At 42.1% G+C, this 60948-nt stretch overlaps 2 protein-coding genes across 2 annotated transcripts; one reads left to right on the top strand and one right to left on the bottom strand.

Annotated features, from left to right (window-relative positions):
- Nucleotides 1-18556: 18556 nt before the first annotated feature.
- MTPAP (mitochondrial poly(A) polymerase) lies at nt 18557-32508 on the bottom strand. The gene is made up of 9 exons (XM_066199677.1): nt 32359-32508; nt 30462-30634; nt 29663-29896; nt 29117-29341; nt 25915-26126; nt 23604-23830; nt 22294-22386; nt 22123-22196; nt 18557-20412 (listed from the first exon to the last, which is right to left on the bottom strand). The coding sequence occupies exons 1-9, from the start codon at nt 32495-32497 to the stop codon at nt 20077-20079; spliced, it is 1713 nt and encodes a 570-aa protein (XP_066055774.1). The 5' UTR covers nt 32498-32508; the 3' UTR covers nt 18557-20076.
- A 4186-nt stretch (nt 32509-36694) lies between these two features.
- MAP3K8 (mitogen-activated protein kinase kinase kinase 8) lies at nt 36695-56880 on the top strand. The gene is made up of 9 exons (XM_066199665.1): nt 36695-36776; nt 39897-40023; nt 40930-41290; nt 44353-44517; nt 45971-46232; nt 48824-48930; nt 52922-53074; nt 53725-53971; nt 55471-56880. The coding sequence occupies exons 2-9, from the start codon at nt 39989-39991 to the stop codon at nt 55602-55604; spliced, it is 1464 nt and encodes a 487-aa protein (XP_066055762.1). The 5' UTR covers nt 36695-36776; nt 39897-39988; the 3' UTR covers nt 55605-56880.
- Nucleotides 56881-60948: the final 4068 nt, after the last annotated feature.

The raw sequence follows: 60948 nt of genomic DNA, 5'->3' as shown, positions 1-60948 counted from the left end.
CTTCTGCAGTGTCCCAAGGCTGTGAGGGGTCAGAGCCCTGTGCCGTGGTCCCTGCATGTTGGAGGCAGCTGTGAAGGCTGGGTTCGGCTTTCAGGGCTGATCATTGCCCTGCTGCACTCAGAAGGTGACCCAGTAAGATTTCCAGACATTTCTCTAGACCTGTCCCAGTTTGGGTCTGGATACCACCATTTTGATCCACTGAGAAGTGAGATTTCTGCTGTTCTGTTCTGTGCAGAGGCCTGGAGCACTGGAGGACCTTGTCCTTGCTCTGGGCCAATGACAAGAAAAGCAAGCACCTCAAGAGGGGAGGAGGACATGGATTGATTGATTTGATTTCAGTCTGTGCTGCTTGCACACACCGAGGGCTCTTCACAGCTGTCTGAAAAAATCCACTTGTTTAGAAAATACAGAAACAATTAAGCACTTACTGCTGTTTACTTTTGCAATAGGAACAATTGATCTTTCTTCCTTCTGACTCCCACCTCTAACCCTAATTCCTTGCTCTGCACACAGCCAAGCACAGTCCAGACAGGGGAAACAGTAAGAGAGATTAAGATTCTGGACCTCAGTTAGAAACATAAATCAGCTTTGAAATAGTCACATTTTTTGGCCTAACTAAAGGAAGTCATCTGTACAAAACAGGCTATGGCCACTTTCTTTGTTGTAGCTAGAAATATGCCAACTTCCTGGCTGCTGGAAAATACTTCTTTTTGTTGTTTTTTTTTTTTTCATGACTGTGGGATCATGTTGCTGGCAATGCTTGAAGAGAATCTTAGATCAGGGGGAAGAAAGAGGCACTATAAAGGCACTGCTGTGGCAGTGACTGATGGCATGGCCAGGCACAGAACCCACACAAGAAAGGAGCTAAGTGGAGGATATAGCACAGGGTCCTGGTCCGTAAATGCAGCACACGGAAGGAGCAAAAATGCCCCAAAATGCCCCTGTTCCTTTGGGCCATTTATTTTCATGGCTTTATTCTGTATTTGCCTCACTGGGGATGACAGATTTCCCAACACTGTGCTACTGGTGGATTTTCTGGAGTTGATTACTTCCAGCTCATCTCTTGTTATCAGGAAGGTAGGTCCTAGCATATCCTGGGACATGGGCATAAGCTCATTACCACATCAGCAGAACCAGTCCCTGTTCCAAGACCAGCCTGGGGGCCTCAGTGGCCTCCAGCATGGAGTCCCTGTGCCCTGAGGCTGCACAGCTGCTGGCACAGCTAGCCCAGCATCTCACCTCACTTGCCAGAAGAAAGTTACTATACTTCTGAAAATGGGTAAAAAGAGTAAACTATTTTGCTCTGCCTGAACATACATCAAACAGATGCAGCTTTCCCTCTTTGGCTTGTTGCTTCTTAACCCAAATCACGTCACTGATTTAGTTTATGCTACAGCCCTCTAAAAGAGTTTCATTGATTTATCTGAAGTGGACAGTGGGAATGACCATGATTTCTGCTGGAACAAAGAAATTCAGCACCAGGACTCCATCTCATGCATGACAAAGACCAAGAGAGACACCAGAACAGCCTTTGGGATAATTACTTTGTGTGTGAGAGGCAGTAATATATTTTCTTTTTCCAGTGAAATGAAGTGAAGTTAAAAAGTTATGATTTAAATACTTCAGGACTATAGCAATGGGAGGGGAAGTGCATTGGGGTGTAAAACATACAAAATGTCTCATGGCAAAGAATAGCCAAGAAATGTGCAGGAGTAACAGAACTTCAGCTTCACATCTATTCTTAAACATGTAAAACAGCCAAAACTCCACTGGACAGTTTCTACCGACAAATCTGGACAAGCTGAACCATATATTAAAACTATTTTCACTCTGTAACCAGCTACAGAAACTTCAAAGCAAAATGTAGTGTCCTTCACTTTTGTGTCCCACTGTCCTTTTGGTGCTTAGTGTCCCACATGACACTGATGCTAGATGAGACTATTGTTGGACTATTTTATACCAATCACTGTAACTATTGTTACAGTCATTCCTCTAAAAGCTCTCTTCCCTTAAGAGGGAGCATCTCCTGCAAACACAGCTCAGTGGCTTTGAAGAGAGGGCAATGCCATCTTTTTTTCTGAAGCCTGGAATACAACCACCTTCCCGCTGGCCATGTCAACGTGGCTGCTGCAACTGAGACTCAGAACCCAGAGAGGTAGGGACACTGCCTTTGTGCAGCCAGCACTGACATCCCCTGGGGTGGGTTATCTCAGCCAGGACACCAGCGTGCTGACAGCACTGCTCAGGTGCCTCTGCTCACCTTGCAGCAGCACGCGCTGGTCTCCAGGCATCTCTGGTAGCAGAAGCCTGCACAGGCACATGGGCTGCCCACAGCATCCTTCACACACTGCCCAAACACACAAGGACTCTTTGATTTCTCAGCTCTTTGTGGGCTGCTATGTTTTCATTGCATTTCTGAATGGTGATGATTTTCCACTGAGCTCCAGAAAAATGTTGTATGGTTATGGGTGTGTTCATGGTTTGCTTTGTATCATTTAGGGAAGTGAAGGGATTGCACAGGGAGACGATCAGGGAGGGCATAACCAGGGTGATGTGAGTTACTGGAGGCAGTTTGTCTCTGGTGGCATTTAGAGTGTGACACAGATCTGAAGAGAGATTTTTTTCATGGAGTAAACACAGTATGACCTGGTTCCTGGTGCAGTTAGGTAACATATCCACTCTGACCTTCCCTCCCCTCCCCAAAGCAAATGACCAATCTTCACATCTACTTGGAGGAATTCAGATAAATATACTGATATATATGTCTATGGACCCACATAAATATTCTGCTGGTCCAGGCATCTTCCAATGAAATTCTTATTCCTCCTGTAAGGATCTTCAGGGGCAAAAGCCTCCTAGAACCAGGTTGCAAGAAGCAGCACGCACCGCCATGTCTCTACCCTTCCATCTCCAATATCCACCATGGAAAAGGACAGCAGTCGTGCAACTGTCACTGCTCATCAACATCCCAGCACTGGAGAGACACAAAGAGCACCAGAATTTTCTCTAATCGTCTCTATCCATTGAGTGTGGTTGCAGAAAGTCAGATGTGATCAACCTCAGAGCACAAGCGATTTCTGCAGTGCTTCTCCTTTGTCACGTCAGAGGCAAAACAGAGGCTGGGTGCATCCAGTCTGTTCCTCTGGAAGCAGTGCCACAGAACAGCCTGGCTTAGCATGGTGAGGCTCCTCCAGTAGCAGGCAGTTAAATAGTTAATTTGGTTTCTACCCCATCAGTGTCCTCCACAACAGTTTCTGGTGATTCATGTAACAGGTGTTTTCCAAGGTGTGTCTTGGAAATGGGATTATCCCACTGGGTTCTGTAGAAATCACTTGCTGGCCATATGCAGATTAATAGAGAAGGACACCAGGTAATTAATTTTCTGTTACATGCACAAAATGAAAGTTCTTTATCGGATGCATCTCATTTTCTAACCAAGCGTATGGGTAGGATTTCCCTCCCTCCAAGTTCATGCTCTAGAATGTGGAATTGAAATCTTTTCAGAAGAATCCCAAACTGGCAGGGGTATGGGCTTGGAGTTGGAGACCATCAGTTCTGTCTGTTTAGGGGTTCAGTGTGCCCATCATGTACCTTGCTTTAGACATGTGGTTTTTGCCAAATGCAACCGCTCTGAGCCAGCAAACACGATCTCGGTGTGCAGAAACAAGCTGGAGATGAAGCCTGGCTGTCCAGGCTTGCTGTAAACAGGTCTCCCAGAGTGGGAGTGTAAGTTGCTACTTTTTTTTTTTTTTTTTTTTTGTCCTATAGCATGGGTAATGTTTTCTCGGATAGAAGATCTTGTCAGCTAGCAGTGTCCAAAGTCCAACTGTCACACCATGGCAGAAACTACAGAAGGATCCTGTCTCACTGAAAGAACTAAGAAGGAAAAAAGTGTCAGTGTGGGGCAAAAGAGGCAGATTTTAGCATCCAGACCAGACAGGAAGGTGGGGAGCAGGCTGGGGCCAAGGCGGGTTGCTGGGGTGATGTGGGCACATACAGAAAGAAATGAAGCGGGGCTCATCCTTTCCACAAGCCCGCAGATGGACAGGCAAAGGCCAGGCCAATGTTTCTGAAAAGGCTGCAGTGGTGTATTAATGCAGAGAGTGTTCTTCTGCTTGAGGAGGCAAACATAAAAGACAGACAAGCACTTTGGAAAAAACCCTGTCATTTCAGAGTACGCCTGCTCTCTGGAAGCGTGAGGACCTGCACGCTTGACAGCAACCACCAGGAACTCTTCCCCAAGCCGGTCCAAGGCTTGTCAAGAGCACAGTCAACTCAGGCCAGGCTCACAGTGGTTGGGCAGGTGGGCTGCCATGCCATGCTGTGCTATCACATGCATGGGGCAGCTGGGAGAGGCTCCCCAGGGAGCAGCTCCACAGCTTGCACCACCTCAGATGGGCATACAGTGCTGCTCTCGCCTGCCATTAGCACATTTTAACATCATTAATCTTTCAGGAAAATTCTGCAGTATTCTTAAGCACACCCTGGTTAGCAAGTTAAATTTGTATGTTTAAACAGAGTCTTTTCACCTTTACACTGTGAAGATGCAGCAAAAGTACCACATGCTGGGGATTTTATGATGTCAGCACTGGGGATTGGATGAGGTAAATGGAAAATCTTCACCAGAGCTCGCCTCCCCTGCAAAATGAAGCTGAAATTTTCGAGGATACACCACAAGGGTTTAAGCATGCAACTCTTGTGCCCCTCAGAACAGTCAATGTGAGTCCATGGACATGCTGCACTGCCCGTGTTCTCTCAAAGCTACTGAGGGAGGAGGAGGATTTAGAAATAAGGTGCCAGAGGTGAGTGGGAGGAAAAGGGAGGGAAGGTAGATATGGAGGTTATAATTACATGAAAACCTGCTGTTGAGGTAATTTTTTCTGGAGAATACTGTAGAACTGATCAGGGAAAAAACTCAACATGCTGTGAGCACTGCAGAGAATTAAGAGAAAATTGCATCCTTACTGTACGATGCTATAATTACCCTGAGATCAGAGCAAGAGAGACTTTCAGTGGTCATGTTAGGGAACATTTAAACAAATTGGACACATGCAGGCCCATGAGGCTTCATGGGATGTGCCCATGAGTGCTGAGAGGCTAGCCAATGTCATTGTGAGGTCACTCTGTAACCTTGGCAGTCAGGAGAGATACCTGAAGACTGGAAGAAAGAAAATACTCCTCCTCTTTCAGGAGAAACAATAATAAGATCTGGGAAACTTTGGCAAAGAAGACCAAGGGTGTTATGGGCTGCATGAGACAAAGCTTTGTCAGCAGGCCCCCTCTTGTGCCCGGAGTGCTGTGTCCAGTTCGGGGTTCACCAGTACAAGAAGGACATGGACACACTGGGGAGAGTCCAATGAAGGACCATAAAGTTGATTACAGGACTGAAGCCATCTCTTATTGAGGGGGAAGTTGAGAGAGCTGAGACTGTTCAGCCTGGAGGAGACCCAGGGAGGATCTCACCCTTGTGTATGAGTACCTGAAAGGTTTACAGGAGATGGAGTCAAGTTCTTTACAGTGGTGCCCAGTGACAGGACAAGAGGCAATGAGCAGAAGCTGAAATGCAAGAAATTCTATTTAAACATAAGCAAAACATGCTTTGCTGTGAGGGTGTGGTAAAGCACTGCAGCAGGCTGCCCAGTGAGGTAAATGGAAAAAATTGCCTCCATCCTTGGAGGCATTCAACATCAACTGGACACTCACTGACGCTGGGCAATTGGTCCTAGCTGACTTGCTTTGAGCAAGAGTTGAACAAGATGATCCCCAGAGGTTCCCACTGGTCTTATCCAGTCTTATCAGTCTGTGATTCCAATCTTACCTGGCTTCAACTTGTTATGATTTTTATCTCTTCTTTCTGGTCCATGCTTACAGGGCTATGAACAAACCTTCTGGGAAGACTCTTTTTCAAATTCAAAGTTTCCTTACCAAAAAGATTCACTTAACGCAAACCCAGGACATAGAGAAATCCATGGAGGGATGGGAAAATTTTCCGAGTTCACCTGGGATGTCAGCAAAGCCTGTTCTAATCAATGGCCTCATGCTCCACCCTCAGGAGAGAAGTCCAAGCAGGTTGTCTCAGAGCTTGTAAGTAGTACTTCGGTGTCTTTGACGTGTGCTCCTGCAGAAGCAGCTATTTCATGCTAAAAATATGTATTTTTAGCAAAGCAGCTTGCAGCCTCATGCTGAGAGAAAAAAAAACTGAGCCAAGGGAGGGAGGGCTGATGCCGCAAGGTCTGTGGCAGGCAGGGCAGATGCATAATTTCATGGTGAAAGAAATCACCTCCTTATACAAGCTGCCTACTTTATCCCTCCCACCACTATTGGTGGCATTTGTCTTTCTAGAAAGTGAGCCTACTACATAGAAAAAGTAACTTATCTTCTCCTTTTAGGAGATGTTTTTGCTGGCAGAGCCAGAGATCTTCTTTGCTTTTCCAAGTACTTGTGGTGGAATGTTTCTAAACACCCTTGAGTGGAGCCCATCAGCGCAGCCATTTCGTGTCTGGGAGCACATGCCTGGTGGGGAAAAGTGCTCAGCTTTGTCAGCCCCTTGCACCTCTGCTGCTGCAGGGCCATGCACCGTGAGAGCAGGACAACCTGCACCCTGTGGTGCCACATGGAACTCCACAGAGCAGCGACGAGCAGACTCGGCTGTGGTTCAGCTAAGCAGTAAATGGTTTTTGACAAGGAACAGCAGTGTGAAGTTTAGTCTTCTGTGCTGCACTGAAGTCATCCAAAATCATGATCTACAGCACCACCCCACCCACTGAGTTGCTACTCCTGGGAGCAGACCACCCAAAGTCTATCTCTCAGTGCAGTACAGGCTACGCCAAGGTCATGTTCATGTCGTCCCTACACACTATGGGATGGAGAGCTTTCCAACAGACTATTTGCCATCACCAAGGACTGGTTATGTTTAAACTCCACACAGATAGAAGGTTTTTTTCCTATTAATTCTGAGGATAAACTCAAAATCTAGAGGAGAGGGTGTTTTGCTGCCTCTTGACTGTCAGGATCTGCCCTTTTCGTGGTTGGTGAATGTGCAGAGGAGAGAGAACATTTATCCAGAATGTGGACTTAGCACCAGAAAGGTGTAAATGGCACAGTTGTCCAGCACTGACTAAGCTGGCAGGTGAGAGAGAAAGTATGCAGAGAGCAGGAATTACTTATCTCAATGAAGAGCCTCCTCAGCACAAGGGAGAGAGAAAAGTAAGTTTCAGAGATAGGTGTGAGCAGGACAGAAGAGGGGGGATGGCACATGGCCCAGGCCCTGACTTGTACAATTCTAACATGATGAAAAGCGTGAATCAAAAGTCAGAGAAGCACAAGAGGTCACAAGGCAGTACCTGCCCTGGGCTGTGGCTGGGCACCTGAGCTCCAGGGGAAACTGCAGAGGGCTCACAGTGGGATGCTCTGTCCCCAGCTGCAGAGGAGGCCACGGATGCACCTCATAATTTTGTATAACCCTACCTCACTGCTGGGCTCCCAGAAAATGAGTGGTGAGTATGCAGGGATGGTGGGGGCTTGCAGTGGCACTGCCAGCTGAGGCTGGGTGACAAAGGGTGATGGGGGCAGATGACTTGCTGCCGTGGGCACTCACTCGGGCACACATCACACAGGGTACAGATGCAGCAGCTGCTTGCAAGGGCATAGCACCTGTACATGCATGGGGCAGAACAGCTACAGCACAGGGAGAGAGCAAACCCCTAAGGATCCCAGAGATCTCCACTCAGGGGAAAATGGGGCTCCATTTTCCAGCTTGTAATGCACTGGTGTTTCAGATGGATGATGGGCAAAAGGCCTGTGTTTATCCAACGTGAAGCCAACTGCTTACGAATATTAAGTTTCATATTTACAGGCCACAGTCAAACTGTCCCAAGAATCATATACCAAAAACATCTCTCTGAAAGGTAGAGGGGGTTTCTCTTATGGACTTTACCATTCAAGAAGCAACCATTTTCCAAGACAGGAAAAGATTTCCTGTTTCAAATTGGAGTGGATGATGAGAAAATTAACTCACTGGCACCTGTTTTGTAATCCAGATGCCTGTAGCAAGCTGGTTCTTACCCAAAGTCCATAAGCAGTGCCTGCTCTCAGGCTTGGTACAGTACAGAGCCACTCACACAATGACAGCAACCATCTGCTTGCCTTTGCTCTCTGGTTAAAAAATACAAGCAAAATTTCTTCAAGCTGTGTAAATGCCTTAAAAGGGAGAAAACAGAATTAAAAGAGTTTTCATGCTGTCTGTGTAAAAAAAAAGTCTTCTCCCTCCAGTGTTACATCAGGAGAAAACATGCTGTGCACTGTATCTCTGACAGGGTTGAGCAGCATACAAACACTCCCATGGACTTTGCAGACGAGATAGACAAAGGGGGAAATTGGGCCCTTTCCATGTTAACAGATATATTAACTTCCCTCAGCTGGAATTTCCATTTCCAGGAAGAAATACAGCACTTTGCCCAAGGTTTCAGAATTGGAGCAAAACCCAGGAGTATCAGAGCAGTCAGGGTTTCCTCTATCTTTTTGGAAGGTTGGGGGTGATTTTCTCTGCCAACAGAAAGCAGAGGAGTCATCACTCCCATCCCTAGGGACTTTAGATGATCTAGGGAATGCAGCTTCCCAAGAAATCGCCGAGAAGGGGCAGTGGGGGAGGGTGCTGAGATCTCGGTGAGACACACACGTACCCTAAAACTTGCCCGATTAGCTCTGCAGCTTGTCCAAGCATTGAAGCATAATTACTCCCAGACCCAAAATCACGTTGGATGAGGATAGAGCTTTCCACGTTACCCCTTCGTCAGCTCGACGAGCGAGAGCTGCGAGGTCCGTGCTATTGCACAAGGACTCTTTTACTCGGGGGGATTTCCCGAGGAGCGCAGCTCCCGAGCCCAGCGCTGCGAGCAGCTCCCTGCGTCACGGGAGGCTGTGTGGGCATGAGCCGCGCTGCAGCCGCGGTGGGGGCGGTTGCCTTAGGAATAAAGCCCACGTCAGTCTTTTTCTGATTAAACATAACGAGAACATGAGTTATTAGAAACTGGCCTGATATTTACTGCCGGCAGGCTGCAGGAGCTCAAAAAAAAAAAAAAGCACAAGAAAACCAAGTTTGTAGCTTCCTGTGTTGATGACGGAGAAAGTGGAGCAGGGAACGGGGGCTGTGCCCGGGACACTTTTCCGGCCTCTCTTGCAGGGTGGGCAGTGCGGGAGTGGGGACAAGGGCAGGGCAGCTCCCTCTGGGGCAGCCGCAGCTGATAAGGGTGCCAAGCTCAGCTAAAGGTGTGCAAAACTCACCTAAAGCGTGTGCAAACCTCAGCTGGAGGGGCGGTCAAAGCTGCTGCCTTCGAACAGCTTCTGAAGCTGCTCCTGAAGGTGCAGCACGAGTTTCCCTCCAGAGCCATGGGGAAAAGTCTCCAGTGTTTTCTTGTCTTAGCCTGCACAGAGCCACCAGAGAACAGGAATTTTGTTGTTCACAGGTTACACTCGAGGATGAAGTGGTATAACCACAGTCGCTCTCTGGTAGTGCTAGAATTGCCTGGTGTTAGACCACAGCAGAATTTGATATTTTTATTTTTTTTACTGATTATGGGAAAATTCCCCTACTCTACCTCCACCGATTAACTATGAAAAAAAAATCTTTTATGTAGTTGTGTATAAAATGCCTCAGAACTGTGAGGGAGGAATAAGAAAAAATTCAACTGAGAAATCCAGCTTTGAACAACGTCGGGATTTTGAGCATCTTCTCAGCGGCAACTTTCCCGCCAAAGGAGAAAATCAAGGGGGACTCCATTTCTCTTAATTTTTATAGGAATCAGACCAAACCTAGCACTTCTTAAAAGTAGCTTTTTTTTTTTAATCAAAGATTAGTGCATTAAATAAATGCATATAAAAATAGCCTAATATAACAGCAATTATTACATCGTCCAAATCAAAATACAATCTTTATGCCTGGCAGTCAAAATGTGTGTGATAAAGATTTAGCAAAAGATGTTTTTTATCTTATTATGCTACTTCTTATTCTGGTTTTAGAAATATTTCTATGGAAAGACTGGAGCGTAGCACATGATCTATATTCTTTTCTTTTACTTATTTCAGCAACAAACAATAATGGCAGTTAAAGAAGGCTATAATAACTTATGTAATTAAAAATATCGCCATTATTTAAACATTTGAAATAGTCATCCTATGCTTTTATCACAGCAACAACTGAGCTATTTGTCGGATCAGTTGGATCAAGTTTCTAGACAACTTCCCGTTCTTCCAGATATACACTGGCTCATTTACAGGAACAAAGACTGAACTGGAACAGACAACTGGCTCACCAGACCTAGTGGCCATTCATCACAGCGTGATGCTTCAGCAGAGGACATGCTCCGTTTCCTCTTCCCAGCACAAACTAGTCTGTAATTGATTTTTTTAGTGAATTTTTAAAGTTGCTGAAAAGATTTGGGACTCAACACTGGAGCCCTTTGAAAATTCAAGTTCATTTACATACAGATGCTTCTCTGTATCAGAATGTGGTGCTCTGCTCTGTGTTGGCATGCATTTCACATAAGAGTGCAGCAGCAGCAATCAAGATCCTCTCCTTTATGTCATTCTTCATGATCAAGAACAATCAAGATCCTCAGCTAGGCACTATTGCGGAAAGGCATTAAACTACAGGTACTTCCACAAACACTGTCTAGGTCTTCAGCCTTCCTAGAAGAGAAATTTCACCTTTGGGCAGGTACACAGAACTTCCCTGTGAGGTTGTTTTTTGGGTTGATTTTTATTTTAAAATAACACTCACCAACAATAAAAAAAAAATAGATTCAATTGAATTCTTTTGATGAGGCTGAAATAAAATTACCAGCTACCACCCACTTCCCTTCTGAACTGTGCTGCAGCCTCAAATCATTGCTCATATTGTTATTTCAAACTTATTATCACCTCACTGGGTATCCTTCCCATAGGAGACATTTTCATAAGATAACCAACAAAACCTCAGAGAAAGTAAGTGTTATAAATGCTTAGGACTGATAGAGGGAGGAGAACAGTTTCATAAAAGTCCACATTGTGCTAATAAACATCCCAAGACAAAGTATGATCACAGACAGCATTATGGCCAGCTGTCAGGATTTATTTCCTTCTTTCAGGAAGGAAAAAAAAAGGTACATGGTCTGATCTCTGATCTTGGAACACTGCCTCCAACTGCTTCAAAAATCTTTTCAGCCCTCAAGACATGTGACAAAGAGAGAATATTTTTCCTTGAATACGTGTGGTGTGGAACCTAAAAAAAAAGTGTGGCTTTGGCTGTAATGTTTGTCACAACAAATACATACATCAGTATATTTCAGCAATGCTGTAAGCTGTTTCACATTTTTCCCAATGGTATGAGAAGAAGCTGACAGTTAATTTAAAGGAGATGCATCACCCAAACATATCAAACAAAAGCAGTCCCAGGGTCCTCCATTGGAGTACTCATATAGGGAAAGAGAGAAAATCTTTTCTCTTCATCTTCAATAACCAGAGGCTCCTGGAAGGAACAGACGTCAGGGGAGAGCTGGTAGACTCCCATAAAAAGACATGTCATTTTCATGCATGATGTGCAATGGGGTGTGCAGCAAAATGTTTTAATGTGCTAAAAAAATTACGTTCCCAAAGCCAGTTTTGACTGAACAAGCAAAACCCAAACTGACTGCTAAACAAGTTTCTGAGGCACAGACATTAAAAGGCACAAGGTTGCAAGAAAAGTCTTGACCTAACCAAGTTAACTGTCAATTTCCTCTGCTTTTTAAGTACATCATGTACATCAGCTACTGTAAGGAACTCATACTGGAACAGCAAAACTGAGTATTTCTAAGGGCCTTCTCCTTGGCACAGAGACAGATTTTAATTGCAGAGCTTGGGTAAAGAGTAAACGAGCTCTTTAATGTGAAAAATTAAACCTCCTCGTATATAGACAATGTCCATCTCTACCAGCTAGACAACAAGTATTTGACAGCAAACTGTTCATAGCCTACTTCCATCAACAGAACAATTTAAGTAATATCAGAATAGGTTTTTTGCTGTCATGCTTCCCATTCCCAGACATCTTTGTAAAGTCTGTGAACAGAGATGCCAACATATCCCATTTTGACCTACATAGCAAACAATTGGACTTGTGTTCCTACTGTGTTATCACCAAAATGAATCACTGTCATGTCTCCTCAAAGGCCTGGCAAGATGGAGAATTTTCTGCTGGGAAGTGTCAGCTGAATCCTGCACCTAGTGCTCTCATGACACCAACTGCATACTTTGTGTTTATCGCAGAAAAGAAAAACATCCAGCAGAAAAAGGCTCAACATTGAATTTTACTCTTTGCCAGGAAAAACATGGGAACAAGTGAAGCACAGCTCTGAAAGCTCTAGCTTAATAAACTCCAAGGACAACAAAAACAACCAAAAAAATTTCATCAATCTTTTTTGAAAAACAGAATAAAGATGCCAGATAAAAATGTGTGCACACACACACACAAAGCCATACATTGCACAAATCTGAGGAATAGAAATGGCCATTCTATAGGATCACTGTTCACTATTTCGGCATCTGAGAAAAAAATTAGGGATATGTCCTGCTATTACTGTTTTCAGGAGAAAAAAGGTCTTGCTAGGAATGGGGTATGAAGATGGCAAACCATTTTTTGCATTCTCAGGCTTCAGAAGTCCCTAGGTCAGCTTGGCAATTAAAGGTCGCTACTGACTCAGAAAGATTAACCCCAGGGGAAGTCATCCCTACCAGGAGTGAGCAGCTGGCAGTTGTTAATATTTATGGTCTTCTGTTGCAATGGTGGGTAGGATTTAAAAAAGTGTAGGGGATTTGGGCTAGGTGTCTTTGAATCAAGCCTGCATTAACCTATGTGATCTGAAGCTTCTCTCTTACCAGCATTTGGAGCATAAAATCCTATCACTTATGCCTAACTGCCACATACTTGTAACCCTATACATGTGGGATAAAATTAAATCAAGACAAACAGAGATGCCTGTATTCCCCCTTTATAATTTATAAGGATAAAAAGCAAGTTTTTTGCCAGGGCAGGGTTCAGGAACTTTAGATATCTTGCTAGAAAAAAATTCTTCTCTTCCCATTAAGAGATATCTCACAGAGTTTGTCAGACATCCAAAGTGTTATTTCTGTTCTCTTCATTAGAAACCATGTTTTGTAAGTGACAGAGACATACTCTTCACAGACCACCATTTACCTAAACAAATTATTAATCATAAAGTGATTCTGGAAGGCAAGAAGTTCTCCATCTCCAACCATGACTTGACAGCATTTGGTTTGACCTTTGTTCTGTTTGGAAAATCCCCAAAGTTAAAAATGTTTATTGGGTGAGTTGAAGCTGGCGGACAGTGAGATTGGCTTTTTCAGGTGGTTGTTTTCTTACTTCTTTGCTGAGCTCTGTAGACTGGGGCATTTAGAGACCAACCCTTCAAAACCGTTGCTCTTTGAAATGCATCTTCATTTCAGTAATCTCTGCCTGCATCTGAGGAAGGAAAGCACCAGACATGTTATTCTTTATCTTATCAAAGACTTTAACAGCACAATGGAACAGTAACTTACTGAACAAATACAGAGGACATGTTTTACGTTATTATTTATCTCATAGAAGAAATATAAAATTAATTGCTGGAACACAGTTCAAAGATTGAAAATACTGTCTACAGTAAAAAGGAGGACTAAAATCGTAACAGCCTAAGTGGCAGAAGTGTTTAAATCTGTTGCTATCTGTAAGCATTTGCATTCTTAGGATAACTGAAAATGATAATATTCCAGATTCATAAGCCAACTGCAATGCAAAGCCTCTTCAACATGGGATTTAGAGCAGAACTGTAATCACTAAGGTCTTTAATGCCTCAACAAAACAGATCATGGTCATTTCAAATGAGACCTTACTTTGCAAACTCAGATATCAAGCAATTACAGCAAACTCCATTTTGATTGGGTCCAAAGATAATTGTCAAAAGGAAGAACTATGAATCACCTAAAGATTCACAGAACAATTCTATATATTTTAATTCTGGAGTTAAAAAATCTCTGAATCTTATTTTGTTATGGAGTTGGTAATGTTTCTTTTATCTACTGCAATGGCTAAGTACTCACCCTCCCATGTATTGGATATTGTAGTTTCCATTCAGAATATGCTCTCTGAAATCCCATCCCTCTATAAAAGTAGTGCGCCACTGGACTACAGAAGATTAAGGCAGGAAACCTGGTTCAAAGAGCCAAGGCAGTGATACTTGATACTGCCAGATTGTTACATGTGTCATCTTCCTGTATATAATTACTTTTGATAATTAATCTAATATTAAGTACCATTTATCTGCCTGCCTGAACTACGAAGCCTCTGTGTATTCTCACAGTTCTCTCTCTTGTCCTGAAAATCTCTAGAAATTGCTCCTAGAGAAGGGCTTTAGAAAACTAAACTTCAAATAGTAATATTCAGAAAGAATGTAAGTACTACAGCCCTTTACCCCAACAATCCAACTTTTAACATGTTTACCTTTTCTCTGCAGGAAAGCGATGTCTTTCCTCTGGCCAACATGAGAAAAAGCAAAACAGAATTATGGAAATTGTTCCATCTCATGGAGTCAGCACCACAAATTAGAGCCTATGCCTTAGTAATTTCTGGGGCTTTTACCTCCCCTGTTGGGCTGTGAGCATAATACCTACAAGACATATTCTGGGAGTTGTTCCATGAAAATTCCTGTACAGGGCTGCACTGTTTACATTGACTACAAATCTGTATGCACAGGAAAGCTCAGCATGGGAACAAAAACCTATCTCTGAAGTCATTCCGTGAAACAAATCGAACATGGTTTTCCCCATAACAACAAGGGAAAACAGAATGAATCCTGAAGGGTAGAGTGCCTCTCAAAAATTGGCAGGGAACTTCTGCTTTCTAATATAACAGAGTGTGTTAAACAAGTCTTTTTACTGAAGAGCCTTCCCAAAAATAGATGTTCAGTAAAGGTGAGACCCATCAAGTCAGCTAATTGACTCCTCTAAGAGCCATGGGAAATGCAGTACGGAGATTCAGTCTACACGAGAAATGAAGCAGTAAAAAAAAGATTATATTGCAATGTGAGAATCACCTTTTGAAAACTACCTGTTTCTTGAATACAGCTGTATTCACTATTTCTTCACAAAATACATGGGGAAGGGAAATACTATTTTTTTACAGGTCAGATACAATGAAAAGACAATGGGAAGGGTGAAAAGAAGCAGGGAGGTCCTGGAAGAGAAAGCAAACCAATCCTCTGCTGAAAGAAAAGTATGAGAAACAGGTCTGCAAAAGCAGTAGATCAAGACTTCCAACTAAGAGGATTTATGGAGAAGGAGATTTTATCTCCAGGCACAGGTTAGCCTCAAATAAATCCTAACTCTTGTTTTAAACAAACTGACCCCAAGTTACCCATGATGTTTAGAATTTCATACTAGAAGACAATCTTGGTGGTATTTTTGTGATAAGCAAGGGAAAGCATTGGGAACTTAACAGTGAACAGCATGACTTTACTTTGAAAAGCTTCCTAATTGTTGATTCATTATATCTCCAAAGTGGCCCAGGCTGGAAATATTAATTTTTCCTCAGCTGAATGTGATATGGACCTTTAACTAGTTTGTTTGCAAAATTATTTAAATAGAAGTTCTTCGTCTACCTTTTCTTTTTCCAAAGGTACAAAATTCTGTTAAGCAAAAACAGCCTGTACCTCTGGAGAGTATATAAAAAATGGAACTTGCAAATTTGTTTCTATGAGGGAAGACCTACTGTTCTAAGAACACAATTCCTCAATCATCAGAGACCCAGCATAAGCGTGGAGCACAGCGAGGTTGTGGCTGAGAGCCTGACTGTTCCACACCTAGAATTGACACAGCACCACAAATGTTGTCAGATCCAAGTGGGACAAGCTCTGCTGGGCAGCAGCATCCTGTACCATACTATTGCACTTGTGGAAGCAACAAGGTCCCAGAGACACAGCACTGTGCCCTAAGGTGATTCTGCACCTGTATCACTATCTCCACCTGGCACCGTATTTTCTGGGGGTTTTCTCCCAGTGCAGTACATCAGTAAAGACCTCTTATTTTCCTGCAGAGTCTTTTAGAAAATAATTTATAGTCAGGGTTTGAGTGTCATGAGGACTTTTAACCTGGATATGCAGTGGCCATATCAAAGCGATCAGCTCAAACAATGAAGAGGACAACCATAATCCCCAGTTATACCAGGCAGTTTGAGGACATAAATTGAGAGAAAAGGATACAAGGTGACAGGAACAAAAGGGTCCTCAAGAATAATAAAACCTTATGAACAGGTACCCACCTAAAATGTAGATACATTACAATATGAGGCAGCCTGGGGAACAAGCAGGAGCTAGAGCTCCTTGTGCTGTCACTACAACACTGTGGGAATAACAGCTATGATAGGACGGCTTGCATGTGATGGGAGAGCACTGTGATGGATGGGTACGAGTTTCTCTGGAAAGACAGGGAAAGAAGGAAAGACTCGGGGCTTTCTATGTGAAGACAGTATTTTGATTGAGAGCATGTTTCGGGATCAGAAAAAAACCCACTAAGAGTGACAATGATGGTGCAGCATATTTCAGCCTAGCCCATCCAGTCCCCAGGTGATGGGGACAGTCAAGCACTAGAACAGGCTGTGCAGTCTCCGTCCTTGGAGATTTTCAAGGCCTAACTAGAGAAATCCTAGTCTAATCTCATAGCTGATACCACTAAAGAAGGCAACTGAACTAGGTTCAGAGGGTTCAGAGTTCTCTCCCAACCTGAAATATACTGTGATTCCAAGTCTAAAGAACAGAATCTGAGAAAGGAACTGTAGCAAGAAGTCTGTTTTGTGACTGTGTCTTCAGAAGCATGGCACTAGGATGCTCAACCAGGAGTGAACTGTAGGCCAAGGCTGCAGATTCCCAGGAAGTTATAGAGGAATGAGGAACAGTAGCAGTTGCAACAGAACCTTTTCCTGCAACCCTTGTGAACATCAAACATCTAGGGAAATAAAAATCCATGGCAACAAATGTTAACTTTGAAGTTACTATGCCAAAGTGTATTTTCTCAGGACAAGGAACTTCCAAATGTTTTCAGTTTCCCTAACTATTTGAGAGCCAGGAAATATGAGACTTGCACTAAAAAGTATTTCTAGTGAAGGAAAGGAGCAGTGGGGCAAAACTGTTGAATTCACTGGCGCTCCTTACCTGTGACCTCCCAAACAGCCTCACCCTACAACAGAGCAGATGAGCACCAAGTTTGAGAAGTAACTAAAACTTATTGCCTTGCACTTACAGAGACATTGTTTACATGTTTCTGGAGCATATGAATGAGCTCTCAAATCTAGATCACAGTCCTTTCTTGACATACATCCAGCTCTTGTTTTCAGTGACAGAACCATATTGATGGTTTCTAAATATCTTCAATGTAAGACTGCAGCCCTCAGGAAATGATAATCACACCATCTCTCTTGATTTCATAAATACACCCCCTCAAGTCTTGGTTCTCTTCTCACAGGTGGCTTCAGTTCCACTGAGCTCTTCCCCAGACATAACTCATAGTTTAGGGAAGCTCATGGTCAGCCCTCCACCTCCTCCAGCTACAGCCTCTTCTAGTAAAGCTGCCTGCTGAGCTTATTCACATCACCAATGAGAGCTGATCCTTGCAGCCTCTAGGCTTCAGCTCCCTGGCCACCAGCTTCCTTGACTTGCCGATAACTGAAAAAATAACCTGTGCATTCCACTGCTACAACACTGCTTTTGGCTTCTTTCTCCTCTTTTCAGAAACTGGCCTGCAGCCATGATAAGGGTTCAGCACTGTTCCCAAAAGGGACAGGCAGTCTAAACAGAAAAGTGATGCTGAAAGGCGCTGCACCATGTTCTGCCCTGCCTTTTAAGGAATAATAAGCAGCTTGAACATCTATAACCATTTACAAACTAAGCTTGTGCTTCATCATGGCTCAATCACATAACCTAAATATAAAATTCACTGTTATTTGTCAGTGGATCACTGTGAATATAATGCAATTAGGTACACACTGCCACAGTTCTGCTGCATGCTTCTGTCCCATATGGTAACCCATATTCTTATTATTACACTATTACCCATTTGATTCATCTAAATAAAAAAGAAAAGAAAATGCAAAAGTACTTGATTACTGCCCTAATCTTCAAAAAGCTACATAGTCTGTTCCTGGGTAAAGTGCAGACAATGTACCTCTAGATTCTGTAAAGATTAAGGTAGCAGCAAGCTCCTTACAGAATCTGTGTCAAGCTTGCTATCAAAGGCTTTGTGTTTGCACCAATGGCAAGTTACAACAAACTTCCTACCAGCCTCCAAAAAGAAGTTCTAATACCAGGATTTAGGTAGAAAACTAAGTTTCAAATTCAAAGCTCAGTCTTGAAGAAGTTAATGTGAGAATTAATTTCAGCAACCAAGATAATGACTATGTGAGTCATTATTTAAGAAAATATTTATGAATCAGAAATGGACACATGTAAGTATTATTTTAAACTCTGAATAAACTATTATGAAATTGACCTGAAGGTCTAACCCTTTAGTTCACCAACAGCTAGGAGATACTTTTCCTTGTCCAGTTTTTACAAGTACTTGGAAGTTTGCATTATTGCCCACAGTATTTCCAATGAATAATGTATCAGAGAAAAGAGAAAACACACTTATAAATTGTTCAGATTACACCATTAGAAAAAAGTGTACACAAGGTCGTATACCAGTGCAACATTAAAGAATCTAAAAGTACTGAAAATGAAACAGCAATACTAAAATTGATGTTTCATCTACATGATTCTCTCTGAACACAGTAATTTATTTCCTTTACAGAATTTCTGTTAAGAATAAAGAAAACACTCTGTTCAATTGCTAACAGTGCTACCATTTAGTCTAATGCATGAGTGGCTCTCAAAATGGACTGGTGAAATACTCATAAATGCACTTTTAAAGTTTGATATTTGCCTACTCTCCATTTCCCATTTCCTTCCTTCCCTCCCCTCTCCTCCCTCCTCTGAAAAGACTCAGTTTTGTGGCAGATGGAAAGAGAACTCAATGTTTTAAGTCAATAAAAAGCATTGACTCTGCTGGCCCAACTGATCTGGATGGGGGACAGTAACTGTTGTCCCGAATATCTGAAAACCAAGGTAAAACTGGGAACAGGACTGCAGCATAATACATGATTCTCTGGATCTCTGCATAGGACAGATCCCTCTGCAGGAATGCTTTGATGTCACCTAGTAGGCAGCAGCTTTGGGGAGAGTGATGAAGCAAGAAGGGCATCCAAGAACCCCTGTCTGAACCTGAAATACAGGTTTAAAGTGAAGCTGAAGGCAAAATAAGAAACAAGTGTGGGTGGAGACCAGCCCTGGGTAGAGAAAACAAAGGAGAGTTAACTAAAGACATTTGAAATCAGGTGGTAAACACAAGAGCAAACCCACTTTTCCAACACAAACCAGTGGTACTGTCCTTGGAGAGCTGTGGTGGTGCAATGCTTTATGAAACTGCACACCTGACTATCTAATACCATTCTCTTTATTTTGTCTTGGCACTATCTACATGAATGGAAAACAATTGCAAAAACAGATACATGCATGTTGGTTTTACTGGCTTCCGAAACACGACTGGATTGGAAACAATGGTTCCAACACACTTATCTTCTTTCAGACTGTGGTTTCATGGAAAGATGGTTGTTTCTTGAGCTCTTAATTAGCATATCATTTGTATGCTAGCCAAGAGAATTCCCAAAGGCTTTTTCCCATACTGCTCCTGTCAGCCTTTTTTACAGAAGAGTGCCCAACTGAAGGCTACTTCCAAAATGCATCTGTTAAACTTAAATTTGAATACTCTTCATTCATAAAGCAGATGGAAAAGTGAGGAGTAGGGAGAAGAAAAATGTACAGAAAGAAAGCAGACCTGTACAAAAATCATCATGATGAAAAACAGAAATTGCTTGATTCTCCAGTCCCCATAATAGAAATATTAAAAGTAATGTTCTTTGGACTGCATGTCACATTCAATTCCTAAAACAGAATATTAGCTACTGTATTTCTGTGCTTAAAGTCATTTTCCCACTGCTTTTTGTTGACTGTTTGCATTATTTAACTTTAAAGAGTCCAAGAGGTTTCTGATTGTTTCACTTCCTATTCCTTTCATCCTATTCATCTTGCTGGAATTACTTTTCCCAAATGGTATCAGTAGAGCTGCCAGTCCCCAAGGTTCTTTATCGATCATTTGCTGAGTTTTATCTTCCTTCTGTAAAATCCAGGCACTTTCTCTGGCCATAGCTATAAATTTCTCCAGCTGTGGCTGATTAACATTCTTGCTGATATTAAGGTCTTGTTCAAAGGGATTCCAGATATAAAGAGGAGACGACTCAGGCTTATTTATTTCCTTTCCCTGCAGACAGCATAAAGAAAAAGCCAAAGTTGCATATGTGCATTATAGAGAGAGCAAATAACAAATCACTTGAGTTATTACATTAGAATTAAAAGTGTTTTGACCTATTAGAGAACATTTTACAAAGCACCCAGTCATTATCAATCAAGTTAATTTTCCTCTCAACCTGACTGTATGATTCCTGTTCTCTGAATCCTCTCAGTGGTGGTTTTCTTTGCCACATTCAACTTAGATTTCCTTCAAGGTAAAGAACACACAATTACAGCTTAACCTATCTTTTTGGTCATTCTCCCATTTGCTGTCCAACAAACTTCAGATCTCACCTACTGCAAGCTCCTACTCCTAATCTCCACTTGCATATGGGCAGCATCAGTGTGTCATATTAACCTGCACAGCCCAGTTTGATAAAATATAGCATGCACTTAAACTGTTCAAACCATTCCTCCCACACTGTTCAGAGAGCTCATGAGTGCTGGTGTAAGTGAACAAGATTGCTTTGTTGGCTGAAATTCCTCCCAGTTTGGTCTGTCTTTTAAGCACAGAGCTATTCAGGTCATGGTCCACTGTCAGGCACCTGGTATAGTACAACACAAACAGCTGACAACTATGTAGTTTGTTATTTAAATGCACTTCCACCTCAGTGCTTATCAGTGTTTCTTAGCCGACTGGTTGTGTATAGCAGAACCTCTTCAAGCCTTTCCACTGCAAGCTCTAGCAGGAATCCACCAGCTCCTGCTGGTCCAGGAAGTGCCTATGTACAGGTTACACACTCTTGCCCAAGGGCCAAGAGCGCTGTCAGAAAAACAGCAGCAGCAGCAACCTCCCCTGATCAGCGCAGGCTCCAAAGGTATCTCTGTTTGCCTTTTACAGGTTTCTTAGCAAACAGAAGTTCTCTGTCTAAATAAATCAGTTTCTAGGACCAATCTGCAAAAAGAGCTCTTTAGCCAGTGATCCACAATGCCCAAATAGTAAACAGAACAAATGAGTGTCCACACAGCAACGTGGCACTGAAACCCTATTCTAGAAGCAGCCAAGCAGGAGCAGGTGTGAGTTATGGAGCTTACATTTCCATGTATTTCTTTACACCTGCATGCACACACAGATCAATAGGATGACTTAAACATAGAAAGCAAACATGTTAGGAAGCTAGCATAGAAGTGCTAGCACAGAATTATCATGTTATGGCCTGCTTACTGAGCTGCAGTACAGTTACTGTAGACTGATTCAAACGGCAGTGCCAAAAGCACACCCAGAATTCAGATCTAAGTTTTAATGTAGGCTCTGATTGGGTCTGGACTCCCAACTTCAAATGCAAATCTTGTCAGCTCACAGGGTTTGTCGCAGAATTTTGCTGTGACAGACATCATGACATTTTAGAAGTTTTCCTCCCACAGAAGCAAAATAGCTTCCACTTTTTAAAACTACCACTTTTATTACAGGGCTTTTCAGTAAAATCACACTAGCTTTGCATCAGTTTCTGCTTTCTAGCATATCCAAGTAATGACACTGTAAAAGTTCTTAATGGTATTGTAAGTTACTGGGCTCCAAGAGAAAAACACTCCTCCTTCACAGAAAAGACTCAGTTTCGACATAAATATATTTTTAATATATAATTAAAGATGACAGAAATTGTTGCTTAGCATATGTAGTTTGGCAAATGGTAGACAGAGAGATTAAATTAATAATGATGAGCAATTAAAATCTATTTACCTTTCGAAGATTTATGGAATTCTTTCTGAAATCAAAGTTCCCAAAATATTCAAAAAAATCACCCAACAGTACATCTAAGGGAAAGAAAAACAAGAGCCATCAGTAACATTAAGGAAAAGTTTGTCTTCAATATGCTCATAAAAAAAAGAAAATTGAGGAATATCTACCTACCAAGTGTTTCTGTATTTTTTGTAGGTTTAATCTTCCTTAAATCACTAACAAATGAGCAATCATATCCTCCGATTATATGCTTGTCTTTTGCATCTGCAAGAAAAAGTTTGGGCATATTTTGAAGCAATAAACAGTAAAATGCCATTGTATTTAATAAAATTCAGAAAACAAACTGAAATCACTGCTACCATATTACACAAATCAAACTAGGAATTCACAAGTGAACTTTCAGGTAAAGATTCAACTTAAATGGTAAAAGATTTAAAAGAAAACAGTCTATCGATGGGCAAAGGAAAAGCATCATGAGCAAATGGTACATTTTTAAAATGCTACAGGACTAAGATAAATCACATCTTCGTCTCTCTGAAAGTACTTATTATAGGTAACAAACAGGGTATCTCTGCTTAGAGGGCTGCATTACACACTTAACAGCATGACTATCTGAGGTTAGTACCTATATGAGGGTTTTAAAAAAATCAGATTCAGAGTGTTCACTGTCTTTTTCTGAAAAACTTCAGAGAATTAGGAATACTCTTGTAAATAACAGAACATGTTTTATGTATAAACATTTCTACAGAATTCTGATGGAAATGTTTGAAATTATTTTAAAGCAACTGAATACAGACCTTCTTCTCCATTACAAGCACTCAAAGCTTCCAAGGAATAATGTCAATAAGCAGAAGACATGAGTAAGGAATCAAGAACTTGGGATGCCACTCTCTAAGCTTTCATATTATTCCCTGAAGGTAACACACCCTGAATGCTGTGTAAGAAACCAGCAGAGTAGTTTGTTTGTGGAGATACAAGAATTATTTGCAAAGGGCCTGAACGGTCTCAAGGATATTACGAATTGGGAGAAAAAAACCTCAGCCTTTTTTTTAAGCATTTGGCAGCTATAAAACAATACACATCACATCAGTCTGCACAAAATCCTTAACTCCAGAAACGTTCAAGACCCTACAAGTCTTCTAAAAAACAAAATTAAAAAATTTCAGCATAGGAGCACTGAAGAAGTAAATTGCATTTAATTATCTAAAGGACAGAATAAGTCTAACCCTTCTAAATACAGTATTTATCAGAATAAATTTAATAGAAATAGAATTAGTATTGTATTGAAAATGGATTTATTTTGCCTTTAAAGACACATTAATACATGTAAAACTCGTGTATTCCCTCAAACTTAAAACACACATAATATTCACTAGTATTTGAGAGCATAAAGAAATTGTTTCGATCTATTTACCACTTCAGGTAAAACAAATGTGCAATAAACAATAAAGTGCAATAAACACAGAAACAGCTGTGCTTACCTGCCAGTTCTTTAAGTTGGTCTAGTGTTGGAATGATAGGTGGTGATCTCCTCTGCAGAAAAAACATGACCATCATGGTCAGGGAGAAGTTTGTAATCCAGGTACCAGGAGCACTATTTGTAAGTCCATGGACACGGGCCCAACATCGTATAGTGAACACTAGTGCTCGTACACGGGAATCCAGACAGCCATAGATATACAGGAGTTCTGAACTTCTTATTGCAATGCTGAAGAAGAAATGGGAAGACATGTAAATGACGAAAGAATTATTATTATAAAAGGAATTAATTTTACACATTTTAAAAAACAGAAGAGGATCATAGAATAGTAGAATGGTGTGGGTTGGAAAGCCTGGAATTGTCCAGGATTAAATACCTGCTAGTTTTTCCATAGCAAGAATGATACAGTTCTGGGTAAATAACACGCATTTGCACTTTTTCCTATTTCCTCGTTCCACATCACAGTGGGAGGAAAAAAAACCCCAAAATAAACACCATCAAGTATTGTGGAGTCAAACTATGCAGAAGCGAGGTGAAAAAACATAATTTAGCCACAATTGCCTTTGAGGTACATTAGATAATATCTCTATCCTAACATATAATAAAATACAACTAGAACTTCTTTTGCTGTTTTTATCTAAAAAGTAATAAAATGCTTCACTGAAAAATAATCTAAGTGCAGAGACACAATGAAATCTGCAAATAAGTCGATTTGGTAATTTTCAAATGATTACTGCTTAGTCGAGCTGAAAAACAACAACTAATCTGGAAGGATAAAGGTCTTCAGATGGGTCAGTTTTTGATCTCCTTCATCACAGTCATACAACCATTCATGCATTGTACAAATGGGAGGGCAAGAAAATGTAGAAAAAATGGAAGTGCTGTATGAGAGCCAAACTTACTTTGGTTCAGCTTTAGCCTGAAGTGCTAAAAGTTGTTCTAAAAATTCAGCACAGCCTTTTGGGAACATTTACTAGGTCAAAATTTTGTAACACCTGGGCTTCTTAACTTTCAGGTGTGAGGTGCTTTAGGGTGTCCAGAGAGATTTGTTTCTAGTAAAAATGATAACAAGACATGCAGTCCCAACTAGCCAAACTAACAGCAGTGAGTTACAAAGAAGCTTGTACATAACTACATGCTGACTTTCACTGTGGCTTCATACAGAGAAGTAATTTCATTGTAAGAAACTTGTTCAATACCGCCTTAACAACTTCTGCATATTCTGAAACAGAACTTTGGGTAATTCAGAAAACTGAGTGTATCTGATCTGATTTTATCTGATGCAGACAAATCAGAAAACTGCACTAGAACTCGTATCACAGAATCACAAAATATTCTGAGTTGGAAGGGACCCACAAGGCTCATCAAAGTCCAACTTCTGGCCCTGTACAGGACAGCCCTAAGATTTACATCACGTGCTGAGAGCATTGTCAAAAAGCTTCTTGAACTCTGTCAGATTTGGTGCTGTGACCACTTCCCTGGAAAGCCTGCTACAGGGCTCAACCACCCTCTGAAAAACCTTTTCCTAATATCCAACCTAGATCTCCCCAGACACAACCTCAGGCCATTCCCTTGGGTGCTGTCACTGGTATCCTGAAGAATAATCACTCATATTTTTATATTCCCCGACAACAATGAAAAGGGTTGGAAAGTCATTTTTGGCTATGTACACTTATGCCAGGGCTGTTTGCTGGAGTGAGGGGGTTATTTCCGTGGTTGTGGGGACAGCAGAGCCCCAAAAGGGACAGCACAGCCATTTCTGCGCTGCGCCCTGCGGGGCATTTCTGGGCAGCCGGCGCCCCCTAGCGGGCGGGAGTACTGCAGGCTCCCCTTCCCGACGCGGGAATTCACGCGGCATCCAAGGGATCTTCCCAGCCAACAGGTGTAACCAGGCCCTTAAGAAGAAGAAATGGACACCAAAATAACTAGACGCCAAATCCCTAAAAAATTAACGTTCTGGAGCTGATTACTCTGAAAAGCAATCAAGAAAGGCTGTGCATACACCAAAGGGAAATAATGACTAATAAACCCTGACTGCCTTCTTTCCAGTTTTATAAACCAACCTTATTTCCATAGACTGGTTTTTGAGTCTTCAGCTTCAGCTAGCAAGTATTTCCTATGCTGGAGAAAGATAACTTAAGGACATCAAACTCTAACCTCTAGAAGTCAAAAAATATCCTTTTTACTTTCAGAGCCAACATGCACATTTGTTAAGAACACAGAAAAGAGAAGATTAAACAGTTGATATTACAGGTTTTCAGAACACTAAGTACATCAGAATTCTCCACAAACTTTTTAAAACCAGGTCTCACCTGTTGCTCACTGACAGATCACACTGGAATCCTGTTGGCTGATGGGAAAATTTCACCAGAGGGCAGCGGGCATTGAGAATCTTCTGTACATTAACACACCCAGGACCAAAATTATCAAGGCAGTCACCAATCACAGAAAGAATCCTCTGAGTTGCTAATCTTTCCGATGGTAATCTTTTCATCTGATACTCCATTTCAAAGGGACCTTTTTTCTAACACGGAATTTTAAAAGCAAGCTATTAGCTCTCAAACAATAGAGACATTTAAAAATACTTCTGAAAGACCACTGCAATTTACAAAGGAGTTTGTACAACTAGAACTGAAAGACAAAATTATTCAAAGCAGTCTGCAGTCCACCGAACTTAAAATAGATAAAAACATATTGCTCTCTCTTTTACATTCTTTTCTGCTGACTCAATTCTTCCAGACTCACAGTGATCAACTTACTAAAAAGCTACATGTTCAAACAGAAGTATAATAGTACTCCAGCTCATTACTGGCTAAAAAACGTAATTCTGGAATTACCAGGAGAGTATAAACGCTCTGACTGCAAAGAGGAGCATACAATTACAGAGGGGCAACACAACCAAAATACCAATAATTTCAAACTATCAGTAACTCCATGTCAAATCCTCAAAGAAACAATGCATTATTAGTAAATCAAGTAGCAGTGTAAGAAAAAAAAGTCTTTTTCATTTCAAAAAGTAAAAAAAATAGCATGCAAATTATTTAATCCTTCAAAATTGGAATACAGCTCTGTAAGACTTAAAGTAATCACTTCATATCATACATAATTTCCCTGAAAGACAAAAATATTGTGAAGATATATTCCAACATCAGAAATTAACTTCTCTGTAGGTCTTTGTATTTTGATTTGCTCTATTTGTAGTTTCTACCTCAATAAAATACCTGTGAAATCTCTGTTTTCTTAATAGTCTTGTGTTTTTAGGACATCAGCTAATTTTGTTTGCTAATCCAATACTTCATACTGACTTATCCTCCCCCTTGGAACATGTCATGGGTGAATGCATTCTATGCAAATAAAATTACAGTGATCTAACAGTAACTGAGATGCAGAGCACGTTACTTCTGTTGTCCACAAATTAGTGGCCTCACAGACAGGTGAAACAATTCAGAAATTATGGATCTGGCAACCTTTCCCATAAAGTGACTTCAGGGGCTGAATTTCTGAGTCTCTGGCAATCGCTGAGGTGACTGTTCCCACACCCCTCCTGCCAGTGGCTCTCCAGTGGAGAGCCAGCACCATGTGTGGTGGAACATGCCGGGACAGGAGTCCCTAATCCCATCTGCCTGTGTAGCTGCATGCTACAGTAAGTTGTGAAAGGAGCTTGCAACTACCAACATCAAGGCAGTTAACAGGAAAGATAAAGATGGGGACTCAGCTGACCTGTAGGTGGGTTGGTGTTGATATTTATATTTGTGACAAAAACCACACTGGGCCTTTCCAGACAGCATCTCACCATCTCTCAAAAACTGAATTAAGACTGTTTTATAATGATAAAGTAGATACTCTTGCCAGTTAAAAAGAACCTTTTTATGTAGCTTTGATGCTAGCTAAGAGGTATGAAGTACTGATACAGTTGCCCCAGCCCTGCGGTTCTCCCGCAATTCTTGTCATGTAGACAGAAACAGCAAATACTAAACTATTACTTTTATTAAAAGTAAACTGTTACTTTTGGGTCAACTGATACATTAACCTAAGCAAGAAGCATAACCCTTTTCACAAAAACTGCTACTGAAAAGTATCAGAGCCCTATTTTAATTCATTAACTAATCTCCCAAACTGCCCAGGGGTTAAAAATGCGTTATCTGTGGTCTAGCATCCACTCTTAGTAAAGAATGTTCCCACTTCTGCCCATTTTCTTAAATTACAATTAATAATCAGTTTGACATAAGGCTCAAAAACAGTTATTTCATATAAATAGGTGCTGAAATGCCTCATCCTCCTCATTGCTGGCATGTCCTGAAAGGCTACAGAAGTGAAGAAATCAGAACATACTTTTTCCACTGCTGCTAAATCACCTTGTAATTAAAGCTACCTCCCCTTTGTCTCCCCAGAGTAATGTGTCTCAGCTATTCACAGGTAATCACAGCTGCTGGTAAACTCATTTATCATCAAATACTCTACATTTCACAATAGAACTTCTATCTCCACAAAGGATACATATTAAAGAAAACAGTTACCAAACATGCTTTGAAATATAGAGATTTTATACTTGAAAGCCATTCCTTCAAAATATAAGGGGCAACTTCACTATTTAAACATAAAGATTTTAACACACGCACACGATCATCCTTCTCTTCAGCTGACATATTTGCTTTCATTGTGATTTATCACTGCAGTCATACTAAAAACTACATACATTTGAAAGATTATTTCTTTAAAAGTAACATACATGGCAATATACAAACTGTGCAGAAAAGCTGAGAGAAATTTCAGTCTTCAAAAGCTTAAGCACAATGGGGTGTCTTTTAAGGAAAAGAGAGATAGTTTTTCCCAAACTATCTGTCACTACACAAATAAAAAATCAAGTTTTCACAACATGAGAAACACTTACTTGATTATTCATTTAGAATCCATGACCTATAAGTATTCACCATGACTATCCCACATCCTGAGCTTTCACACCTCCACACACTCAATATGTGCCTATAAAAATATATACACCCCAGTACATTATCCAGTAACTTTCCTGGAGCATAAAGTCATCTCTTTAAGGTAAGGAAAAGAACCTGACAATCCTCCCGAAAGGCAGATGTGCACACATGCACAAACTTACTTTGCTTTAGGACATGGAAGACCCCAAAAAAACAAAGCCAAGCTTTAACAGAGCATGGCTGAAGCACAGAAGCTACGGGGAAGAAAACACACCAGTAGAATGGGAAGGTCTGACTCTGCTGAAACAATTTTGGAGGATGAGAGTTTTCCTCATAGTGAAATTCACCCTCATAGTACAAAATTTATGTAAACACCAAATCAAAGCAAAGAAGAACTCATCCACGTCACATTCAGTTTTTGAAAGTCTTCAAATACAAACATTCAAATAAACTTGTTCACACTTTATAGTATAAACCCATTTAAAACCTAAATAAAAAAAAGCTGATTCCTGTGTGTGAAACAGCAAATAAGCTGCTCTGTTGAAGAAATTCAACAAACTGAAGATGGACAGCACAATCTTACCATTTTTGTAGCATGCTTTCCTGTATCACCGAAGTCCAAAAACATGTCCACATCAGATCCCAGCTTGCCAAACGTGTTGACTGAAGAGCCAAAGGGCTTTACTGTGCTGTCTGGGAAATATGCACATGCAAAATCCCGAACCAAAGAACAGGCCAGAAATCGCAGCTTGATGTTTTCTTCTGTCAGCTGATACTCATTCAGTAGAATGTACATCTGACTGCTTATCTAGTTCAGAAAATAAACACTGTAAAAATACAATGACCCATCTTCTATTAGCATATATTTTCATCTATTTAACATCAATGCAATTAGAAGGTTATTTTTCAAAATTTCAAAGAAGTTTCTTTCATACAGAGAAATTATTTTCATAATTAAAATGAATAATTTCATTTATTTATTTACTTCAGTGACAGAGAACCATTCACATAAAATGCTAATATAACCTTTTAAAAATAAACACCTTTACAAGTTTCACATGACCACTTACAAATCTGAAATGAACACGTCTCATTTTTAATTAAGAGAGATCTAGACACCTCTACTTACACTGTCTGCAAGACAAAGCTTTTCAATAAGGTCTTTCACTGGAATGTGACACTGAGGAGAAAGGTGAAGTGGTGTCTCTTCAACACGTTGACTCACTGGATTTTTCAGGGTGAAAGTAAAAAGTCTTGATTTAAATGGGACAACATGATGCTCTGAAGCACTTGGGATCCCAACGGCATCCTGCAATGAGGCTATACTGCTCTTTTCTGAAAACTCTATTAATGCATTGATGCCCTAAAACATTAAGAATGGAAATACAGGGTGAGACAAATGCATACAATGCTGGAACTCAATATTAGTACTGATATTACTCAGATGTTCCTGGAGCTACTGAGACAGATTAATATGACAGCCCTGAAGCCAAATGCTAGGCTCTGTATCTCAAAACATCTTAGATGCTTTCTCACAAGAGGTTAAAAGCATTTAACACATGCTTAAATAGTTCTTGGCAGCAAGCACTAAACATTGAAGTTCTTAACTATATTCATCTTCAAAACCGAAATACTCAAGAAACATAAAAAAGAGCTATCTCTGTTGTTAGAACAATGAATGGTGCTATGTGAAAGTTTCAAAGATTTAGTGCAAAACAGGTTGCTGCCTATTCCTTAGAGGTGTTGCTTAGCTGACTTAGGAAAAAAAATCACCTGCAACTTGTGAACATCAGCACAGATAAAAACTGATTTAATACACTAAGTGTATATAATCTGCTTAACTTATGCATGAGGCCTTAACCAAATTTTCTCTCTGGTATTTCTTTTCATCTAAGTCTAGATTTTAGTTTACACCACTAATTACTTACACGATTTTCAAAAAAGAAATGACTCTTAACATTCCCATGACTGGATAAGTACTGCAATAATTTTTTTCCATTAAGTTTTGATGGGCACTTAATTAAAACAGTCCGTTCAGCTTGATCCAGTCGTTCTGTTTGGACTTCAGCAAATGTCTTCTTTCTGGTACTGACTTCAGCATCTGTGAGAAGAAACAAGCATCAAGGCTTTTCTACATAAACAGAAAGATGGATGGCTGGTTTTAATCACTTCCTCTGGACTGAAAAACTGAACAAAGGCTTGTCCTGGCTCTCCAAGACCATGACAGCAAAAATGAAAAGAATGAAGAAAAACGAAGAATGAATGAAAGAAAGAAATATAAGCGTATTTCTCTCACAAATGCATTTATACATTTGTAATAACAAGGAATAGGAAAAATAGGAAGAAAACAATACTGACTTCCCTCAGTGCACATGAAGCTTCATAATACAATGAATCTTTGTTCTTTAATTTGCTGTTCACCATCAAAAAACTTAGCACACACATAAGAATGGAAATGGCACCTAGGCTGTGAGGCAGGTCTAGACCTTTGGCAAGCTTCACTGAAATGAGCCTCTCTTCACTACCACAAAACCAGCACTTCGGAACAATTCAACACTTGCTATTTTTACAACTCAGCGCCTCCCTTTACGGTAAACTCCTACTCAAAATTTTCACTTAATAACACACTTTCATCTACCCCTGTACAATAAACCCACAGACCAGTCAGATCTCACTGCACTACTGGCAATCTGTACTGCTGCTGACAGCCTCCAAAACTCACGTGGAATAGAGACATGCTGAACATCCAGAAACATGGAACTTTTTTCCTCTTTGCATACAGGCAAAGGGGCCATCTCCCACATCTGAAATCATCATCACTTCCCTGCATAGCTTTCAAACTAATCCATTCAGAGCTTCTGAAGCTGTTGCCTGCTAATACTTCCCTTTTGTCATTCAGATTTGGAAGCTGAGGAGCATTTCCCCAGCAGCTACCATCTGCCACAGGGATATTCAGTAGAGAGCTCTTTATTCTGTTTTTGGTTTTGAAGAACCCACGGAATACTGTGGCCTCAAGAAAAACTTCAAGTATTATTACATGGCAGTTGTTAGTATTACTTGATAGGATTTATTTTTAAAAATCTTTTATTTTGTAAGTTTACTGAGGTCTCACAGAGGCTTGCAAATAATAACCACAGAAGCTCTTTCAACAGCCTCGTTTTATACAGCATTTTTCATTCAGAAAACTAAGGAAGCACTTCATAAAGATGATAAATATCACAGTTGCCATAGAAACAGAGAAGAATGAAGCGACCAAGATGCAGAAAAGACAAGTGCCATGGATAGGTGACATGACCAGGATGTCTCTGCGTTAGGCCAGAATGGTTGTGATTTTTGTCTGATTTACTACCTGTACATGCTTAGCCACTACAGAGATGACGTGATCACACAACTTCTGCCTGTGCTGTCCTTTACAGTCTGAGCATGGCACTGATGTCCTTTGCAGTCTGAGCAGGGCACAGCAGCAAGACACCCCTCACTAGTTCTCGGCTTGTACCAAGGACACAGTCGCACGTTTCCTTTGCCTTTTTGAGGGGGTCTCTCGGGGTAAGCCCCGTCACTTGATTCACGTCTAGCTGGTATCTACCTTCAACAAAGCGAGTCCGGGGCACTGACAGCGGACTCCGGCCTCCTGGGCCGCAGCCCGAGAGGGCACAGGCCGACCTCACTGCCCGGGCCCCGCGAGGACGTGGGCATTGCCCCGGCGCCTCCGGCGGGGGCGAGCGGGACTGGCGGCCGCTCCCCTCCCCACACCCCCCGGCACAGCCGGCTCTGCGGCACCGAGGCCCGCGGCGAATGCAGCGCGGCCCGGCGACTCGTCCCTACCTTCCCCCGGCTCCTCGGCAGCCGGCTGCGCGGCGGCGCCGGAGCGGCCGAGCCGGGCGTGCCCGCGGGCGCCGGGGCCGGGGAGGCGCAGGCGGCCCCGCAGCAGCGCCAGCGCCGGCCCTCCCGCGCGGAGCGCCATGGCCGCCAGGGCCGCGCCCTCTCTGCGCAGGCGCCGCGTTCCACGGCGGCCGGCGGGGCTCAGGCGGCTCCGAGTGCGCGGAGCGGCCCCGGGCGCTGGGAAGGGCTGGTGATGCCCGGGGCGTTGGGGCGCTCTGGTGGGAGGGAGCAAACCCAAGCGGCCAGCCACCGTGCGGACAGCTGCCTGCTGCGGGCAGGCGGGACAAACAGCTGTCAGCGGCGTGCCCGGCAGCCCGGAAGGCCAGCTGTGTCCTGGAGCGCATCAGGCGCAGCCTGGCTAGCCTCACCTTAAGGCCTGTGTGCAGTTTTGGGCACCAGAATGTAAGAGGGATATAAAGCTTTTAGAGAGCTTCCAAAGGAGGGCAACGAAGATGATGAAGGACCTTGAGGAGAAGACTTAAAAGGAGCAGTTGAGGTGACTTGGACTGTTCAGCTTGGAGAAGATGGAGGGGAGACCTCACAGAAGTCAACAGCTTCCTGATGAGAGGAGGGATGGGCAGTGATCCCTTCTGTGTGGTGACCAGTGACAGAATCCGAGGGAAAGGCTTGAAGTTGTGTCAGGGGAGGTTTAGGTTGAATATTAGGAAAAGATTCTTTACTAGAGGGTGGTTGGGCACTGGAACAGGCCCGCCAGGGTAGTGGTCACAGCAGGAAGCCTGAGAGTTCAAAAAACTCAACGACGCTCTCAGGTGTGATTCTTGGTGTTGTCCTGGGACAGGAGTTGGACTTCACAATCCTTGTGGGTCCCTTTCAAATCAGCATATTCTGTGATTCTCTGAGCTTCCCGGGTCAGGCCTGAGGCGTGGGTGTGAGCAGCACCTGCCCCGTGTGAGGAAATACCCAGCAGCCCGGCCAGGGCTGGCTGTCAACCCTGGCTGAGCCCTGCCAGCCAAGGGCAGGAGGGTGAGGGTGGGCATGGGAGTGAACCTGAAGGGCCAGATGGCCAAGGTGATGGGGGTCTAATGTAGGTTTTGGCAGACTGACCACTTAAAAAGGGGAAGTAAAACCTTTGGCCTGTATCAGCAGTGTTGTCCAGTGGGACTAAGGAAGTGTACTTGGCACTAGTGAGGCCATACCTTGTGTGTGGTGTCCAGTTCTGGGCCCCTCAATTCAGGAAGGACATTGAGGTGCTGGAGTGAGTCCAGAGAAGGGCAACAGAGCTGAGAAAGGGTCTGGAGAATGAGCCATATGAGGAATGGGTGAGGGAGCTGTTTAGCTTGAAGAAAAGGTGATTGTAGCCAGATTGGGGTCAGCTTCTTCTGTCAGGCAACCAGTGACAGGACAAGAGGACATAGTCTTAAGATGGGCCAGGGTAGTTTTAGACTGGACATTGGGAAGAATTTCCTCACAGAAGGGGGAATTAGACATTGTAATGGCTGCCCAGGGAGATGGTGGAGTCACTGTCCCTGGAGGTATTTAAGGACATACTGGACGTGGCACTCAGTGCCATAGTCTAGTTGACATGGTAGTGTTTGGTTATAGGTTGGACTTGTTGATCTCTGAGGTCTTTTCCAACCTAACTGATTTTGTGATTCTGTTTGTCTGGTCCTGGGCCAGGGCTGTGAAGGCTGAGTTATGGCAGTGAAGGCAGCATATGGGCTCAGAAATGAGGTGGTTGGGGCATAGAGCTGCAGGGCTCCCAGCAAGCAGTCATTGGTCTGCAGCATGGTTCCCCAGGCATGTACTAAAGTACATGTGACTTTCTTTGGTTTTTAAAAACAGTCATTTATGTAAAACTTGTGGGCGCATCTGTAGTGTATGTTAGGGCAGTCTGTGTGCTAGTAGGTCTTCAGTGCAGTGCTGTATATACTCTTGGCAGCCTCCCAGTAAGTCAGGGTCTATAAGTAATTGCTGTGACCTAAATATTTTGGTTTTGTATTCTAGGATGATCATTAAGACAGAGAGTAGATTGCTTTTAAAATAGAGCATTTCAATTTATATCCTACTTACGCATGCCATGGAGTACAAACTTGTGTTTCCTCCATCTCTCCATGGTGAGTTTCCTCTGGAATCCTAAGACTTGTCCTGCTTAAATTCATTGATGTGGAGAGAGGAACTCCTCCTCTTTCCCTCTTTGAAGTTGGTCTAAAAATAGAAAAGGGTTTCATTAAAATTAATTGTGGGTTTGGAAAAACTAATAGCGCAAGCAAGTTCCTGAAAGACGATACCCAAAGTGTCCTAGCGTGAGAGCTGCTGCACGTTTAGGATGTGTTACTTAGCCTCCTTAACCTCCCACTTTCAAGGTGCTGCCAATTCCGCCCTCTCCTTGGTATGGCCTCTCCTATAGCCTAATTTATTCTTCAGTCATTCCTTTTTTTTTTTTTTTCTTTCTATAATCATCTTCAGCTTTATTGCCTTTTTTTTTTTTTTCCACAGATTTTTTTTTTAGCGAATTCACGGGGTGGTGCGATTGAACAAGGTCAAACTCAACTAAAAAGACACCTATTTCCTTATGGAGGCTTGCCAATGTATTTAACATCTGTATAGACTGGAAAAGAAACCGTGTATGAGCAAAGGTTAATCTTGCTAGCAGAGTTCCATATACATAGTTATCATGCTAAGGAAAAGAAAATCCTATAGTGAGTCTAAACCCTTGCACATTTCAGAATGTCATTTGTCACATACTTTGGTTTTTTGAATGCCCCAGGAGAAGTTGCAAATATAAACCTTTTAAACAAGGGAGTCAGGGTATCCTGATAATATAAACAGTAAAGGAGTTGCATGAATTGCTAATAAACACTGGAGCCTAAGGTGAATGTTTGTCCTGAAACTTTATAATGATGCTGTTGGGAGTTAGGTTTGTTCTTGGCTTTTTTTTTTTTTTACTTGTAGAATTTTTCCCCATTAGTTGCTAGGAGACTAAGTACTGGGTGCTTAAAGACACTTGACCAAAACAAAGAGGTGGACAAAAGTCGGGAGGGGGAGATAAGGACAGGGCTGGGGGCAGCTGCTGTCTCGTGCTCTCGGCGTCGGGGAAGACGGTCAGTCTGCTGCTTGCTGCGGGAGGAGTTCGCTGTCCCCACGGGGTCCGGTCCTATGTGCCCCGGTACTCTGAGCTCGCCTCCCGCTGCCCTGCTGGAGCTGGGCCGGCCCTGTCCCGCCGCCGCCGTTTCTTCGGCACCGCTGTGGGGCTTTTGGCTACTCTGCCCTGCCAGGACACTCCTGCCGTTCCAGCTACCACTGCGGAGCTTCTGATCATCCACCAGCTCGGGATTTTCCAACTTTCCAGCCTGGTGCTCTCGGAGTCCCAAGAGATTGGACTGCCCCGGCTTTGTTTCACAAAGCCCCCCCTCGAGGTTACTGGTTCTGTTATTATTAATGCTGTAGTTGTTGTTGTTTTTGTTTGCTTTGTTATACATACTAGTAAAGAACTGTTACTCCTATCCCCATACCTCTGCCTGAAAGCCCCTTTAATTTTCTAAATTATAATAATTTGGAGGGAGGGGATTTGAAATCTCCATTCCTAGGGAGGCCCTGTCCCTCCCTAGCAGGTACCTGTCTTCCAGACCAAGACAATGGTTTTGCCATTGACTTCAGTAAGCAAATAGTCATTACACTGCAGATAATGAACCAAAAATCCATCTTGTGTCTCTTGACACTTTGAGACAGATCCAACTCACCAGCTCCTAGTGCTGTGGCAGCTGGTTTTGTTAAAGGTTTGCTACTTTGTAAAGGTTTTTGTTTGCTACTTCTCTCCTTAAAAACGAACTGACTGAAGAGGAGCTACTGGGCAGCACAGTTTTGCAAGAATTACTTATGGATAAGAAATAAAAAGTAGCCGTGCCCAATTTTAGCAACTACCCAACTCACACTACCATGTCCGGGAGTATTTTAATACTACTGCCACTAACAAATTCTTCACATTGTTGTCTTAAATTCCACCCGCGTGTCAGCTGAAGTTTGATTCAGATAACGTTTAAACTCTAAGAACGCTGGTGGACGCCCTCTAGGCGCTCACGGAAGCATGAGGCGGTAGGAAAGTGGTTTACCGGTGCCACCGCCGGGGACAAGCCATTGCCGCCGGGCGATGTCACCGCTGGAGCAGGAGGCGATCGCTGGCCGGGCTTGAGGCCGGGTTAGGACAGCCCAGCGCTTGCTGCTGCCGGGAAACCGAAATAGAAACCGCGACCGGGGCCGCCCCGGTCCCCCGCCCTCGGCCAGGAGCGGGCGGTGCTACCTGCGCCCTTCCCCGCCCCCGGAGTTCCCCGCGGGACCCGGCGGTGCGGAGCGGCGCGGGCTGCGGGCGGACGGGCGGCGCGGACTCTCCCGGCGCCCCGCGGGTGAGCGAGGACGGGGCCAGCAGGGCAGGGGGGGCGCCGGCGGAGCCCTGGCGGGATGGAGCGGAGCGGGACGGGGCTGCGCTGCCGGGAGGAGGCGGCTTGGGCCCCCGGCTGGGGCCGCAGTGCTGTCCAGGGCAGGTCCCCGGCTGCCCTCGGCCTCCGGAGCTGCGTCGTGTGCCGGGGGAGCCGCCGGGGCTGCGGCACCTGCGCTGTCCCGGGGGCTGCAGGGCAGGAAGGGGCTGGGGCTGGACTCTGCTGCTGCCAGCGCTGGGAGAGTCGCGGATTTTCTTATTCCAAGTGAATATGTGAAATGTCGAAATTGTTGGTGTTTCTTGTTCCTTAACAGTAGGTTTTGTTGTTTGTTTGTTTGTTTTTTTCAGAGAGATTGTTTTTTTCAAGGTTTGTCGATAAGTTTTCTTAAAAGTAACTAAGACTTTGTTTTTCATTTCTAGTGGGCAGTCACTTGTCACTTAGACCAGATTATTCTCTAAGAGCAGCGCAAGAGATCTTTATTATGGGTATATGATTGTGTTGAGCCAGTCTATGCAGTTTGTGGCTAGCTTTGTTTTTTTTTTTTTTTGGGGGGGGGGAGGGATGTTGAGGTTTTTTTGTCTGTGTGTTTTTGGTTTTTAGATTTTATTTTTATTGTAGATTTTGTTCAATTTTTTCCATTGTTGATCCTTGACACACAAGAAGTCCCATAGGATCTCAGCAGCCTGGTATCCCGTTACTCTTTTTTAATATGATAGATTTAAGGATGATCTCTGGCAGCACACTTCTTAGGCAAAAGGGGTTGAAAAGCTATGCAGAGAATAGAGAAATAAACCTTTGGCTTACAAATTACTCATGTGATGATGTTGAAATATTGGCAAAACTGGAGAAAGAGTCTTGTGCTTTGGCAACTGACTTAAGTGTTTACGTGCAGTTTTATTTTTCCACTGCAGGTAAACTCAGTTTTTTAACTGAGAATCCAAGTAAAGCATACTTAGTGATGTCATTTCTTCATGAACCTAGATTATATAGGATGATTTAGAATACTACATGAGTGCTGATACTAGTATAGGATTTTAGGGATAAATAGGAAGAGTGAATTCCCCCCTGGAAAATGGACCTTTTTTTTTTTTTTTTCCTTTTGCCTGTAGGTTAAATATAATACCAAATTGCTTCATGATTAAAAAAAAAAAAATCAGCTTTTATAGTCTAGACACTGCTTTTATTGTGAAAACATTTAGTGCTTAGGGTTTGCTAGATATATGGAAAATTTAAATCATTTAAGTTGGAAAAGACATAAAAATTATCAAGTCCAACCCAGCACTATCAAGCCCACCACTAAACTGTACCACATTTACATGTATGTCTTTTAAATCTTCCCCCCGGGATGGTGATTCCACCACTTCCCTGGGCAGTCTATTCCACTGTTTGACAATTCTTTCAGTGAAGAAATTTTTCCTAATGTCCAACCTCTCCTGGCACAACTTGAGGCCATTTCCCCTTGTCCCATCACTTGTTATTTGAGATAAGAGACCAGCTCCCACCTCACTACCTCTTCCTTTCAGGTAGTTGTAAAGGTGAAGGGTTTGCAGCTTTTCTCAAGCATTAAAAGCACAGAACTGAGAATATGCAGGTTATAGTCACTTCTTCATGTTATTCAGAGCTTTCGGGTAGTAGTAAAACTGTCAAGAGTATTATTAGTATTATGCTCTAGTTTGGGAACATTTTGAGGAACAGAGCAGAGCTGGCACTTCCAGAAAGCTAATTTTAGTCTAATCTGTACAGATGCTTTGTGTGTGAAAATGCTGTCAGAGAGTAAATTAGTTTAACTGTGGTACATATTTGTCTTTATCCACAAAAGACCATAGCATCTACAGGCTCATGTTTTTCTTCAGAAAGTCCCTCAGGACTAATTTGTAACTTTACACATGAGGTCTCTTGGTTCCTTTTATGACATCACTGTTGCTTTTCTTTTGAACCCCACAAATTCAGCACAAAAAAAAAAAAAAAAAAAAAAAAAAAAAAAAAAAAAAAAAAAGGACAATGAATAGGAGTCCTGCTCTGGGGAAAACCAAATCTCATTTCTATTAAAAAGTAATCATGTTCAGGCTTTGTTAATAGCCTATAGCTTGGTCATGGAGCAAGTTGAGGTGATGGGGGCTAGCATCTTTTCCTTTTTGTGACCTCTCTGAGCACCCAGGATAGAAAGCCTGGACCTCCCCAATCAAGTTAGCGCTTGTGACCACAAAATTTGCAACTTGGCTGCCCTAAGGCTGGGGGTGTGGGTTGATTAGGGTAGAGTGCTGGTGAAAGTCTCTGTGCCTGTCTTGGGGGAACGGGGGGGGGGGGGGGGGGGGGGCACAGTACTGCTCTGCCACCATCACTCACAGGGTTTGGGTCTGAGTTTGAAAAGGAACAGGCACTCTGTTTTCAGATGCTGCATCTGCTGTCCTGTCCTGCCTTTTGAATTTTCAGCACGTGGTCTGATTTCTTTGCCAGCTCAGACACGTCATTTTACTTGGTTTTCTGCACATTGGAGCTGACGTAAATACTCTAACCCATGAGAAATATGTGCCACAAAGTTTCTGCGTCCTTGTGGTGAGGGTAAGAAAGATAGTGATCGTACCCAGAAACTGTGCCTGGGTAAATGCATTGCTCCATGGCCTCAGGGGACCCAGCTGCTGCTTGTCCTTGAGATAAGGTTTTGTTTGCTGTTTTTTTTTTTTTAAAAAGTGTCTTTTTGCCTACTTGTTATCTTTTGCAAAAAATAGATGGTGCAGTGGATTACAAAAAAGGGAAATGAGAGCTCTCTAAAGAGGGCATGTGTAGTCAGTTCTGGTAAAGGAAAAGGAGGTCTTGCTCTTTGCTTAAGTAGGCATAAGACAGAATAAATCTCAGGACCTAACCATGGAAAAACTATTTTTCACTACTACTTGGAAATCTGGGTGATACAGTAGCTTGATTCTTTCTTGAGCTGTCATCTTTTTCTGTAGAAAAATCCCCTGTTATCTCTACCTTGTGATTACTAACTCTTCTTTCCAAGAAGCAAATGGTCTATATGAGTACAAACCAGTCCTTCTGCTTGAGCTGGTATGTAATGGCTTTATTTGTTTTGCCTTTTTTTAATAGACTGCCACAGAACACTGTGAAATTATCATCAGTGGTAAATACGGGTTCAGAAAAACGTGATGACTTCAGGGATTCTATTGAGATGTTCTTAAATGGTTTTGAGTGATGTAATCAGGTTAAATACAAGGTGAGTGCTCTAGACATTTATGTGTTGGAAACTATTTGTGTCAGTATTTTAATGACTGACCATGTATACATTTTTAACTTGAATATGTAACTCTCTGGAATTGAAAGGGACTTTTTGGGAAGTTGGATCCAGCTTGCTGTAAATCCATTCTAGGAAAGTAGTTGGAATAGTAACCTAAAAAGTTATTGTTAGTGTTAGTGGGAACAGAACAAACTGCTGGAAACCACTTCAGAAGTGCATTGCTGTTACAATAGCTCAGTTTTCGACTTCTAAAAGTCAGGGTGAAAAATTCAGTTCAAGTCTAGTTCGGACCAGGTATTTGCAAAGAAAAAAAAAAAAAAAAAGGATTTTGTGTCTCAGGTGGCAACGGTTGTGCTTCCTACAGTGATACTAACAGATGTAACTAGTGGAATGACCTTGCTTTGTGATGTTTCCTTCTTTGTGAATACATCACAGAAATTGTCAATACAAGCATAAACTAATTTTCAATTAGTTTAGACATAAACTACTTGAGAATGTTAATATCTCTCTTTGTCATTCTTTTCCAAACAATGAATTCCTTTGTTTGTATTTAGGGCGCTCCTTCATTTTTGCATATCTATCACAGTGGTGTATTCTTACTGTAACTGTTCCTCCTAGGGAAAGCTTTATCATAGTCAGTTCTGAGAGTGAATGACAGGGGAGGTTAATTAATAACTTCTAAGTAAATTTCACTAGCAAATATTTTTCCATTTTGGCTTCACCCAGGAACCTAATTACGATTTTCTCCATAATACAAGCTATTAATTTTAAATCTAGCTATATAATGATGAGCTGCTGATCACTCTGATAACTCCTTTTCATTCTTACTTTGCTAAAATGAGCTTAGGTGAAAAGTGTTTTCAAGTTTGTTTTTTTTTTTTCTAGGAGTGATTTTGCAAAGTGGACAGTAATGGAGTATATGAGCACGAGTAGTGATAGCAAAGAGGAGATTGACTTGTTGCTTGCTGATCTAAATATGTCTGAGGTGATAGCCATCATGGAAAACCATTATCCAGGTGAAGACATTGCAGTCTATGAAGATAACTTAATTACAATGTGTGAAGAGGCAAATCAAAATGATGAACGTGCAGAATCATTGCTGTTTTGTGAAAGGGAGGTCTCTTTGATGTCGTCGGTCAAATACGGGACTGTGGAAGACCTGCTTGCTTTTGCAAATCAGGTGTCTAACACTGCAAAGCAATTTAAGGGATGCAGACAACAGGAATCTGGAATCCTCTTGAATATGGTACGTCTGTTTTCCTTTTACTTGTCATTTCACAGACCTTAGGAATTAGAAGTTTTTAATAATTCTAGATAAAGATCAGTTCCAGGAGTGACAGGCTGTGGTTTCCTGTGCAACCCTGGGGCTGGAAGGGGTCTCTGAGCCTATCAAGTTTAGTGCCTGCAGCTTCAGGCAGCTGTGGAGAAAGAACTGTTGTTCAAAAGGATCCACTCTGTTATCTCCTAGTACCCCTGGAGGTTAGAAAACATTTCCCATTACTGAATACAAACATGAGACAAGCAGTCAAAAAGCAAAATCTACAACTCATTTTGTCCTTTCAGTACTTAAATGGGGCTTATAAAAGCCACAATTTGTATTAAAAAGAGAGAGAGTGACTTTTTGGAAGGGTGTGTAGTAAGAGGACAAGGTGGAATGATTTTAAACTAAAAGTGTAGAGATTTCTTTACTCTGCCAGTGGTAAGGCTCTGGAGCAGACTGTACAGAGAAATTGTGGCTGCCCCATCCCTGGAAGTGTTCAAGGCCAGGTTGGATGGGGCCCTGAGCAACTTGACCTAGTGGATGACTAGGTCATAGTCATTGCAATTCCCATAGGAGGGGAGTTGCAACTAGATGATCTTTAAGATCCCTTCCAACCAAAGCCTATCTATGATTCTATGAATTGTGATGGTTTACAGGTCTGGGAAACAGTAAGAATCTTCTAGTCCTTTGTGTTTGTGTGGTAAAACGTTCATTATGCAAACTCCCAAAAATAAAGACCTAGGATCTAATGATGTAGTTCCTACATTTGCTCTATCTGCACAAAATGTCAACAGTAGTAATATGAGGAGAAAAAGCACATACTGTCAAGTGTGATTTTAAGAGTTACAATATTATGTGACATCTCACACCGCTAAATTCAAGTATATATGTGTGTTGAGATGTTATTTTTTTCCCTAAAATTGTTTGTGTTCTACTAGCATCTCTTGATATTAGTGTCATTAAATTTTTGTTTAAGATCAGTGTTGCAATGGAATTCTATTCATGTCTGATGGTGTTGCTACTGTATTTTTTTAAGATGCTTTATGTATATATCATCTTAAATATTTTGCATGTAATATATTTTATATGTGAACACTGCTTGCTTGAGGCTTACTGGTTTTTCAGGGCATTGCTTTATTCTGATTTGGAGGGAGCATTGCAGTATTGCAAAACAATCACTTTTCAACTCTGTAACATTGAAATGACACTTAGTAATATTAAATATTTCCTATACTCAGGATAGACACTGCTCTACATACTCATGGTTGTTTTGCTTGCATATTAGTTCTACAGATGCATACAATTGGTATGAACCAAGTACCATTAGGTGCACGTGATCCCATTATGCAACTGAGGGTTGGAGACAGTATTACCTGTGCATGTATTTCAGCAGGGGCATTGCCCTGTAAATATCCACAGCGTTTTGGTTAGGGTCAGGAGTGTTTCTGATTACCTGGTGACCCTCACTGACTGCTTGCATCAGTGGCTTGCATCACAAAGGGTCTTGAAGTGCTCAAGCTGGATTTCTTTTAGTTAAAACTGAACTGAAAGATGCATTGCAGCCACAGACAAATGTTCATAGGGTCAGGCTAGGAACTAGTCCTAAAAGCCTTCTGAAAACATGAATAGTGTGGTGGTTGTTGCTGTCTTGCTCTGCAAATCAACTCTGCTCAGTGTCTCTTCCTTTCCAGGATAAAGTGTAACCCATATGGATTAGTCTCAACCCTTTGAAATGCAGAAGTAGGCAAGCAAGGTGTACAAATTATTAGACATGTACAGATTGCTTTACCCTGATTCTAGTAAATAGAGGGAAGGCTTGTTCTCTCTATCCTAAGCAGAATACTTTTTATTAAAGACAGCCCCCCATGCCCCCTTGGCCAAAGGTTAAGAACTTATCCTCCACAGATTTAGGAACTTAGAAGAATTAATTTATTTCAGTAGGTACAAATCACAAATGACAATTTTAGCAGTCAAGAAGGTACTTTCCTAATTGAAAAGCATGAAGGTAGATCAAAAATGAAAGATTATATGTTACATCTTAAATAGAAATCTAAACCAAATAATCTTCCTGATATGCTGTTATCTTAAAAAGTGTAGCTGAAGAGCTGAGTATTTGAGGCCCTGTGACAGACATGAAATGATAAATATCTTTGATGTGATTTTACGTCTCTTCAAGAATCTTGATAAATTAGCAGTAAGGAGATTAAGGATATCCCAGATACTGGCTGAAATAATTAGAAGCATATTCATAGGGAATATTATTAATTTTGTAGCTGGGAAACTGAAGAAGCCACATCAGAGATGAAGCAGTACTCACATGGCTGTAGTTAGGTGTTTGGTCTTTCTCTGTCACATGTAGAGGGAGGGAACTGTTTGGGAGAAAGATTTAAAGCAAGATACTGGCTTAGGTGCCCTGAATCCCCTCGTTGCCTAGTTGGTGGTACAGAAGAACCAAAGCTCACAACATTACCCACCTAGAGGGGAGGCAATGTTACTCCCACTCTTTTTTTTTAATCTATGGTATTAAACTAGAGGAAAGTGGCTGGTAAAATTAAGACAGACTTCTTTGACCTTTTAATAAGCAGCAGAAACTCCAATACAAGTTGGAAAATTAAACTCCAGTACATGTGATATTAGGAAATGCTGAAACTCTTGCTCACATTGTATAAGATAACCTGTGAGTTACAGGTATGTGGCATAACAAGTTAACAGATTACAGGAAGGACAAACATGTGCAGGTAAATCTAATAACAAGAGGTGGGTAATTTCATTAACCTAGCTGCTGTTGTTGTTGTTTCAAGACAATTAATTGCAACTTACACTTCATCAGTTAGTCACTGGAGAGAAACCTGGATGCCTGGGCTGTGAATGGCTGCCACACCTCACATGCTGTTCCCATTTGGTGTTACTAAATAAAGACTGCTAAGCAGATCATGTGCATCATACACATAAGTGATATATTTTTTCCCCACTATATGTATAAAATTAATTAGATTTGATGTAATTTTCACTTCACTGTGGTTTTTATTATTTATTTAACTCCACAGATCACACCCAAGAACGGTCGCTATCAAATTGACTCGGATGTGCTCCTGTTTCCATGGAAGTTGACTTACAGGAATATTGGTTCTGATTTTATTCCTCGGGGAGCTTTTGGGAAAGTGTACTTAGCCCAAGACAGAGAAACCAAGAAACGAATGGCATGCAAACTGGTATGTTAGTTCAGTAGCTTTATCTCTGAGCAAATATTGTATAACATACTATTTGCAGTATATTTTCAAATATGTCTGCATCACATTCCACTGATGGCTGATGATCATCTTGGTTTTGTTGGCCTAAACAAGGTGGGGAAAATGTACACTTCTATTAGCTTGTTTAAATTTTTTGGCTCCAAAGCTGCAAATGTTTCAGCATTTTGAGAATATCTAGAGCTGTGTGTAACTGGCACATGGGCTGTGGTGCAGAGTGGATTTTCTATTTGTTCTGCTGTGGTAAAATATCTGTGTGAGATCCTACCTCTGCTGAAGGTGGTAGCAAATCCCTGCTGCTGCAGAAGTTTTAGGCTCTTGGCCTTTAATTGAGGTGCTCAGACTTCAGTTTTCTTTACTCCAGTGCCATTAAAGTCCCTGAGAACTCAGTATGTGCAATCTTACTCTGTTTCGGACACTGACAGAGTTAAGGTTGTGGGATGCCTCAAAAGAACTGCTGAGCACTGCTCTACTTTTATGCAAGCCAACATTTTCTTTCATCTATGCTTTTTAACATACTATTTTTGAATTGAGCAGCAAATATTCGGGCCAGTAAAAGAGCAGTTGGGACATTTCTCGATATCCCCCAGCTTGTGAACAAGTACTTGTATTAATTCTGTGTGTGAAATACTTGAGCAGGCAGCTGTATGTCCTTCCTCTGCAGTCAGTGTGTCCACATGGGGACAGATTGTTAGTTGCTCCTGCATAACCCACTGCAGAATTAAAGTATCCTAATATTTCTGAAAATGCAAACAGTATTTCTCATTGAAATAAATGAGCCTCTTATTTGGTTCACAGGCGCAAGTCCAAGGGAAGAAAACTAAACAGAGCAGTAGTAGCTTTTCTGTGTGTAAGCAAACACTGCTTTTATTGTCTCAGCAATCTGCCATAAGTACTTTTTAAAGAAATATCGTGCTGCTGGCGCTCCCTTCAAAGCAGGTTTCATTTCTTGTAAGCCATAAACCAGTGCTGCTAAGGACTGAATTGAGGTCACTAATGGGCCTGAGCACTGCAAGCACTGATCCACCTGTCAGGTGGGTGGGTAGTTCTGGTAGTGCAGATGAGTGCACAAAGCTAATGGAAAAAGCAGTGGGAATTTTATCTCCTTCACCAGGAAGTTTGCATAAAGCTTTTGCGTAATCACTGCATTTTGACAGGAATAACTCTTGCTACATTGCTTTTTCTGGGAGATTGCATTTTTTAATTGGGCATAATTCCAAAATATCTCTCAACTTTTAACAGGATGTCTCTCAGCTGCAAAGGAAGAAAAGTCACAAGAGCAAAGTAAAGCTTAGTATTTTAACAAGTGGATACAAGTGCTATACTTCCTTCTTTTCTGTTAACCTATAGAATAGTTAGTGTCCACGTGGATAACTTGTTTTTGTTATGGATAACTGTGGTTTTGTTTCAATCCTAGGTCCCAGTGGAACAGTTCAAACCGTCAGATGTTGAAATACAGGCATGTTTCCGTCATGAAAACATTGCTGAATTATACGGTGCTATTTTGTGGGATGAGACAATCCATCTCTTCATGGAAGCTGGAGAGGGAGGATCTGTCATGGAAAAGCTGGAGAGCTGTGGTCCTATGAGAGAGTTTGAAATAATTTGGGTGACGAAGCATATTCTGAAAGGACTTGACTTTCTCCACTCAAAGAGGATTATCCACCATGATATCAAACGTACGTCTGTGTGATTCCTGGAGGTCCTTTCTGGTCCTGGCTGGGCTGGGGCCCTGGGGGATTCCCTGGGACTGAGCTGGGGCACGTAGCCTTACATCTCTGAGTGGGAGGGATGGATAATGCTTAACAAATGGCAAGGTCAGGTTCTGGAGGTAATAGTTACTTACACTATTTATTAATTCACTCCAGCAGAGAGGGTAATTAGAAAGTCAAAGATCCTATGCCATTTATGAGCAACTCAATTTAAATAAAAACCTAAAGAATGAAATTATCATTCTATGTTCAGCCAGAAGGTTCCTGCTTTCAATATAAATTCATTCTGAGTGTTTCGTGCTCACCTTCAACTCGCACCTTCTTTTAGGTTTTACATTTTTACACAGCTGTTCCTCAGTTTGAGACACTTTGGAAGTAAATACATAATTTTTGCTGGTATTTTTCTTTCAACAAGTACAGCAAATTTTAATATATGTTTGCTCTTAAAAAGCTCTGGATATTAACATGTATAAACATTCAAACATATTGATGCGAAGCCTAAATTAAATACACTAGTATTAGATTGCTTTAAAATTCAACTTTAATGTGTTGCATTTAAATTAATATTAAATGCTGTTTCTCCCAGTATCACCTCTGCCTGCAGATAGATTCATCTTTGTGAGTTTAGTTAGCTAAACTTGAGGGTTTAAAGTAGAAATATTTAGACTGGAGCATTACAGTAGTTCACAGAAGATGATTATTAGGAATTGCTAATTTTTTATCTCAGTTTTGCATTTTTAGTTTTTGGGTTTTTTTTAATTTCCTGTGGGTCAGTACTTTAGATGTAAGTCTTTGAGATTCTGACAGCTACAAAACTGATTACTTTTCCCCTTAATTTTTCTTTCTCATTTGTACTAAGTGTCTTTCCTATGGGTTTATTTTAATTTGCAGTAACAAAGACATTAATTAAATGATCTAAAAACCAAACCAGCCCAAAGCCTGCTACATCTACATAGTGAATAGGAGAACCGGCCCATTGTGAATGTGGTGGATATGAGTGCGTTTTACTTTTCCCAGCCTTTTCCTGTGTTGGTGGATGCAGGGCAGATGATGAGGCAGAGGTTGCCTGGGGCAGATGTGGTTGCCCAGAGGTGCCTGGGGTGAGCCCTGATCACACTCCTGCCTGTTTGATGCCAGGGGTGAGCTGGGTGGTCCAGGCCTGAGGTGGAGCCATGCCCGCTGCCTGGCAAGGCAGCCTCCATGCAGGGAGCAGTGTGTGTTTTCCCTTTCCAGGTGAAATCAATAGAAAAGACTGTTCCCCAAAACCTCTGATTTCTTCCTCACTCTATCTGCTGCTTTTGAGCTGCAATTGAGTCTGTTCTGCTGATACAGAAGATGAGGATTTTATTGAGAGGAAAAGAATGCCCTGAGTAAGGAAGGGGAGGAAGACATTCTAGTTCTGGGGAGGTGTTCAGTGCTGCCACTCATTTTAACCCTTGGTTGGAGAGCAGTTTAACCATCAGGCTGTTTGGTGGGGGGAGCTTCAGCTGCAGCTGGGGCTGGGTATGGTCCCAGGCAGGCAGCAGATCCTGCTGCACTGTGGCCCTTTGCACCATCTCTTATGGGGTGTTTAAAATCCTTATCTTCAAAGTTGTCCCTAAAATTACAGAATAATGTAGTCTATAGCACTGGTAAGGAGGCAGCTGTGTGAAGCATTGCTTCAGGAATCAGCACTGCTGAAATCAAGCCTTTCCTCCCAGTGGGTGGTCATGGTAGGCACTGTCAAGACAGAAAATGGCCCACAGTTTCCTGTAAGAGAAATGTGTTTCTGTTGTGTAACTTGGAGGCTTCATTTTACCACATCTTCTGAAACAGCAAACAAGAATTTCTCAAGGCTCACACCGTGCAATACATTCTTAAATATTTGATCGGAAATACAGCTGCAAGCAAAGCCTCTGAGTACAAAGTTGTGCCTTAGGCAGAGTTTTATGAAGGAAAGTAAATTAAGTTACTAGATACTGCTGCAGTTTAGAGGGAGTTTGAAATGCTCAGTCTTCTATTGCTTTTACAGTCATTGTCTGTCCTCTGTTGTCACACTCAGCTGCCCCCACGGACCAGGGCAGGTGACTGGTGTGGCTGCTGTGGAGGGGCCCTGGTTACTCTCTGTTTCTGTCTTCACTTAAATTGCTGCTCTAGAAAAATCTCTTGGTGAGCAACAGTTTTGCTGTTGATAGCCAGAGGTGCCCAGCATGATCTCCACCTTTGAAACCATTAAACATCTTCAGAGCACTGTGCTGTGGTGCCTGCCAGTCTTCTACCTTCCTTCTCTACCCTCAGCCTTTTTCTCTCTCTGTCTTTTTTTAAATTTTAAGCTAAGAAAATGACCAAACATTGATTCTTTTACATAAACCAGTCCAGTTTGATTTTTAAGATATGATTTAAAATTGAACCAAATCATTATCCAGACCTATTTTGGCTAGAAGGATATTGGCTGTAGAGAGTGGTTGTGCTAATCTCTTTCCCTTTTCAGGCTAGCATCTGAATGAAACAGGAGTGTTGTAAAATAAACACCAAATGTGCCAGACACTTAAATGATGTAATTTTTGTTTTTCTTTTAGCAAGCAACATTGTCTTTATGTCAACTAAGGCTGTTTTGGTGGATTTTGGCCTAAGTGTTCAAATGACTGAAGACATTTACTATCCCAAAGATCTTAGAGGAACAGAGGTAAGAAGCTGAAGGGACAAAAGCCCTTATATTGCATTAGTCCTATGGTTGTGGTGTTTAGGCTCAAATTTGAAGCTAGAGGGTTAGAAGCATGGGTAAAACAGTTACTGTTAAACCTATTAAAAAGTTACAAACATTAATAGAGTCTCAATTATATTTATATTTTCAACTTGCTGAATGGAATACTTTGAAAGTCGTGTCACTTTCTCTGCAGTCCCATTTGTTAGCAATTATTCACTGAAGTCAAACAGTACTCTGAGGATGGTTGTTTGCAGTGTTTCAGCAGCTGGTCAGAGACACTTCAAACAGGAATTTGTCCTTTGCTCTTAGCAAAGCTTTCGTCTGAGATATTCAGTATGGACTGGGGTAACCTGCTCAACACCGTACTTTGATTCCTCCTTCAAAACCACAGAAATTACAGATGTCTGGGTTTCATCCCTTAGCCCTTCTAAGCTCTGTTCCCCATCTACATGTAACCCTTTGGTTCTTCAGAGGTTGTACATGGCACTGTTCATAATTATGTGGTAAAGTTGCTTAGACATTGCCATGGTGGAGGTGGGGTCCTTTTCAATGTTCTCCATGACTCTGAGATTCTGCACACCACTTGGACTGCATTCCTGCCCAGTTGTTTCCAGGGCTGGAGTTTTATCGAACAGCTAAGCAGCAACAATTAGCTTGGATAGCTGCTGCAGATGTGGCATTTGTGGTCTCTTGCTGGAGGAGATTGTTTACAGGGAATGCTTTAGCTGAAATGTTGGCACTTACCCTTTTAACAGTCTTCCACATGTGTACAGAGGAGATCCTTGTGTAACTGACAAAAAACCATTTCACTTTTTAGAAGGGTAGGATTAACCAAGATTTCACAGAAGGTCAGGTTTGTTTGTTTATTTTTTTCAAGATAATTGAGAAAACACTTGAATATTTGTTTTCAGTGTCTTTCTAGTCAGGGGAGTTAAGAGCCTAAAATGCTTGCTGAACTGGAAGCAGCATGCGTTCTGGCATTTCATGTATGAGCTTTGTGGGGTTTTTACTTTAGTTTGGGGCTTTGTGTGCTGTTAGTGAGAATAAGAACAGTGGTGGGTATGAGTTGGTAGGGTATTTCCTGATGATGGAGGGGTGTGTAAACAGGAAATTTCCATGATTGTGGAGCAGGCTGGTAAGGATCCACTTCTGGGTCTTGGAGGACAGGCCAAGGTTGTATTAGTAAGAACAAGTGAAAAGTGAAAACACTTCAGTGTTTTCACTTTGCCAAGCGAAAAACACTTAGTTCTTTTTTTAATAGGAGGAAAGTGATTCTACACACTCTGATGCCTGTAGTCCTGTTCTCAGAAAGCTGATAATCCCCCCAACCCTGAAATATGGCCATGTTTGGTGTTTGCTGTCTCGGGGAAGCAGCAATCCTGCTGCAGCATTGCAGCCCGAAGTGAGGTTGGAGAGACAGCTCTAGGAAAGGAGATTTTCAGATACCAGTGAAGGACTTGGAGGCTAATGTTCCTGATGCTTCTATAGGTTTTTAGACTCACAGTCTTCATTCTAGGCCTCTTCCTCTCCACAGTGCCTAATCCTGTTACCCACAAATGCCCTCTGTAGTCTGGCTTTCTTGATTTTTTTTTTTTTCAAAGTAAGATCTTAACTCTTTGAAGTCCTCTTGAGTTTTGCACCCTGTATTATGCAGCCTTAAGAAGTGGTGCAGTTGTCCTGCTGTTCCTGCATGTAATTGTGCAACCCCTGGTTGGGGCTCTGTCACTGCCATGCAGCATTGTGCCTGTGAGCTGGCCGGCTTCTCTTACATCTGGTATTGGCAGGGACTTGTGTCCTTGAGGGAAGTGGCAGGTGGAGTAACCTTTGTCCTGTGCATGTTCTCTGGGAGTCAGGATTTTTATTCACTTCTGTAGCACAGAAAGTCTGAGTGTAGTGAATCTTCTTTGTGTTTATGAAAATGAGTAGTTACAATTCTGGGCAACAGGATTAAAAGATAGTTAAATTTTGTTTAGATGGTGTAGTGTGACAAAAACTGGTATTCCTGCTTTTGTGTACAAGTCATGCAGAACATTAAACTGTGGTTGTTATGAAACTGCTCTACAGGAAATACTTTTTCTAGGCAGTTGCTATGCTTTCTGTTATGCTTCTGTCACTTTGTTAAAATATGTAAGCTTCAGTTACAACCATTTGAGGGTAAAAAGTTGTCTGCTAAAGTTTATTGAGTGTGGAAGGTATGATTCATTTTCAGGAATGCTAAACTAAAACTAGTGCAGCATGAAGAAAGGACTGGTTCTTAGCTGGGCTGTGACACTGGTCTGACTGGCAGGCAAGTGCCAGCCCACCAGTCAGAAGGAATGAGAATGGGAAGTTATCCATGGCTTGAGCTGTCTGCTTTGGTGACAACAGACTCATAGACCAGTCTGAAATCAAAGCTTTGGAGCTCATTTTTGATTTTTGTGCCAGTGCAGTCAAGGTGCATCTTGACTATTTTCTCACCTTAACTGCAGACAGGATCTTGTGCCAGCATTCTTTTTTGAAGGCAGCTGCTTTTTGCTTACGTAGATTTCACTCTAGCTGCACTGTGTTTGCCAAAGACTTCTTTTTACAAAATTAGAACTTCTTTCTGCCTTATGAGATTTAAAAGTGGAGGGTGCAGATGCACTGATTCTCTTAACCCTGAGGAAAGCAATGGATAAGACAGTAGCAGCTGCAGACACCTGCTAAGGCTTTGCACACACTTCCAATCACAAGTTCTATTTGCAGATATGGAATGTAATTTACTGGGAAAATTTCCTTGGAATTTGCGTGAGCCCTACAGCCCTTCTCAATCTGTGGTAATAAGCAGTCAAACCACGTGGTGATGACTTAACTTCCTGCCCTTGTGTCAGTTAATAGCTTTTAATGTGATTCTTTGTATCAGGGTGACTTGAACTAATTAAAGTTCGTTTGAATCCTTTAGAGGGCAATTGGGTGAGGGAAAAGTAGAAACTAGGAGCAAATATGGTAGCTTACTAACTTGGTGTGCTGTGGGCTGTGCCCATGTGGTGTTGAAACCCGCTCCCCGGGCCAGTGGCAGCGTCAGAGCTGTGCAGGGTGTGCCTCCTGCATCCTGCCTGTCTGGTTCTCCTCCAGCTGCACTCTGAGCTGCCTGTTGCTGGCAGGAGCTTCCAAGATCCTTCTTCAGACTCTTGGCAAATTCAAATGTTTCACTGAAATGTTTGGATGGAAACTATTTTGGTTTCCATCAAGAAAGATTAAAATTTTTGGTTTGGAAAAAGGTCAGAAGAGGGATTCTTGTCTTCATAGCTGCTCTGGGGGTAATCCAGTGGAAAGAGCACCTAACTTTTATTTTATACATTGCCTAAACCTGGTTTGTTCCTCATAATCCCATTTCTCAGGATAATGCTCCAACATGCAGGTTACTGGATAAGAAGGAGGAGGTAAAAAGAGTAAAGAAGACAGGACGGTATATATCTGTCCGTTCTGCTCAGAAGGGTTGTGTAGTATTCTATGTAACAGGGGTCTGAGGAGTGGACTCCTACCCCCATGTGGGGGGCTGTCAATAGAATTTACCCTCTCTTTAGCTCATGCCGAGCCATTGTTCAAGCAGAGTGGAGCAGTCCCAGCAGTGCCCCACAGAACAAACTGGCAATTCAGGCACCTCCTTTTGCTGTGGAGGGATGAGGCTTTGGTTGCTCATCTGAACAAGGCAGAGCCATGGCTTGAACCTCAGCCTCTCACAACTCAGCTAAGGCCCACAGCCACTGACCTGTGGCTTGTCTGGGGAGAGCAAGCCTGAAATATGAGTTTGTCCAGGTACTGTCTCTTTGGCTGTACTCATATACAGAACGGAACTATTTTATTTCCCAAATGATGCTTGCAGGTACTAGTGGCATGCATCCCTTCAGAGGGGGGTTTCCAGGATCACAAAATGTCATTAAGTCATCTTTGTTTGTTGTTTTCCCCGTTAAGTAATCTTCTTTTTTTTTTTTTAAACTGTTTTTCACAGATTTACATGAGCCCTGAAGTTATCCTTTGCAGAGGCCACACAACAAAAGCAGACATCTACAGCATGGGAGCTACTATCATTCATATGCAAACTGGCATCCCGCCCTGGGTGAACAGATACCCTCGTTCTGCATATCCATCCTACCTCTATATTGTAAGTGCCCTTAGCAGAGGCAGCTCAGTATCAGTTGGAGGGTTTCCTCTATTCTTATTGGGAAAGCTCCAGTCATATAAAAACTATCAAAATATTTGTCAGAGAGATGACATCATCCTTTTTGCTTCAGGGGAGGGAGGGAGGGAAGAAGTGGGTTTTGATCATTTAGGGGAAGACAGAGACTGAGCTGGAGTTGTCTCTGATTTGTGTTTCAACTTACAGGCCTTGGGTTTACTGGAAGGACAGGGTGAGATCAGTGCGAGACTTGATTGAAACAAGCCCATCTGTGTTCTACTTGCCTGTTTTCCTTAGAAATTGCAGATAAAAACTGGAGCCTTGGCAGATTTGATTCTTGCATTCTTCCAGTGTGGTATAGAAATCTGGTGAATTTGCATTGCACTGGATTTTAGTCTGACTTAAAATTTTTTTGAGTTTTTAAATTTATTATAAAATCTGATTTTTAAAAATCAGATTTCATGTAGTTGAAGGATTTTGTGTAGTTGTATGTTCTGTTCTACTTGACCAGCCCTACTTTGGGAGGTGATGAGTCCTAACTGGGGAATTCCCAGACCACTCATGTGGTTATCCGTGCCTTCCTCTTCCACTGTTTTTGGAATAACTGTTTCCATGGTCTTTTTTCTCTCCAACAGATACACAAGCAAGCTCCCCCCTTAGAGGATATTGCTGAGGACTGCAGCACTTCCATGAGAGAATTGCTAGAAGCAGCTCTGGACAGGAATCCTAATCACAGGCTGTCTGCAGCAGATTTACTGAAACACGAAGCCTTACACCCACCCCCGGAAGAGCAGCCGCGGTGCCAGAGCCTGGACTCGGCGTTGTTTGAAAGGAAAAGACTGCTGGCGAGGAAGGATCTGCAGCTGCCAGAAAATATTACAGGTAATGCGATCAGGCTCACTTGCCTCGTACTTTGTAGACTTCACTTTGTGTCAAATCTTGATTTCAATGAGTGGTAAGGAACCAAGGAAACTCAAAACACACCTGGAAAGTGACCGGTGAAAATCCCAGTCAGATGAGATCAGACCCCGAGGTCATTAGGTGATCTGTAAAACGCCCATTGACTTCAATGGGGAGGAACTTAGCCTGAATTCTGCAGGGCTCTGGAAGGACTAGCGTTTGGAAAAGCAGTGGCAATCATGCAGGGCACTTCGTGAAGTAAAGATTGTTGTCCCAAATTGACTCAATTTGCCATTGTACTAGAGATGTTTTATAGACACTCTTGATTTGTAAACAATGACAAAGTCCAACAACCACAGGCAAATCCAACACTTTTTGCCTTTTTAAGGAAAAACACACACACAAAACCTTAACTAATGTTGCTGAGTGTCGGCAGTACAAACCCTTTGTTTTAAAACTAAAAGTGACTGTGGGATAGAATGCTGTTGCTCTTGTGCATTAGTAAGTGCTTCATGAAGGATAATACACGAATTAGGTAGGAACCAGCCCTTTCAAGCCCAAGCAAGATTTAGTGCCAACAACCTGCCAACAGGCTTCAAAATGATTTTCTTCTGCTTACCAAATAAATTAGGAGGGTTCTGACAAAAGGCTTTGAAAGACTCTTCCCAGACAAGTGGTTTATTTAACTGGGATAAATATTTTGAAAGATATCTGTGCAAAGTTTTGAGTGCTGTAATGAATAGTTGTTGCAACAAATTCACTGAAAGAGTCAGATACAGTTTTTAAATTTAGGATGGCACTGTATCTTCTGGATTTTGCCTTTGGGGTGCATAATCCTTTGACCAGCTCAGACCATCTGAATCAATTCTTTTGAAAATGAAAAGAATATTTTACCATTAAAGTTGGACTTTATTATAGGTCTTGAGATTCCAAGACACTCATTATACAAGTATTCAGGGGAATTCTGCCATTTCAAACCAAATCTGTCTTTTCAGATCTTGATTTAAAAGGAATAAGAAATCTGAAACTGATGATCCTGTATTCATTCTCTATTGTCACATCCAGACAAAGATGATGTCATGTGTTTAGATGAGAATTTCCCTATGAGGAAGCAGAATTCTCAGATGGCAGAAAGTTAGCAGGTTTTTTCTTGCACCAAACTCTCCTTTAAAGCTATAGCTCAGAGGATGAGAAAGCTCTGCCTAGCTGTCCCAGCTGATGGAGACTTTTTTTTTTAAGTAGTTGAACACAGTTGCTGTTTTCATTTGCAAACTGATTCCCTTTATCCTAATATTGTGGGTTGGTTTGTTAGATTTTATTTTATTTGAGGTTTGACTTATGTTGCACTTAAAAATTTTCTAAACCACAGAGTAATAAGATAAAATAATAGGCCAAATATTCCACTAATAACTACAAACATGAAAATGAACTGATACAGCTATTTATGCAGTCATGACATGGTTTCTCTATTTTCTTTTTAGATTCTTCATTGTGTAACGGGAGCATGGAAGAGTCAGACCTGCTAAAGAGACAAAGATCACTCTACATAGACCTTGGAGCTCTTGCTGGTTACTTCAATATTGTTAGAGGACCACCAGCCTTAGAATATGACTGACTCAGTAACATTTTATATTGACGGGTCAGAAATGGACCTCTACCTCTTAAAACTTGATTTTAAGACTTGATTTTCCAATTTGTACATAAAACTATTGCCATTATAGGCTGTCAAATGTGAATAGTGTTTAATTGCACAGATGATTAAGCTAAACCCTTAGGGGCTCTGATAAGCTGATCTCATGCAGTGATGTTTGTGTGTCTGCTGGTTGACCAACAAGAAGATGGCCAAAAGAACACTGCTGGGAATGTCTTAATCCAGGATATCTTCCTGTGCTGGGCCTTGCACTTTTGTAAAACTTATAATATATGCTTGCAGGTAATGTCAGGAAAAAATGTAATATAACTAAGCATATGGGCTGTAAGATTCAGTCTCTCTGAGCTGTCCTTAGAGAAAACCTTCCTGTCGTCCCCCACTTCCCCCCCCCCCCCAAAAAAAAAAAAATCCTTGATTTAACTGGTAAAAGACTGGTTCAATCTTGTTCTGTCTTTAAGACTTGGTCAGTCTCTAGTCATTCTTTATGAGAATCAGGGCCTCCCATAAAATGAGCTAATTTCTATCAGCTGTCTGTGGAGCCAGATTATCACTTGCTTACAGATGGGTTTTCACTTTGCATCTTCCCTGGGCAGTGGGAGCTCAGCAGGAGGCTGTCCCCTTCTCTGTGGGTCAAGGGAATCTTTCACTGGCAGTATCAGTTAGCTTTGGGATTTGCATAGCAAGTTGGCCCTGACAAGTATGACAGTGACTCCAACTCCTTCCTGTGTTACAACTACTGCAAGGGTATCTATGATAGTTTTCAAGGTTAGATCAAATGTTATTCCCTATTGGTAATAGTGGGCAGGCTCCAAACTCTTGCTTTTTAATACTTTAAAATTGTACACATGTATAATTGCTGTGAGTGCTATGGTTTGGAAAGTGTGTCATTAGTGACAAGCAGTGTTTATGTTCCTATGGAAATGGAATTATATTGTTCTTGCTGTGCCTCATACATTTGAAACATGATGTTTTGGATGATAGTAAAACTATGTAAACTGCATAGTTCTGTACATCCCATGGGATGAGAATGTAAACTTTTATAAAACTCTTTCTGATGCTTAGGATGACTCTTTATAAGCATTTTTGTTAAATGGCATACTGTGTATGTTGTACACTGAATCTTTTCTGAAGCACAGTCTCTTTTTCATGTCTGTTATTTAATGCTGCTCCTCTAACACATGATCTCGAACAGATGATTTCTAGTTTGATACTGATATGGTCAAATGAATAAATCCAGCTCAGTGCCTTGAGATGTGGTCATTCATCCTTCATCTTCAAAAACAGCATGGGGCTGCAACTGCATTTGAGTCAACACCCCTTACTATGACCCAGGTACACTACAGGCATCATTCCACTCATTGGAAGTAGGGTGAAGGTGATTGTTGATGGATTTTGGACTCTGGTAATAGATGGTAAGTATGTCTAGCAAAATCTCCTTCTCACACCCCAACATTCCTTATGGACTGCCTGGGTGTTGCACAGCAGTTGTGTACATGGAGCACTTCAGTCCTGATGTTAATTGCTGCAAAAAATGCTGTTGCGAATAACCTACTTGCTCTAGTGCTTTGTGCAGACTCTCTAGATAACTAGTTGCTTGGAGGAGAGCTGTGTGAGGGAGCCCTCTTAGTATTTATACTGACTGTAGTGATCAGGATGTTCAGGGTTTGCCTTCAGTGTGGCTGACTTAAAGAAAACATCACCTAATGGTTTGGATGGTCACCTTTGGTTTCAGACACCTGTGTTCAATTTTATGATCTCTTGCTGATAGCTTTTGATCTTTAAGGAGATTCACAGAATTAGTGGGAAGCAGCTTTTCAGGTATAACTGGAGGTGGATTTATAATCTCTCCTCCAGTTTCCCTTCTATAAAATTAAGGTGTTTATTCTCACCAGACAAGGGCTAGGGGTTAGGCAAATGCTTATCGAGTGCCTGTATATTTCAACAATGAGATCCATGTCACAATTGCAGACTGCTAGGGGTCTTTTACCTCTGTTTTAAAAACATTACACTGACTTTTCTTCTATTTTTTTTTTTCTGTAGTGCTATTCTCCTTTCCCCCACCCACTTAAATGTTTTAGCATGGAAATTTGCATATGGAGACGCTATTTAATATAGGCTCACTATTTCATATTTGGGTTTAGTTATCATATATCTTCTTACTAAGAAAGTAGTAAGTGATCAGGTTATCCAAAATAATTACATACAAATGTATGTATTGCCAGACATAGGTAAAAAGGTTTGGCTGTGTGAACCAATAACTCTTTATAGACACATCCACATGTCTAAACAGAATGAGGGTTTCAGGATATATATCACTTCAGAGGACTGGTACACAATCAACAAGCAGCTGTTCAGGTATGCTGAACACCAAACATTGCTTCCAGCTCTGTCAGCTTTCTAATAGCTGAGGACTATTTCTCAGGTGAGCCTTAGGCTTCAGCATAGCAGGGATTTCTCTGTAGAGCAATACATCACATCCCAAACATCTCACATCCCAAACATCCCACATCCCTCAAGCATATCCCTCAGTAGTGATCCCTGCATTATGTAGGTTCACTTGTTTATACCAGCACCTGGGGAATGAGGTCAGGGAAATGAACTGGGTTAGAAATATCCTGGGAGGGGGAAGATTACTCCTCTAATCTGGTTGCCTGAGCAGCTGTGTACTCAGAGCAACAGAGGCTGGAGGTGAGGGGGAGGGAATGAAAATGGATGGTGAGAAAACCCTGTGCTTGTATCACAAGCCCCAGGGTTTGGCTGGTCAGTGCTGAGCCATTGAATTTTGCAAATGTTTTGCCTCTGTTTGCGTTGATTTCTGGTGTGTAGTTTTGTTTTCTCTTGAGGGAATACTGAGATTCATACTAAACTGCAAAGGACAACACAAGTGCATGGGGAAACCCACTGCTCACAATAATTGATTGTGCTGGTTTTGGCTGGGGTAGAGATAATTTTCTTCACTGTCCAAGGCTGTGTTTCAGCTTTGTGCTGAGAGCAGTGTTGGTAACAAGGGATGTTTCTATTATTGCTGAGCAGGGCCTGCAGTGTCAAGGCCTTTTCTGCTTCTCTCAGTGTCTCACCAGGAGCTGGGAGGGGATACAGCTGGGACAGCTGACCCCTCCTGACCCAAGGGATATTCCAGGCCATACCATGTCATGGTCAATGTATCAAGCTGGGGGAAGAAGGGGGAACATTCTGAGTGACGGTGTTTGTCTTCCCAAGTCACTGTCACATACACAATGGAGCTCTGTTGTCCTGGAGATGGCTGAACACCTTTCACCCATGGAAAGTGGTAAATGAATTCCTTGTTTTGCTTTGCTCATGGGCACAGCATTTGTTTTACCCTTTAGACTGTGTTTATCTCAATCCATGAGTTTTCTCACTTGTACCATTTCAGTCCTCTCCCTCATCCCACCAGAAGGGAGTGAACAAGCGGCTGTGCAGGCTTTAATTGCCTGCAGCTGAGGGTAAATCACAACACTGATGAAATTAGGGAGCCAAATGTACCTTTTGTTCTCCTGGGCTTAGCAGGTTTCTTATCTCAGCCTGTGACCCTGGGACTGAGATGACCATGATGCTCCTCAGCAAGGCTTCCTGATGTTTGGAAGTTTGAGAGAAGCTGCAGTAGAAGTACAGAGCAGTTTGCCAGCCCTCCCTAGGTGCAGAGCTAAGAATTAGTCCCTTTGTGGAGACCTTGGAATAAACAGTGCATTTCTCTGGCTAATTGGCAGAAGTAAAGAAGCAGCTGAGGAAGAGCCACTGGAGGTGTGACCTTGCAAGAGCTGGGAAGGCCAGGTTGGTTGTCTGGGAAGGACTGGGACATAGGGAGATGCCTGGCGCTGTGAATGGCCAAAACTGGGAACATTTGCATGACTGGGGACAGCTTCCCTTGGGGCTGTACTGGCTGCTTCCAAGGCAGGCTCAGACACCATGAAGGCTTTCTTTGTTTCCTGTGCTTTGCTTTGCATCCCTTGCCCAGGGACTTTGCATATTCCCAACACAAGAGCACCAAATCACTGGTTGGAGCCCAGCCACCTTTTCTTTTCTTACAGGAAAGGCCCAGCAAGGTCCATTTCTAAAACTGTTACCATCCAAAGCTAACAATTTGGGCAAGATGAAAACAAGTCTTTATAAATTGCACGCTGACCAAAGTCAGCAACGCCCAAAAAAAAAATCCAGCCAGACTTTGGGAGTGGCTCATTACAGTCCCATGGGTGCTGCTTCAGGCTGGTCACCAGACACAGCCATACTGACAGATGCTGGGGTGTGGTGACTCACCAGGAAGGAGGCAAGCTGCTCTGACAGCTTTGCTCACCTGCACCCACACTCCTGGTAAGGCCACAGCACGTGGCACCTGAGCAGGGTAGGTAGCAGGGCCACAGGGGCAACCTGAGCGTATCCAGGGGCAGGTGGGTTAGTCCAGAGACAGGCTGTGAGAGGGAGGATGCTCCAAGAGTGAGGTGTGCAAGAGAAAATGGCTGTATCTGATCCTCATCAAAGCTGTATGCAATGGCACCCTCACACTCACCCACAAATTTGGTCTCAAGTGTGAACCCTGTTCCTGTAGGAGCCATTGTCAGAGGAGGGATGCTACCATGGTGTCCATGCACAGAGACCATGCCCCACTTGCAGTCTGTGACATTAAGCATAGCTTTGTCAATGTGAAGAAGTCAAAAATAATTAGTGATGTTTGCAAAGTTTAAATCCTTCCTGATGCTCGTAGCAAGTCACACGCTGAAGTGTCATGCAGCCTAAAAAGGGCAGGAAGGTGTCCATCAAACCTCTGAACTCCAGCCACAGAGTCAGTGCTAGGCCCGGGGTCTTATCAAGGCTGCTGCCAGTGCAAAGGGTTGCCTTCTTCTCTAACTCTCAGAGTAAGCCAAGGTCAACTTTTCTCCCCCTTCCCTAATTGTTTAACCACAGCTGGCACTCAAGTATTGTGCAGCTGCTTCCTCAACCCCTCCCCATCCCTGGAGGGAAAGAAAGAACACAAGGGACTCAGAGAAAAAAAAAAAAAAAAAGGAAAAGAAAACAATACTTGTGAGTTGAGACAAGAACAGTTTAATGATTGAAACAAAGTAAAGTGTGATAATAATAACAATTGTAATTAAAAAAAAAAAAAGGAACTATAAAATGAAGAAAAAATTAGTAATGTACAATTCAATTCCTCACCACACACTGGCCAATTCCCAGCCCATCCCTAAGCAGCAACTGACACCTTCTGATCAGCTCCCCCCAGTTTATACACTAAGCATGATTTTCTGTGGTGTAGAACATCCCTTGGCCCAGTTTGGGTCATCTCTCCTGGCTG

This window comes from Chamaea fasciata, unplaced genomic scaffold, assembly GCF_029207755.1.
Source record: "Chamaea fasciata isolate MVZ Bird 193981 ecotype frontalis unplaced genomic scaffold, bChaFas1.0.hap1 SCAF_1, whole genome shotgun sequence".
In the NCBI taxonomy this organism is placed as follows: domain Eukaryota; kingdom Metazoa; phylum Chordata; class Aves; order Passeriformes; family Sylviidae; genus Chamaea; species Chamaea fasciata.
Note: the sequence above shows the minus strand (reverse complement) of the source record. Positions and strands in the feature narration are given on the sequence as shown.

Bases quoted from the DNA above. Each gene is read 5' to 3' on its own strand.
- MTPAP (XM_066199677.1), bottom strand. From the start codon at position 32,497: ATGGCGCTCCGCGCGGGAGGGCCGGCGCTGGCGCTGCTGCGGGGCCGC. The intron at 22,387-23,603 runs GTAAGCACAGCT...TTTTTCTTGCAG, and splicing joins CCAACTTAAAGAACTGGCAG to ATGCAAAAGACAAGCATATA. The intron at 22,197-22,293 runs GTAGGTAGATAT...TCTTTCCCTTAG, and splicing joins AAAAAATACAGAAACACTTG to ATGTACTGTTGGGTGATTTT.
- MAP3K8 (XM_066199665.1), top strand. From the start codon at position 39,989: ATGGTTTTGAGTGATGTAATCAGGTTAAATACAAG. The intron at 44,518-45,970 runs GTATGTTAGTTC...TTTCAATCCTAG, and splicing joins AACGAATGGCATGCAAACTG to GTCCCAGTGGAACAGTTCAA. The intron at 53,972-55,470 runs GTAATGCGATCA...TTTTCTTTTTAG, and splicing joins GCTGCCAGAAAATATTACAG to ATTCTTCATTGTGTAACGGG.